The following is a 62,034-nucleotide window of genomic DNA, read 5'->3' on the forward strand; positions in this document are numbered from 1 at the left end:
TGTCACATACTTGTTTGGACCAACTGAGTTGTAAAATCCTTTAGAAATTGAATTCTTGAGCTTTGGACCTCATTCTTTTTCTCACGAATTATTAACTCTCTGTATGTTATAAAAAGTAATATAACTCAAGTTTTCGTTGAACGGTTATTTATTCGTGATTTTTTTGGAAGTTACAACGTGAATCATAACTTTTAAAATGTGAATGCTATGTTGAGTTTTCATGCAGTTGTTCGATTATTTCATGAGCCTTATTAATGTGAAATTATAGTGTTCTTATATGATGATAGTAGCACACATATTCATTGATTATGTATCTTAACTAGTGATAAAAAAAAAATTAAAGTTTAGTTTATAACATTGTTGGCATGATAGTATGAGTGAAATTGAATAGCTTAATTTGATTCTTAATCGAGGGTGAAATATTTTATACGAGTCCAGTTGTTTGCATATTTTATGCTTGGCATGTTATAATATCTCTGGTGTGTTCATCATATTTGAATAGTGGTCGGATATATATAAATATAAAACTATATTGTCATATCTTGGTAAAGTTGGTGGCGTTAAATGTTAACTTGATTGTTCTAATATACTCGCATGAATATTTATAATAATTATGTTTAAATGTTTACACATAGATGGTAGTAATGAGTATGTCTAAATGTTCACACATGTAGGATGTCATCTGAGTTCTAATGTCTTTTATGTGAGTCTGTGTGCCTATAGTTATACTTATTACTTTCATTGCATTAATTTATTTCAGTTGAACCTAAACTTATGATATAATAATAAAATAGTGTTGTTGCTCCTTATTGGATATGTTCATAGTTGTATTGTCATGAAATGCTAAGGTGATTGTTGCAATTGTCACGATATTTGAAATATAGTTTGATATAGTTACAATATAGTTACGATATTTGAAATATATTCTCGAACCGTCGCTATGAATTATAATGAGATAACCCTTTGATGATTCACATGTTATGCGTATGTTTAAATGATAGTCGTTATAGTTACGTTTAATTGAGCCGCGAGTTGCCTATTTGTTCAAACCGTGCAAACCAGAGAACTTGTTCACCTTGCTAATCTTTTGTCATAGATAATGTTTTACAAGTTATATGATGGTATATGTACATGTTTAAGTTGTTTATGCGATATCTTTTATTTTGCTGAAAATGAATTATACTGAGTTGATGGATACAATTGAATGGTATGGTTGCTAAAATGTTAAACATATGTGTGATATGGAAGTAATTTTGTTGTTATTGTGAATCATATAACCATTAATACTCAATTGTAATTTCAGTTGTTTGACTTCTACATTATTAAGTTAATTACTCATGACGCACAGTCGATGGTTCCGTAAGGAGTTTAACAGGGAATTTTATAATGTGCCTCCGATCTAAACTAATAATCTTCTTATATTGACTATATGGTTAGACTCTTGTCTAGTTCTTATGACGTGATAAATCGTTTTAAAATTTAACATATGATTGAGTTGGTACTTATACTTTTGTGTGACCATGCAACCCGTGATAAATAGATCTGTAATAAAGAGGTAAAATTTTGATTGAACACAGTTAATTTGTAGTTACTTGCTTTACATCATGGTACGAATCGTATGCTTTGATGAGACGTCACCAGGGAATGTGTACTATCTAAAAGGTCTCCGATTAAATGTTGTAGTCGTGTTAACCGTGAATATAACTGAGTAAAGAAATGCAACTAAAATCCTGATGTTGAGGTAATAGTCGTTCATTAGTAAAGATAGGACTGAAATGAATAAGATGAACCTGTAAATTACGAAATATGAGTCGACACCTAAGCTCGTATTGTTTGAAGGAATTGAGTTAAGTTTATCTGATTTTGAGTTAAATGGATTCTATGGACGGCTCTGTTATAAGATTTATGTTAAGAAAGTTATTCACCGTCCAAAGATGAAAGTAAAAGTTTTGAAAATGAAGTTAAATTTTGTCGTGTGAGTATAAATTGAATGAGATTTCCGGCCATTAATGTCTGGTTGTATGGTTTCATGATATTTGCTAGTCTGGGGAATGAAGCTAGAACGGAGTCACAAATAGTGGGTTAATTTAGTCATGTTGTTCGTTCATGTAGTGAATTAGTGGGTTGTGGTTAGTTACGAATGTCAAAACGGGAAATGTAATGTGGTGATTTAAGTGAGTTGTGTGTTAACATGGTATGTTGATATTAGCATGATATGTAATGAATATTTGTAAAATTGGTGTAGTTAAATACATTTAATCTTTTATGTCATGGTGTTGGGTGCAGTTTAAATATATTTAACACCAAGAATGAAATTTTATGTATGATAGTATTGTATGTTAACTTTCCAATATCGTTGTTTACTCGCTTGACTGACTCGACCAATAAGCTTGTAAAATTTGCCAATCAATGTGCATTCGTCATTCGTCATTCGACCAATATTTCTTGGAAAATATGCTATTTGACATGAACCATATGTGAGCACCTAAGCATCTTCATCTTTGTAACCTGAGTAGTAATGTATAAATTAGATTGACAAGCAGATCCTGTGAATGTTATTGCATGTATTGATTGATATGAAGAGTGTTTAGATTAATACTGAAATGTCTTAAGTTATTCAACGTGACTTTTGCTCCGATCCGTGGCGATGTGCTGTAGCAGCAGTAACTGTAGCTTCCTTGAGAGAGCTTGTATATTGATTGTCTTTAGTAGGGATTAGTTAATTTGAACGTGAGTTGTGAATCTTTTATCCTCTTTCAGTTGTTAGCAGTAGTTTGAGAACTTTTGTTATAATAATGAAGGTTACGGGGACGTAACCATGTTTAAGGAGGGTAGGATTGTAAAATCTTTATACTTTCATGTGTGATTTCTCAGTTTGGCTATATTGGTTATGCGTTGTGTGGGTTATGTTGGAGTGTTACATGATGTGTTTCTGTTATGGTTAAACTTTGGGACGAAGTTTGTTTTAAGGAGGGTAGACTGTAATACCCGGTATTTTAATATGATATTATATTAGGCCGAGTTACCAGCTGGGTCGTGTAGTGTATTTGTGACTCGGGTAATTATGTGACTCGGGTTTTAATGAATCTAACTAGGCTAGGCCCGTATCGTCTTAATAGCACCTATCCTATATGTATAACCCATCTAACCAAACCCTAATCTCCCTATGACCATATTCATTTTAACCATGAGAAAAGAGAGAAAAGAGAGAAGAGGGAGCCGTGTGTGAAGGGAGCGTGAGGGAATTGCGAGGCGATTTCTCGGCCTATTCTCATCCTATTTCGTAAGTAGACTATCCTATTACCTCTTTATTCAATTATTAGCATAATTATAGTATTATTGGGATAATTTTCGTAACCCTAGAATTGGTTTGGGGGTTTTTGATTATAAATTGTATGAGATAAATGAATGGAATAGTTACAGCAATTTACAGATTCGTTGGTCTGTGTTATTTGAGTGTTTTACCTGTCTTAAAGCCGTGGGATGCAAAAAGTTAAATAAGAGACTCATATTTATTCCAAGCCTAGTTTATGCCTGTGAAAATTGGTAGCATTTCACCGTGTAGTGTTTCCTGAAGAAATTATTTGTGAACGTCTATCTAAAAAATCCGCAAATCAGTAGAGGCTGAAAGATTACTTCTAAAACATAATTTATATATTTAATTGGTGCTGGGTCTTTTTCATATATTTAATTTAAAGAGTTTAGATAAGTTAGGCGTTGGTTTTACTTAAGAATCATTTGTCAAACTCGTTTTATGAATCAATACTTTTTATGCGACGGTTTCTGTCAGGTTTTGGAAATCAGTCTGAAAACCCTTGATAAGTTTGGAATTTGAGAAAAACATGTTAGATATAAATTGTAGCTAAGACTCATGGGGTTCTAATTCAATTGGCCTTGCATCAATTCGAATTTTCTGGAATTAGTTATTCATTTTATATCGAGTCTGCCATGAGCAGGAAAATCAGGAAAAGTCGTGTTTGTTCTTTAAATTGATATTCCTATTAAGTTATGACGAGTCTAGGTTATGTGCATGATTAATTGACTGAGTAGATGGTAATTATACATAATTATGTTATGTAGGTGATGGATAAGTGAAGGATCATAAGTGATTGCTTGTGTGTGCTTGGATTGCGAAAAGGTAGGGAAATACACTTGACTTATTATCGTTGATTTTGAATTGTGTTGACTTGTTTGTGTTTCGTATGACCAAACTGTGAACGTTGACTTGCTTCGTGGCTGTTGATTTACGTTATGATTCATATACTGGAAGGTGATTAACTGAATTGATCGTATTGAGTATGTTATCACAACATTTGGTAACCGGCATGATTTTATGATTGATCAGTTCAAAGATATATATTGTGTTGCATTAATTTCTTTTGAGCATTCATATGCATTGGAGATGGAGGATGTTGTGGTGATGTGGTGTGGTGAAGATGATGTTGTGATAAGGCCCGGCGGGTTCTGCAGACTTGCCCTGGTGTCCTCACAAGGAAATGCGGCGGATCGGCTACGGTCGATATATAGTCTACCGGGGATCGGTATGGCTGGGTGTTCCGGGTTATGAGATATGAGTTGAGATGGAGATGGAGGTGACGGAGGAGCATGCATATCATATTTTGTTGTTTCATTGTATTCCCTACTCAACCTCGTGGTTGACCACGTGTATTCGTGAACACCGTGACGATCCAAATATTGGGGAGCGAGGCTTGACGGTTTTATGAGATAGGATGGGAGCTTGATGGGCGTGAGACACTGGATCAGAAGACTTAGTAGCTAGATCATCATTTAGAAGACTTTCACTTTCATTTATGTTAGTTCCTTGTAATTTGATGTAAAAGAGGTTTTGTAATAATTAAGTTAAAGTAATTATATATTTTGCCTTGGAGTTTAATTTGTTATTCACTACCTCGGGAAACCGAGATGGTAACAGTCCGGTTTATTAGGGAATGTCTTGCTAAAGGCTCCTTCATAAATCGGGGTGTTACATCGAGGCAAGATATTTCAACTCTTGTAAAGATATTTGATAGTTGTAAAGATTGTTGCCTTCATCAACTCTTGTAAAGATATTTTGATAGTTGTAAAGTAGATGATTTTAAAACACGACCAAGTTTGACATTGACATTGTCAATGAGTTGAGCAAAAGGTATGAGATTCACAAGATAAGGTCTGAGATTCACAAAATTAAGAGCAAAATAGATTATTTTAAACCATGACCAAGTTTCACAGAACAAGCCCTAAGATTCACTGAACAATGTCTGAGATTCACAAGATAAGGTCTGAGATTCACAAAATAAGGTCTGAGATTCACAAATTTAACAGCAAAATAGATGATTTTAAACCACGACCAAGTTTCACAGAACAAGCCCTAAGATTCACTGAACAAGGTCTGAGATTCACAATATAAGGTCTGAGACCAAGTGTCACAGAACAAGCCCTAAGATTCAATGAACAAGGTCTGAGATTCACAATATAAGGTCTGAGACCAAGTGTCACAGAACAAGCCCTAAGATTCACAGAACAAGCCCTAAGGTTTCATAAAATAAGGTTCAGGATTCACAACGTTGACAAAAATAAAACAAGCTTAAAACTTGTCTTATTCAATCATCTTCCTCTTCTTCCTCATTACATCATTCTTCATTCTCAACCTCTTCCTCTTCTTCCTCTTCTTCCGATGTGTCTCCCTATGTGAAGAATCAAACCTTTATTAGATACTTTTTTTTTTAGAAAAAAAAAAAGAATTAGTAGACAATAGTAGTTGCGTTGTCAAACAACACTAAAATTGAAAGACAAGAGTAGAATTATACATACTTGATTCTCAGGAGGATGCTCTGCAAACTCATTTGGACAATTTCTTTTATCATGGTGTGACATGCGTTTACACTTAGCACACAACCTTTTTGGTTTTTTTGCCTTCATAATTGCCTTATTTTTGCTGCTCACCATCCTTTTACCACTACCTTTGTTTCTAGAGACTTTAGGTGGTAAGATCTTGATTTCTTTTGGAGCCTTGCAGTTGAGAAGGGCCTCCAATTCTTGTTCTTTGGTCAAAGGCTTTGGGTTTGGCTCCAACTTCTCTCGGAATTCTTTTATTAGCTTGGCAAACTCTCTCATATCAAACTCTTCTTCTTTTCTTTTAAGCATACCAAAAGTTGCGTAAATCTCAGACCACACCTGAGACATCTCAAACTTACTATTACCAGTAAGATCATTGTTTTCCAGTAGATTTCTATTCAAATCATAAACCGTGTTTCTGAGTGCATTCTTACTCCACCTACGCAAAATGTATTTCTCAGGAATTTCCTTAAACTTTCCCGAGCAAATCCAAATGATATGGTTGCATAAGATACCTTTCCTTTCAAACAATTTACATGCACAACGAACATCCATTGTTCTCCGATTGTACTCAACTGCATATCTCTTTCGCTTGTTCGCGTCCTCAACAATTGAAACTTCAAAGTTAGTGTGGGGTAATATCCGTATAAAACCCTTAAATTATAGGACTATAACGCAAATTTAATACGTGATTTATTGTCATAAACGAAAAACAATGAAAAACGATAAAGCACAAGAATTAACCTTCGGTCCTAGTGCAATTCGGCAATGAGAGATCAAAGTAGATCTCCTCCTAATTGTTGCACCCAAGATCGTCTGAGAATATGCCCTTGTGCTAGAAATGTATTCTCTAATTGCCTTGCAATATTGAGAGAATTTGTTGTGAGTTTCTTTAGATGTGAGATCTGAATTTTGAGAGGAAAAATGTCTCTCAAAACCCTAATTATTTTTCACAAATGAATGATTAGGGCAAAAGGAGAGAAAGCTCTCCTTTTGTTGCTTGGGTTCGGCCGTGAGCTTCAAATGGGGAGAGTGGGCTTTCCACTTTCTCTTATTTTTAACTCGTGGTACGACCCGAAATTCGCTAAATGTATATGACACGGTTTTATTATAAATCGTCATCGGTTATCGGTTATTAAAGCATCAACTAATAACACGGATTAGTTGAAATATTAATACATGTTCGACAAAGACGATATTGTATAATTAATTCAATATACATCAATTAAATATAATCGTTAATATTTAATTTACGAATTAACTGTTTAATTCACCTTAGCCAATTTTATTTAATCCGTATTAAATAAAATATCTCAACATCGCATTTTGACTAATTATTAGTCAAATAACTCGGACTAACTGCTTAGTCAATTTTCTGGCATCAACATGACTGTATTTTCATACCGTCACATCTCTCAAACGTATCCTATAGGTGTGACTTTTAGGGACCAGTTGATCACCGCCATCTGTATGACAATAACGTCAAACTTATCTAGCAAGCCAACCGTTATTGATAAACGTGGACCAACTGATTATAATATAAAAGTATACCCTTTGATCCTTTTAGAGATTTATAAGTCCTTGCACTAATCAAAGGACACCACCCCAACAAGCTCCCACTTGTCCGTACAAGTGTATGTGCAATGACGTTATCCGCACTAACTGGAGGACACAAGCTCCAACAAACTCCCACTTGTCCGTACAAGTGTATGTGCGATAACCGATTCTCATATTCATTTAAAATTTCTCCCACTCAATGTAAAACAATTTGCAGATCCGGATCCGCAAAGGTCGTATTTTACAATCGATCTGTATCTAGAGTGGTTTCCCCGACTAGAGAGTAACTCAACTGATAAAACGAATTCGTATTCGAGCATGGCCATGCATTTCGATTCTGACTCCTCGAGTGGCCCCGAGAAATATCGAGTACCTGATAAAGGCTGAATATTTCCTTCAACTCGACTCCTTCCGATCTAAGCACAACATGAAATGACCCGAAAAAATCTACTTGGCCCCTCAGTTACGGACGACCGTGAGAAAGAAACCAAAGTCACCCAAAATCTGCCTTAGTCTCAAGAGACAGTCGATAGTCAAAAGAATCGACTCTTAGGATCACCATGGAGGTCCTATCCACGACCGGGCACCGAATGTTATAAAACATTTAGGACTCCACGTCGATGTCACAATTGTGTCCTACGAGATATCCGTATAAATCGCCTCTGTGATTGGTCAGTCAACCTTTTGACTTATGGCTCGTTGAACCCACCATCAACCAACGTCACAAAATAATTACCTTGAGTTATCAGCTCACGTGGGCAATTAAGGACCAAAAATATAATGTTTGTTCAGTTCACTTTGTGGTGTTCAAAATTTGTCGTACAAATCCACATGAAAAACAAAATATATAAATATCAAAATGATGATGTCGTATAGAGTACAAAAAAGAATGAATCTAATCCATAAAAGAGTACTACAACTTAGGAACACGTTTAATTCCCATGGAATTAACGTGTCCTTCATGCTTATCTTGTCGTAATGGTTTAGTGAGAGGATCTGCTATGTTATCATCTGTAGCAATCTTTTCTATCACTACTTCCTTTTGCTCCACGTAATCTCGGATTAGATGAGCTTTCCGTTGTACATGTCTAGACTTGTTGCTAGACTTTGGCTCCTTAGCTTGGAAGATGGCACCTCTATTGTCGCAATAGATGGTGATCGGGTCATTCGAACTAGGCACGATAGTCCTTGTAAGAATTGACGCATCCATATCGCTTCCTTTGCGCCTTCGTACGCGGCATAGTACTCGGACTCGATCGTAGAATCTGTGTAACACTTTGTTTGGAACTCTTCCACTGATGCAGCGCCATTAAGAGTAAAAACGAATCCAAACTGAGATTTCGAGTCATCTCGATCCGTTTGGAAGCTAGCATCTCACGAATCGGGTTCTTGCATAGCTTTTGATCGCCTCCATAAGTCAATGCCCAATCTTTAGTCCTCCGTAGGTACTTAAGAATGTTCTTGACAGCCATCCAATGTGATTCACCTGGATGCTGTTGGAATCGACTTGTCATACTCAATGCATATGCCACGTCCGGACGTGTACATATCATGGCATACATGATTGATCCTATAGCCGAAGCATAAGGAATCCGTGTCATGCGCTCTTTCTCTTCCGGTGTCTCTGGTGCCTGAGACTTGCTCAAATGCACCCCTGGAGCCATAGGAAGAAACCCCTGGCACTTGGGTGAAACCTTTAGCAACTAGTCGTGCTTTATAGATATCTTGTTGACCTTCCACAGAATGTTTTATCTTGTAAAGCCATTTGCATTGAAGGGGACGAACCTTAGCAGGTAAGTTAACAAGATCCCATACGTTGTTCTCATACATAGAGTCCATCTCGGATTGCATGGCCTCAAGCCATAGCTTTGAGTCGGAACTGGTCATGGCACCTTTATAGGTTGCGGGTTCACTACTCGTTAAGAGTAGAATGTCATCTATGTCATGTTCCTCGACCATACCAATGTATCTGTCCGGAGGAATAGAGACTCTTCCCGACCTCCTAGGTTCCTCAGGAATATTCACCGCAGCCGGGATTGAAGGAATTGGTTCCTCCAATGGTTGCTCGGTATTTGGTTCTGGAATCTCCGACAGGTCGAAGGTTCTATCACTCTTTGCATTCTCGAGAAATTCTTTCTCTAAGAATGTCGCACTAGCCGCAACAAAAACACGTTGTTCGGTTGGTGAATAAAAGTAATGACCAAGTGTTCCTTTAGGATAACCTATAAAGTATGTCTTGACCGATCGCGGGCCGAGCTTATCCTCGTGTCTCCACTTGACATAAGCCTCGCAGCCCCAAACCCGTATAAAGGACAAGTTAGGGACCGTTCCCTTCCATAGTTCATATGGAGTCTTGTCAACAGCTTTAGACGGACTTCGGTTAAGTATTAGAGCAGCTGACAGAAGAGCATAACCCCATAATGAGTCAGGCAACACGGTGTGACTCATCATGGATCGAACCATATCAAGTAGTGTTCGATTTCTCCGTTCGGACACACCATTCAACTGAGGTGTTCCAGGTGGAGTTAACTGTAGGGCAATCCCACAGTCCTTAAGGTATTGATCAAACTCGTGAGAAAGATGCTCGCCACCACGGTCTGAGCGCAGTGTTTTAATCTTTACGCCCAAAGAGGTTCTGTACCCGATTCTGGTATTCCTTGAATTTCTCAAAGGATTCACTTTTGTGCTTCATTAAGTAGACATAGCCATATCTACTTAAATCATCCGTGAAAGTGATGAAATACCTATAGCCTTCTCGTGCGGTGATTGACATAGGCCCACATACATCCGTATGTATGAGTCCTAATAGGTCAGCAGTGCGCATTCCAACACCTTTGAAGGAAATTCGAGTCATCTTACCGATGAGACATGATTCACACGTGCCAAATGATTGAAAATCAAAGGCCGAGATAGCTCCATTCTTTATGAGCTGTTTTACGCGTTTCTCATTAATGTATCCCATACGACAGTGCCATAGATACGTTTGATCTTTGTCACCAACCTTTAACTTTTTATTCATTACGTGTAATATTTTAGTGGTCTGATCTAAAACATAAATTCCGTTCATGGAGACTGCCTTGCCATAAATCATATCGTGCAATGAGAAAATGCAAGAATTATTCTCTATTACAAATGAAAAACCAAGTTTGTCAAGTGCAGAAACTGAAATAATGTTTTTAGAAAGACTGGGTACATAATAGCAGTTATATAAAAATAACTCAAATCCGCTAGGAAGCTGGATCACATATGTTCCCCTTGAGACGGCGGCCACTCGTGCTCCATTCCCGACACGCAGTCCACCTCACCCTTTACGAGGGGTTCGATGTTTCGGAGCCCCTGCACATGATTACACAGATGAGAACCACAACCAGTATCTAGTATCCAAGTTCCGTAACTTGCGTGGTTAATCTCAATCATATGAATAAAAGTAGAAGAAGAAGACATACCAACAGGTTTAACGCGACCTGCTTTTATGTCCTCATGATAAACAGGACATGTGCGCCTCCAATGCCCAGTCTTGTGGCAGTGATGGCATTCCATGTTTTCGGTTTTGCTCTTTGTCGCGCCTGATGAGTTACTTGCCTCACCAGGCCCACTCTTACCTGACCACGACTTCTTGAACTTCGGTTTGCCTCTTTGCTAGGTCTCGCTTGAGCTTTGCCCTTACCCTTGCCCTTGTTTGTCACAACGAGAACATCTTGTTTCATGCTCCCACTGAACTTCATGTCCTTCTCGGTCTGTACGAGAAGGGAGTGCAGTTCATGGGGACTTTTCTTCAAATCATTCATATAGTAATTGGCTCTAAAGAGCGCAAAACCATCGTGGAGTGAATGAAGCATGCGGTCTATCACAATGTTCTCGCTGATTTTACAATCAAGTGCCTCCAGTCTCTCGACATTCTCAATCATGCTGAGAATGTGTGGGCTAACCGGTTGGCCCTTCTGGAGTCTCGCATCAAAGAAGCGAGTGGTATGCTCATAGGTCACGATTCTCGGTGCTTTCGAGAATTCCTTAGTGAGCGTGGTGAAAATCTTGTTTGCACCTTGGGCTATGAAGCGTTTCTGCAAATTGGATTCCATTGCAAAAATGAGTACGTTTTTAATCGCACCCGCTTCCATGACGAAGTCGCTATACGTGGAGACCTCGTTAACTCGAGCCGTGGGGCCTGGGGCTGGCGGGAGGGGCTCAGTCAGATACTTGAGCTTCCCGTCGGCCGTGGCGCATTCCGTAATGCCGCCTCCCATTCCGCGAAGTTTGATCCATCATTCTTCGATCTAGTGGACTGATTCATCCGATTCATGAAGATCCGGCCGGACTCACGGTCCAATGTGGCACTTGGCATTGGGTCATCGAGGATGCCAGCCATTATGTTATTAGCAGTTTTAAAAAAACGTGATCTACGCTGAAAAAGAAAGAAAAAACAAAAACGAAATAAGCAACTCATCGAGGTGATTTAAGTCTATTAAAAATTCATTTTAATTGTGTAGACTCATTGCACTTGCATAATTGATCTCCCTCAAGAATAATACAAGTGATCCCAAGACTCAATTTCTGTAAATTGATAAGCCAACTGTTTAGCTAGTTCTTCCGTAAAAACTATTGGTCGATAGATTTCCGTAAATCCTATCTATAGTCCACCATAATCACAGGATCGTACGAGTGACCATAGTGTTGAGATAAAATAGGTCAATCGGTTCCAACTTACCCGACGTAGAAGGGGTCATATTATGCCTACCGACGAAGAAGGGATTCATTGGAGTTTGACCTATAAAGACCGTTCTCAATTTTGTTTATACGAGGAAGATCCCATCGACTTAATTTTAATTCATTGTAAGTGAACGAATAACTAGCATTGCGTGAATGAATTAATTTAGGTGATGGCTTAAAATAAAACGTGTGATATCTGTATATCAAAGAAAACTAACGCGTGACCTCTATATGAGTCAGTTTTCATGCAATTATTAGGTGGTTTGGTTTTTAGGCGGAATATGATGCAATCTATCGTTACGATAAAATAAATAAAAGAATGCAAAACGTAAATAAAAATTCCTAGTGTGGCCTATCCTAGTAAAAAGAACATAATACAACTTTGGAATCCACCGCTGGACCCGAGAAGCTTGTCTTGATGTTCCATCTTTTTCATGCAGCGGGAGTGAGCATCCGATCTCCATCTTTAGTCTTCTCAAAGTTACAATTAAAATTTACAAAATATAAACCTATTTACATTCTAAATAAAAACTGTAATTACAAAAAAAATAAAATTGGAGATACGAGATCTCAAAATACAACCAAGACCGTGTTCCATCATTACGGTAACACGTTCTACTAAGGCCACACTAAGTTACAACTGTTTGTAAAATGAATAAATACGTAATAAAAAGCATTCAAGGCATTCAACAATAACGATAAAAAATGCATCAACTAAAAAAAATAATTTATTCGTGACATAATTCCGTAATTATGTTAAAATTAATCCAAACCACCAAAGATAATTAAAATTATGTGATAAAACCGCTTCTATCAGTTTAATTTTAATTCATCATAATCCGTTACTTTAAATTGTTTTAAAATAACTAAATGGTACGTGAGTGAACCGTTTCACTATTAAGCGAATGCATAAGATCCGTATTATGCACATGTTAAGGCCAAAAAAATATAAAACTCGAAATTTTTTTTTTTTTCTTCACGTCTGCCGTGAACAGTACCAGTAAAAATTTTTTTTTTTTATTTTGGAGCTAATGCCGAGAGCTCAAAAGGCCAAAAAAAAAAAAAAAATTCAAGCGGCTGGAAAAAAACGAGAGCCTCAACAAAACAAACTAAATCGATTTGTTAACAAACAATTGTAAATTGAACATAATCCGTATTAAAACAAAATTACAATTGACATGATCTTAAGATATTGTTATAATTATCGATTAAAATAACAATACGCAAAGAACAAATCGAAAAACAAAAGATCGTGTGATCATAACCATGTATGAACAAGGCACGGTTTTCAAGAAAGGAAAAACAGTAGTGCAAAAAAAATTCAATAGAGCATTTTATGCAACAAAAGCAATTGATAGATCTTTAACATATTGCAATGAATATCGATTACAAAAACAATATGCAAAGATCAAATCGAAAACAAGACATGCAACAACCACAACCGTGTAAACTAGACACGGTTCCCAAGAAAGAAAAACGCAACAGAAAAAAAAATTTCTGCCGAGATCAAAACAGGCTGCCGCACGAAATTTTTAAGCAAAAATTATCGATTCAAATTCGTTTGATGAAAATCACATAGAAATATTTACGTGGCCTCGCTCTGATACCACTTGAGGGGTAATATCCGTATAAAACCCTTAAATTATAGGAATATAACGCAAATTTAATACGTGATTTATTGTCATAAACGAAAAACAATGAAAAACGATAAAGCACAAGAATTAACCTTCGGTCCTAGTGCAATTCGGCAATGAGAGATCAAAGTAGATCTCCTCCTAATTGTTGCACCCAAGATCGTCTGAGAATATGCCCTTGTGCTAGAAATGTATTCTCTAATTGCCTTGCAATATTGAGAGAATTTGTTGTGAGTTTCTTTAGATGTGAGATCTGAATTTTGAGAGGAAAAATGTCTCTCAAAACCCTAATTATTTTTCACAAATGAATGATTAGGGCAAAAGGAGAGAAAGCTCTCCTTTTGTTGCTTGGGTTCGGCCGTGAGCTTCAAATGGGGAGAGTGGGCTTTCCACTTTCTCTTATTTTTAACTCGTGGTACGACCCGAAATTCGCTAAATGTATATGACACGGTTTTATTATAAATCGTCATCGGTTATCGGTTATTAAAGCATCAACTAATAACACGGATTAGTTGAAATATTAATACATGTCCGACAAAGACGATATTTTATAATTAATTCAATATACATCAATTAAATATAATCGTTAATATTTAATTTACGAATTAACTGTTTAATTCGCCTTAGCCAATTTTATTTAATCCGTATTAAATAAAATATCTCAACATCGCATTTTGACTAATTATTAGTCAAATAACTCGGACTAACTGCTTAGTCAATTTTCTGGCATCAACATGACTGTATTTTCATACCGTCACATCTCTCAAACGTATCCTATAGGTGTGACTTTTAGGGACCAGTTGATCACCGCCATCTGTATGACAATAACGTCAAACTTATCTAGCAAGCCAACCGTTATTGATAAACGTGGACCAACTGATTATAATACAAAAGTATACCCTTTGATCCTTTTAGAAATTTATAAGTCCTTGCACTAACTGTAAAGGACACCAGCCCCAACAAGCTCCCACTTGTCCGTACAAGTGTATGTGCAATGACGTTATCCGCACTAACTGGAGGACACAGCTCCAACAGTTAGTTACTGGATCTGGTGGGGTGTATCCACAAACACTACACGCATTTACCGAAAATTTAACCTCCTTTTGGAAATCAAAGAACACTTCATGTGTATAGACCTTCACTGCATGGGCCTCCCGCCTTGACCCGAATAGGGTTTCGGGCATGAGTTGTGGCTGCGTGCCGAGAAGCTTTAGATTGTGCCTTTGTTGGTCCATGGCACTCTCAAATCTCATCCAAAATTTTACAAGAGTCCCATATTTATTTTCAAATCTCTTGAAGAAGCTATTCGAACTCTCTGATCTTTGTGTGGTTTTTAAAATGTTGCCCATCGGCACATTCCTGAAATAAGCGGGTATCCACTGATCTCGTTCCGCGAACTTGTCAGTCAACCATTTATTCTCTTCTAACGAAAACTCGCTAATGACTTTAGCCCAATTCTCTTCAAATTCCCCAGGCTCCAAGTCCTCACTCCAGACAACATTGTTCAGACGACTTAAGAAATCAGTCTCTTTGCAAATTGTGCTACCAACCTTGTCTGTTACTTTATTCATAATGTGCCACATGCAAAAGCGATGTCTTGCTTTTTTGAACACGGCTGCAAGTCACAAAATCCACATTATCTATTGTCAGAGATCTTTTGTCACAAATCAAGCTCTAACATTCACAAAACAAGGTCTCAGATTCACAAGATAAGAGAAATAACAATATAGGCAATTTCAACAACTTATGACCAAGTTTAAGAATATTAGCTTTGTGTGTCATATAACAAGCCCAAAGATTCACTGAACAAAGTCTGAGATTCACAAGATAAGGTCTGAGATTCACAAAATTAAGAGCAAAATAGATTATTTTAAACCACGACCAAGTTTTACATAACAAGCACTGAGATTCACTGAACAAGGTCTGAGATTCACAACATAACGTCTGAGATTCACAAAATTAAGAGGAAAATAGATGATTTTAAACCACGACCAAGTTTAACATAACAAGCCCTAAGATTCACTGAACAAGGTCTGACATTTCACAAGATAAGGTATGAGATTCACAAAATTAAGAGACTGATAGATGATTTTAAACCACGACCAAGTTTCACATAACAAGCCCAAAGATTCACTGAACAAGGTCTGAGATTCACAAGATAAGGTTTGAGATTCACAAAATTAAGAGTAAAATAGATGATTTTAAACCACAACCAAGTTTCACATAACAAGCCCAAATATTCACTGAACAAGGTATGAGATTCACAAGATAAGGTCTGAAATTCTCAAGATACGGTCTGAGATTCACAAAACAAGGTCTGAGATTCACAAGATAAGGTCTGAGATTCACAAAACAAGGTCTCAGATTCACAAAATAAGGTCTCAGATTCACAAATCAAGATCTAACTTTCACAAAACACGCTCTATGATTCACAAATTAAACTTCAAGATTCGCCAAATAAATAACCAAATTCAGAAAAGTAAGATATTCCAAACACACCTGGAACTGCATTTATTATTCCGGCATCTTGGTCACTGATGATGTAATTGGGTTCTTTGCCACCCATTGCTTTCAGGAACTGCTGAAATGCCCAAATAAACGAGTCATCGTCTTCATGATCTAAAAGCACGCATCCAAATGTTATTGATTTTTTTGTGATTGTCAATGCCAGTGAAAGGTGCAAATTTCATGTTATATTTGTTCGTTCCATAGGTTGGATCGAATGAAATAGCATCACCAAACAATGCGTAACATCTGATGGAATCCGCATTTGTCCAAAAAATTCTTGTCAAGGCACCTTTGTCAAAGATCTGTTTCATATGAAAATACCAACCCTTTTGTTTCTCGGAGGGTTTCTAAACGAGAGATGAACATATGTCCATCCTTGCCACTAAGTAGACACTTTACTTCCCTTTGGAAATTCTTGAACTGCGTAAGGGTAGCTCCAACATTTTCGAAACCCTCTGCTTGTTCCTTGCATAATTTGTATGTTAAACTAGCCCCGACATTCAATCTCGAATTTTGTATAATCAATTGCTTATGATATTCGTTCAGTTGATTTATATTAAGAGCAAGTTTCTCAAATTCCCTATTTTTGACGGGCGTCACTGGGTGATTGCGACCCTCACGGAATTGTTCAATTTTGTACATCTTTTCATGGTACATGAATTTTATCATTGCTTCACAACCCCACTTTTTAATTTTAGTTATTCTTGTACCACTTTGCTTATTGGAACTCTCAGCTTCACCTGCACCTGCAACTCCACCCTTTTTCGTACTGGTTTTAGCAGTTTTTGTTTTTCTATTTGCACTTATTGCACCAGCTTTTGTTTTGTCACCAGTTTCAACAGTTGTTGTTTTTGCATCAGCTTTTGGAGGACGATTTTTCCTGTTATTAAAACCTTGACGATGACAAACCATTCATTTTGTTCGAATAGTCCCATCTTTAAACCTCTTAGTTGAAGACTTCCTTGCTTCAAACCCACAAGCAATAGCATAAATTTTATAGAACAACATTGCTGACTCTAAGTCCATAAATGTTTTGCCAAGCACGGGTGTAAACTTCTCTGCAATCCTAGTTATCCATTGCTCAGTGCCACCCGGTGTGTAAGTTACCAAAGTAGTAGGTGTGGAAATAGTTGGCATTGTAGAGGTTGTTAAGACAACAGTAGAACCCTCACCATCCTGACGAGAACCAACATTAGAGCAAGGAACCTCACCACAACCGACACAAGGCGTCACACTACACTGTGAGTTGTTGTTCACATTTGAATCAATACCTAAGAAGATAAAAGGTTCACAAAGTCACATCTCACATTCACAAAACAAGGTTTAAGATTCACTAAATAAGGTCTGTGATTCACAAATAAAGTCTGAGGATATTATCTGAGCAAGGAAGAGAGCAGAATAGGTCATTCCTCTAAAGGGTTCACAAAAGGAGCTCTATGATTCACAAATACAATGACTGAGATTCACAAGTTCACTTTTTGGTTCAGATTATTAGTTCAGTTTTTAATCTTACCCAAGTTGTATATATTAGTTATTAAGTTTCACAAAATAACCTTCTAGTTTCACAAACTAGGGTCTCTGATTCACACAATAAGAAATAAATAAATTGCATTAGTAAAGTTTAACAACGGAGATTCACAAAATAAGGCCCAAGATTCACTAAATAAAGGCTGAGATTCACCAAATAAAGTCCGAGATTCACTAAATAAAGTATCAGATTATTAGTTCAAATAACTTAAAATTTTTTGGTGAAGATTATGAATTCACTTTTAAGAAAAGGTCAGGTTGTATGTATGAGGATATTTTGTTGATTTGTTAATAACACTTCCATTCCCAAGAAAAGGAAATTGAACAATCAAAAAATTTAATATATGGGTAATGTGAACAGACACTGTTGACAGTTGTGCCAAATACCAGGCCTATAAATATCTAATTTCTGAAACATAATAATATATACCAATAACCTCTCTTCTCTCTTCTGTAAAACATTTCAAAAATCCCTATTGCACACAATGTCTCATTTATTTGTATTTCCCTATACTTGTGTTTTGGCGAATGTTCCAGGTTATATGGATAAAAAAGGGAAGTATGTTTGTCCTGACCTCTCTAAATTGGCAGATTGTTTAATGAGCCAAGGTTATGAGATAGAGTCTTTGGTGCCTGTTATGTGCAGGCAGACTTGTCATTTTATGGGATTAGTACTAATTCAATTTGGCACAAATGACAATGGTCGCAAAACAGGCTTTTAAGTTGCAGGAGAAGTTTGAGCAATTTGGGCGTACTAGATCTGAATGGCTGGCTACCTATTCCCGAGTTCAGGGGCCCTTTCTATGGGTAGCATCAAGGCTTGATTCAAAATATTTTAACTACATTCCAGTATGTAGAAGAGTCCCATATTCATCTAAACATGCAGGAAGATCACTCGACATTGATGCGGATGAATCTTTGCACCTATAGCTATATCAATATTGCTCTATGTGCATTGCCTCGAACAAATAGGGGTGATTGATAAACTAAACAAATATCATATCTTGCCTAATTTTTCAGCTTTTCATTTTATTTTATTTTTGAATGTTGTTGTTTAGTTAATTCGAAAGCCATGAACCTGCGAAATTTTATGTGATGAAAAATTACAAGATTTTTAAGTTTTCTGAATATTATGTTTTAATTAATTTTTCTAAGATTCACTGAGTAAGGTCTGAGATTCACAAAATAAGGTCTAAGATTCACTAAACTAGGTCTGAGATTCACAAAATAAGTAAAAGAGTAGAAAAGGTGATTCTAACCACTTATGATAAGTTTCACAAAACAAGCTCTAAGATTCACTAAACTAGGTCTGAGATTCACAAAATAAGGTCTGAGATTCACCAAACAACAAAATCCACTCAATTGATAACTCATTACGAGAATAATTCAACCAACTCTTACAGTCACACAATTAGGTTCTAAGATTCACAAAATCAACTCAATTCATAAACTAAACCTTGGAAAAAAACTGAGATACAATATCGATCCATATATTGCATAATAATCGAGCAGAAATTTTGACAAATGCAAATTGAATCATAAAACATGAGATTTTTACAAAATTACATAAAAAACGATATACCTGATTCAATAACACTATTATCATCATCATTGTGATATCTACAATCTCCATAGCAATTAGAGTCAAATCCGTCAAAAACAATTTATTAAGTAATACGAAATCCACGAACAATCTCCATAGCATAGCAATTGAGAAAAAGGAAATCGCTCAAAATATTGGTCAAATTCGAACGTTTTATTTACAAAATCGTTCAATTTGATCAAATTCGAACCTGATATCATCAATTTATGAGTGAATTGTCAGAATTGTATGAATATACTCAATTTTGATGAAAATTATGAAATTACCTGAAAATTATTCGATTTTTCTTCTGAAATTACTTGAATCAACGTTGTTGAATGTTGTTTTGATGAAATCCACGAACAATCGATGAACAAATTGATGAGCTCGCTTGCTGGAGAATTTCCGTTGAAGACGAGTTTGCTTGATGAAGAAAATAATCAGAAAAAAATTTTGTTTCTTATATTTTAGAGAGATATTGTGTGATTGGGCTATTATATGATATAATATTTTAGTGAGAGAAAGTATTTTGGGCTAAATGAAAAGATTTGGAGTGACCCCTAAATTTTCAAATGAATGAATAATAGGAAGTTAGTCCATATAATGAAGGATTAATGAAGGAATTTGGTGAGGCTGCCGCCTCGCCATAATTAATTAACGGCCTCACCGGATTCGGCCCTCTCTCTCTCTCTCTCTCTCTCTCTATATATATATATATATATATATATATATATATATATATATATATATATATATATATATATAGAGAGAGAGAGAGAGAGAGAGAGAGAGAGAGTCAAGATCTGGTGAGAACGACCATTCGGTGAGAACGGTGAGAACATCCCTCCTCCCTTAGATGAGAGTGATTTTAAAGGCTGAGATCACACGTAATTTAACTCACATCACACATCTTCATCCACACACACAACTCACTCCATAAACCAACATTGCCTAGTGCCTACCACCACGTCCACAGCTAGCTGACGCCGGCAGCCACCATGACCACACCGGCGACATCACCATCAAGTCCAGAATTCACCTGCGACGTCACCGACGACTCCAAACGCCGTCGGCGATCTCACGAACCACCCCGGACATTCTGAATCCACCACTGAGTTGTCATTGTCCCCACCAGCATCACCACCGCGCCGAACCATGTTGTAGAGATCAGATTAGTTCTTGCTAAAATCATTACCCATTTGACAAAAAAAGGAGGAAGAAAAAAAAGGTAAAGAAGAGTCGTATATTACAGCTCCTAAGTTTTCTAATTAAACCCATGAAAATGTTCATATTTATTAGCAAATGAAAACACCAATGAGATCTGAAATGCAGGAATCTTAAATTGGGTGATCTAAATGCATGATTCATTTAGTCGAACACCCTTTCTCTTCTTTAAACTTCGCTCAAACTCAAATTGAGCTAAATTAAACTAGTGTATCTGGTTTCTATTTTGAGGTATCTCAAACCAATTATAATGTACCTTATAACTAATTTTGTGTATCTACGCTAAGATACATCAAAATAGCGGTTAGATGCATCAAGGATTTGTGTAGATACATCGAAACAGATGGGAAGCCAACTAGGAGGAAAAAGAGGTAGTTAGCGCCGGTGACTTGTTGTGTGCCGCTCACCAATTCCACTTGTCTTATACCGACTACCGTTCATCAGTTTGACGGAATGAATTGATTTCGGTGATGCCAAGGAAATAGATCGAGGTAGGGCGATTAAGTGAGGGGACCAACTTCGGTGACAGAGAGAGCTGAAAGTACGTCGTGGTTCGTTGCCGTCGTCGGAATAATGGTAGTGGTGAACGTGAATGCTGATCTGGGATGTTGGTGGTTTTTTTGTGTTTGGGTTAAAGTTTGGGCCATTAAAGTTTATTAACTGACCACACACTCAAAGTCAGCGACTAAATATTTAGTCTAATATAATGTAAGGGTAAAGTATATAAGTGTTCTCACTGAGTGATCGTTCTCACCGGATCCTAAATCCATACACACACACACACACACACACACACACACACACACACACACACACACACACACACACACACACACACACACACACACACACATACACATATATATATATATATATATGAATTACGCCTTAACAATAGAGTATAATTTTATAAAAATTATGTTTAAAAATATAATTGATTAAATCAAATAATTTTAAAAAAATATTTTTAAAGTCATTATACGAAAAGAACGGGTGTTACACAGCGGTAAAAGTGGGAATGTGGGATAAATCTACTGACTTAAAATGGGTGCTGATTTTCGCATCACAAATTTTACTCATCACGGTACGTTGTTGACAATTATACCCCTATCATTTCTCCTCCCATTTGCCCTCTCTAACTTCTCTCTAATATATTCTCTCTAATTCCAAATTTCATGTCCCTTTAATTACACAAACCCACTACATGTTAATCGTGTATTACATTGATAAATTATTTCAAAAAAAAAAAAAAATTATGCATGATAAATTATGTACTTTATTGAAATTATTTTTACGAACACATGTACCATATTCATAAGCGTATTACGTACTACATTGAAAAAAAAAGAAAAAAAAATTAATTACTGTGTACTGTACACTGGACAAAAAAAAAGAAATTAAACCTAAGTTTGTACTATGGAATACGCAAGTACACATGAAAAAAAGAATAAAATAAAATAGACCACCAACACCGGCCACCTGCGCCGACTACCACCAACACTCGTCGGCTACCACCAGAAATCGTCGGCCACCACTATCACCGGCCGCTTCCACTCGTCTTTTCCCTTCTCGCCGACTACCACCGCATCTCCCTTCCCGTTGTCTCTCGTCCTCTCCCTTCTCGCCGGCTTGTCGAACAGAATCCGACGACAAACCTTGGTCCTTATTGTCGGCGGTAACTGCCCCATATCGCCGGAGACAAATATTCCCACCATCCCACAGCAATTAACAATAATTAATTTGAATATAAACTCTAATTAAAAGAAAAAAGTATAACAAGGTCTCAATTAGATGACAAAAATGTATTAGTAAATGCAAATACATGTTCTATTCGAATAATTATTCATAATTGCATAATTTAAAGGATTATTTAATACAAATACTCCGAACTATGGGCGGCCTTCTCGCAATACTCCAAAGTACATTTTAACTCAAAATAAACCCAACTTTGAATACTATCTTCCCAGAATGTATTCAGAAGACCGAGTACCAGATTAACAGGTCATTGTCAATTTGCCATCTTATTTTTTTTTAATAATACTAAGAAAATTATTTATATTATTAATCATAATCATATTATTACTAACACCGTATAATAATTCAATCTCACTGGAAAATTGGATCACCCCACCAGCCTTAACAAACCCCTTATCAGTTATCACCATCACCACCTTACCACCAATTAACCCCCACCTTTGGCAGTGAGCACGACCAACATGAATCCCATCAAGCTAAAGCGGCGCGACCACTGTATACCACCATCAACCAAGAAGCGTCAACTAAGGCGACCACCACAAAAAAAACCCACCATTTGTCCCATAAACCCCGGCGAAGGATGGAAGATGATATTGGAACGGCAGAGTTGAGGGAGTCGATGACCCGATTCGAGAGAGACATTAAGCTTTGACAGGGAGTCGATGGCGGCGTCACGAGTATGCATCAAGGTAGCAACAACAGTTTTCGAGGAAGAATTCAGATTTGAGAGTAAGCTGCAGTTGGTGGCGGATTTGGGCATGCTTGATTGAGGCCGGGATTGTGGGAAGTGAGGGTGGAGAAAATTAAGGTTTGAAAGGATTGAGAATTAGAGAAGACGGTAACGGATTTAACTGATGGTGGTGGTGGTGGTGGTGACTGGGATTTGAAGGTAAGTTAGAGAAGACAGTAATGGAATGGGATTCGAAGGTGATTAGTAATGGTGATGGTGGGGCCGGGTGGAGTGCACTGATTTATTTAGAATGTAATATACGGAGGTAATTTAGTGAAGGAGACGGTATTTTATTGTAAACGACGGAGTACAATAATTTTTTGTGCCTAAACAACATAGTGAAAAGCCACGTCAGTGTCTGCTACACATGGACGCCATGTCAATCTTTACCTGATATAATAGGTCAAAAATTGAGTGATTCTATTTTGAGATGAGGGTACTCAAAGTTCGGTTTATTTTAAGTTAAAATGTAGTTTGGAGTATTACGAGAAGACCATCTATAGTTCGGAATATTTGTATTAAATAACCCTAATTTAAAAGGAGGTTTAAGGAATAATAGAGGGAAGATAAAGAATTTGACGTTTTTTAGTCGAGGGCAAATAATGGAAAATCTAGTGCAAAATATACTGAGATAAATAAAATGTGTACCGCAAAAATAAATTAAGCCAACAATACACACATTAACACATTAACATACATACCCTTCTCTCTCCTCCTATCTTCCTTCTTCTCCACTCACTATTTCTCTCCTTCCTTATTTGGGGATTCCCCAAATCTAGCCCTCTACACTCTGGTATTTTTTACTCTTTTACTTTCCTTTGATCTACTCTTTTTTTTCACTCTTTACTTATTACTCTCTTGTTTTGAGTAATTACTGAGGTTGATTTGTTTATCATCATGTTTTATTTTTGATTTACTGTATAATAATGTTTGTCGGTTGATTTGATTGCAATTATTTGTGTAGTATTCTTTGATTAAAGTTAGGTAAATAATTGTAAAGATTGTATTGTTGTTTGTGGTAATACTATATTACTGTTTAGTTTTGAAAATTGGGGGAGTTGTCTAAATTTAAGAAGATCTCTTGTGATCGATATTATGAGAAATTCTTGGGTACATCGTGTGTATAACATCATCGTGGAACAAGCAAGCCAATGAGGATATTGGATTTGAGAGCATTTTCCGCAAATAGCTAAGCATAATACCAAAGGAGAATGAAAAACGAGAGTTCTCATTGGCTACGGAGGGACTAGGGTGTACGATAATGTAGTACATGTAGTGTATCTAAGAGTTTTTCTCGGTATTATAGTTTCCTTAGAAATTTTCATAAAAATTTTTGGGAACTTTGATTTTACCACGTTGACGACTTTATCTTGCACTCTTGCCCAAGGCCTAAAACCTTCTGGTTGTTTGGATGATGGCTAGCTTAGCTTTTGGAGTCTGTAGGTATAGTTGAGACTTGCATTTGAGTATAGATTGGGTCTATTGTTGTTCACTTGTTTGTGCCACCTCTCGAACAACCAAGTAAAAAGTAGCATTTTGTTGGGCAGTCCACAGTTGTTTCAATGCTTATTTTGAAAAAAAAAAAGTAGTATTGTGTTGTATCCACTATCCAGGAAGACATAGAAGACGTATAGAAGGTAGTAATCTTAAAATGTGTACATGTAGATACATTTCTACTTCTAATGTGATTTAAGCTGGTCTGGTAACCGTTATATTCGGCTCTGTGATTTTGAAGTTGAGAATTGAGATACACGAGATTCTTGAATTTATTAGAAGTCAATATGACACGATTGTTTCAGTCACTAAACATGATTTGAGGGTCATTTGATGTCCAGATTTGTTGCTTACATGTCATGTCAAAGAGTGTTATTTTTTTTCATTAATTCTGATATCAGGTATAACAACCGAGTGATCCAAGGTTTTAAACAAAGCAGTCTATTTTAACTTTGATATATAAGTAGTCAATGACATGGATTTTACGAAAGAGAAATAACAAGAATAGGTGGTCAGTGATGACTAGTTCTCAGTTGGATTCTGCTCTCATCATTTTATGTGTCCCTACTTCCTACCTATTGTCTTACTTGTGCTTGTATCCCATCATTTTCTTTGTGATAGTGTACAACTTTCTTAGCTATGCCTCAACTCTCAATTTGTGCAAAAAATCATTAATTTTTTGACTGTTTTACATACAAAATGTTATATTTTGTGTTCTCCACATTAATCATTGACCATTTTCAGTTTTGGGAATTCGTATGAGTTGTTACCTTGTAACAAACTTGACAGTTTATTTCTTGAATGAAGTGTTAGGGTTGCAGGATGGACAATATGCACAGTTATTGGCAACTGGGTGATGACCTTCGTGGACAGTCAAGAATGTCGGAAGATCACAAGTGGATGATGGTAGCTTCAAAGCCAGCTGAGCAGACGAGACCAAAGGGAGAGCGCACTAACAATCTTGACTTTTCCAAGGGAGTTGCTGATGTGAGGCTAAGGGATAGATTCAGCCTCCAAGAAGACAACAAATTTGAAAGCCTCAACTTTAACATGTTAAATCTGGACACCCAGGGCCCTGATTATTTGAGCAAAAGCACTTTCAGAAATAACATGAACATTATGAATCCTGTCTATCAGAAGAGCAATGTAAACATTATTGAAAACATGACATTTAACAAGGCTAATATCAACAATCACATCAATAAGGAGCCTATCAACAACAACAATAATAATATGGAAAATGCCAATGAGAAAAGGTTCAAGACCTTGCCTGCAGCAGAAACACTTCCTCGAAATGAGGTGCTTGGTGGGTATATCTTTGTGTGCAACAATGATACCATGCAGGAGAACTTAAAGCGACAGCTTTTTGGTAATTTTCATATCCATAAATCTCTTTTTATATAATCATTATAATAAGCTTTTTATTTATGACTGCCTTATTTCTACTTGCTTTGGCAAAATGCCGAGCTTCCATTTGTAGCAGAAAGCTACAAATGAAACCTTCATCATGCTTACTACAAGATTGCTAGTAGTGACCTCACTTGAAAGAAAGCTACATTCACAACTTTCACATCAAGGGGTTGCTTACATTAACAATAATTGTTATGGGGTATTGGAGGTCAAAACAAGGCGACAATGAGGGAAATGATGGTGAATGGTAGATAATGCATAATCATAGGGGGTAGTTGGGTAACTATTAGCCTCTTGGCCTCTCTCTTGGAATAGTTATTTCACTCTTGTCATCTCTGTTGTCTTTCCTCTGTCCACCACTTACTTTCATTTGCTTTTCCTTCTATTACCCTCATAACTATTACTGGGCAGCCTAAGCAAGCCATAAGACAAGATAACTATCTGCTAAATTGGTTTTGTTTGTAGCGATGACTGGTGATTGCTAATCAATTTATGTTTTCAGGTTTACCACCTAGATACAGGGACTCTGTTCGAGTAATTACACCAGGTTTACCCTTGTTCCTGTACAACTACGCAACTCATCAGCTTTATGGAATATTTGAGGTCTCTATTTATCTTCTTTTTTGTCCATTATCTTTATTATATCAGTAATTTGTGTATAAATTTTGAATACAAAGTTTGAAGATTTGGATATAATTAGTGTACTTGTGCCGTCTACAATTATCTTTAGTTCTAAATTCTTCAAAAACATCGTCACTGCACTGAACTTTGGTGTCACATAGGCAATCTAAACTCTTAACAGTACTGTCAATAGTGAATAGACCAGTGAACAGACTTGATCTCTATGATTCATTTGGGCTGCAGTTTGTGGAGCTGAAAGTTTGGGTGGTTGTGCACTGTATGGATCCTATATTTTGGAGTTGCCTCATCTTTTAATTTTATAGAAATGGTCTAAAAAGAAGAATGTAACATTTTCACATATGAATCATAACTCAAAAGGGATTTAAGTTTAGGGCTCCATATTCCTGAGTAAAAATCCCATGGTTGTGTGGAACAGTCTCCTTGTGGAAAATTTCTTATTTTTGTTCAATTTGGTATTGGAGTGACCATATGGTATGGATTTACTTGCGTTTGAGGTCTGACTGTTTGAGTTAAGATCTGACAGATATTGCAATGATCAAATTTATAATGACGTTAATGAGTTTAAGCAAAACTGTTAACAGTTTGATGTTACTGTTTATTGTTTGGACAATTAAGATTTGTCTTCCAATATTCTTATCAATGTATCATCTCATTTGCTCCACTTTTTTATTGACTTTTGATAGGCATCTAGCTTTGGGGGCTCAAATATAGACCCAACTGCATGGGAAGATAAGAAATGCAAGGGTGAATCAAGGTTTCCTGCACAGGTGAACTATTGATGCTGTTGCTGCTAATTTGTTTCCATTTTTTTATGGAGCCAAAATTATGATGGAATAAAGCAAAATGACTCGCTAAATTGGATGTGTGACTTTTATTGTGAAATAGACGTATTTGATGCAATTCTCGATGTGATTTTTCATTATGGGTCAAGCGTCTCCCCGTTTTTAACATGTGGGTAAGATTGCGTACACCTAAGATCTAAATCCCTCTTAACCAATCATCCATGGGAACTAGACCTGTCAAAATTCGACCCGACCCGAAAACCCGACCCGACCCGACCCGTTTTCTTAGGGTTACAAACCCGGTTTTTTCGACCCGCGACCCGTTTGACCCGAACCCGAAATGACCCGATATTTTAGGGTCGAGACCCGACCCGAACGGGTCGACCCGTTGGGTCAAGGGAAAATCATAAATTTTATTAAAAATATTATTATTTATATATTATATTTGAAAATATAGTTAAAAAGTTATTTGTTTATTACTTAAAATTAAAAATTCAACTAAAAAGTCAATTTTATATAACTTTTATAATATTTAATAATAAAATAATTATTAAAAAAACTTTATTTTAATAATTATATCAATATAATTATTGTATATGATGAATATGACTAAAATAATAATTTTAAACATATTTTAATTTTTAAAAATATATTTTTAAAATTTAAAAAATCGTTTAAAAAAGGCGTTAAAAATTATTTCTTGACCCGTATTCTGACCCTAACCCGACCCGTGACCCGTATGACCCGACCCGTATTTGACCCGACCCGTATTCTGACCCGACCCGTATGACCCGACCCGGGACCCGACCCGCCCGACCCGTTTGACAGGTCTAATGGGAACTGTGCTGTTCCTGTTTGATGTTGAACTCTACTTTTTTATTATCACTGTACTATTTTCTATTCTGCCGATTCTAGGTGAGGATACGCATCAGAAAACTGTGCAAAGCATTGGAGGAAGATTCTTTTAGGCCAGTCCTCCATCACTATGATGGTCCCAAATTTCGTCTTGAACTCTCAGTATTGGAGGTAAATGTCACGTTCACTCCTGATTATGATTACACTACTATATATCTTGATAAATATACGGGATCAACATTGGGTTGATGATTTTGAAAATCATGCTGTTTTTACAGACCCTGGAGTTACTTGACCTCTGCGAACAAGCTGGAGTGTAAATGTTGGAAGCTGACACGATCTGCTGTGTATCTGTAATGTGAGAGCCAAATTTTTCTGTGAAGCGCAAGCTTGGAAGATCATTCTGGCTTGGGTCAGGTTATTATTAAGGTGAAATAGTTAAGGTGTTTTGACTAGTTAATAAGACATCACTTGTGTTCAGGAACATATATTGTAAGATGCGGCAGAAAGTGATTCTAGCTCCATTAAGAATACAAAAACGAAGTGAACAAGCCCTGTATCTCTCTCTATCTTGTGATTATAAACAATCTATGATAGTATGCTTGTGTACAAGGCTATCGTTCTGGTGCAATTAGTAGCACCCTTTGTTTTACTTTCAAATTCTTATGTTTGTGGAAGAAACTGGCGAGTGTTGAAACATGTGCAGTGTGAGCGCGAATATACTTGGTGAAAGTTGTTTTTATTTTTCATTTGGAAAAATTACAACTTACCTCCTAGTATTTGTCGCATTTTACAACTTACCACCATGTATTTAGTTTATTACAACTTACCATCTACATTCCAATGTATATATCCCATCTCCCACCGTATTTTGTTCCCGATCATATAAGCTATAATATGACCAAAGTGCCCTTCTTATATTCCCCCAACCTCATTCACAAAGTAACAACTCACCACCTTACCACACCGACCAACAATTATCAGCCTCCACTTATTTTCCTCCATCCCTCCCACCAATCTGACCACCTTGACCACCTCAACACCGTTGGTCCATCCCAAAAACATAGTACACAACCATCATTAACCACCCCACTATTACCCATAAATCCATCATTAATCGAGCGATTTTGTGGAATCAGGCGGTTCACTAATGAGGCCTTAACCGAAATTGTCTGAGACTCTGAGTCAGCATATATTGAGCATAAGGGAAAGAACATGAGTCAGGGGTGGTGAACCAACTCGTTCAACCAACTCGTTCACACCGGCCACTTGCTAAAGAGCATTAACTTGATCACGTCTGCAGAGTCGATTCCTGACGCGGGTTCACTGGTCCGGCTCAACTCGGGTGCTAAATCGCGTTTGGGTTTAATGGGGTTATTGGAGTACTTGAGTGTGGTACAACGTGTGAACAGCGGTGGTGAGTTTAATGTGGATCAAGTAGCAATGACTAATAAGGGAGATTTGTTTGTCTCATAAATTAACGTAATTTATTTTCGCAGTACACATTTTACTCATTTCAGTACTTTTAGTACACAACTTTCCATTTCATACCCCTAACTAAAAAAAGTTCTAAACCTAATTCTCTCTATTCATAATTAAACAACCTCTCAAATTAACCAAATTTATGCAATTAGTATGATGATTTTAATGTAGAAAACGTAATTGGATTCATTAATAGCAAACTCTTAATCAAATTAATACTGTATTATTATTTTTTTTATAGATTTTGTTAATTCATTTACGATTTTGGGTTTTATATGTTCGGTATTGGTTGTTCAAATTGCAGTGGGGTGGCGTAAGTGGAGGATGACGGAGGGAAGGGCGACGCAACCGGGCGGTGAATGACAGTAGGCGTTCATTGTTGAGGGGATGGGAGACGGAGGTTGGTCTGGACGCAAGGGTAAGCTACGGTGGTCGGCGAGTTGAAGGGTAGGATAACATTGATAGTTGGTCGGCAGTGGGTTTGTGTTTGCAATAGTGGAAGTTAAGGAGGGTGGTTGCCTGGTTGGTGGTGGCTTGGTGGGGAAATAACGTGAAAGTGGTTTTTTTTTTTTTTCAAGTTGTAGTACAATGGGTGAAATGAGAAGGGTAATTTGGGAAAAACGTACTATAATGAGTAAAATGTGTACTGCGAAAATCAACACCCAATTAATTACTTCTGTTTATAGTCATTGTTTGGATACAAGTAGAAGTAAATCAAGCACTAGTTCGTTAGTTGTGGGAACACAAATTTGGTAACAGAATACATAGAGATGGATTATTAATTAAGACCCGATTCTGATGTAATGCAAATTTATGTTGATAAATTGTAGACTGATCAATTTTGAAATACATGAAATCATATTGCAAGTTGCGATGTCTCGTGTGGTATGTTAATCCCTTGATCTGATGGAAATTTCAGGATTTAGGGTTTGAATACGTTCGAAGACTGGGTTGAATATGTCGTGGTGGTGGTGGTCAACCATGTTGGGCTAGACATTGTGGTGGGAGAAAGGGTTGTGGCTCTTTATTGGTAGAGATGTATTGATGTAGTGGAGGGGCGGCTGCTACTTTGTAAGGTCAGGCCGTCAGAGTTTGAAGTTGGGGGAATATAAGAAGGGCACTTTGGTCATATTATACCTGATTTACTTAATGAGTCGGAAATTAAGTAGAATGATGATCGAGAATAAACTTGTAACACCCTTAGAGATTATGAGATTAAGTTGTCCCACATCGGGAAAATATGAGGCTTGTGATATGTTTATAAAGAATTTCACCCACTAGTTATTAACAAAGTCTTGAGCTTTTGGGCTTAAGTGAGGACAAATGTGGACCTAGAGGTATACATCCCATCTTATTGAGGTTGTATTACGACGGACGACGGTGGTCCCACATCGGGAAAATTAACATGAGTTATGACTTCTTAAAGTTTTGCAAAATGACAAATCTCATGAGCACCGTGTATTTTCAGTTTTTCTTTTCTTTTTATTTATTTATTTAAATTGTAGCGACCTTATATCTCATCCGCTAGAAAAGAGGGAAGGAAAGACGGCAACACAAAAGCACAAGAACCACCAATAACAGTCGACATGGACACACTAATCAGTAATCACACTTCACACTAACATCCGTAACCTCTCAAATTTCTCATTTCACCTCAAAATTTATTAAATAAAAAAGAATAATCAAATATCTGTTATCGACCACTGCTCTTTTCACAAAAACTTGAGAGGAACGGTCCCCTTTACTATGGTCTATGGCGGCATCAATTTCTGTCTCGTCGGCGTCGCCATGCCTATCTCCCCAACAAGCTTTCTCTTGCTTTCGCGTCAAGTCATCTCATATACGTTTGGGACGCACCCACGCATCGCACAATTCAAGGATAAGCATTTCAGTTTGCAAAGCTGCTGCTTCTTCTTCAGCTGTTGTTTTCCGTAACCTTGATGCCGATGACTTCAGACATCCACTTGATCGACAGGTAATTTACACCACATTCTCCGTCTGTTCTTAATTTTCCGTCTCAATCATTTGTTTACTTTTTTATTCGTTGTGTCTTGTGAGAGCCGAGGGGTATTTTAATCAAAGCTAAACAAATGATTGAGACGGAGGGAGTAGTTGTTATATTTGTTTGTTTGGTTGAAGTGCTGAAAAATTTGTTTGATTTGTATAACTGTATGTATTTGCGGAAATCATAACACACTTATATTGAGAGCAATTCCCGGATTAGATCAAATCGGCAAGGCTTTATTGGGTACGAGTTATTGTTTCTCGAGATATTTCAGTTTGTGCTGCAATTGTAATTGTTGAATCAAGCATTGTAATTATTTGTGAGGCGTATTTTAATCAATGACAGACAAATAATTAAGACCGAGAGACTACATTTCATCCAAAAATGACAGTACTAACTACGTTGTATACTTGTATCATACAATGATATCCTTACGTGACCAACTGACCAATAAGCCAAGTTAGAGTCAATACTAGTATTGTTGCCTGTTATGTACGGAGTATGTGCTAACATTGGCAATCATATACGGATTATGTTTGGTAGAATCGTAGAAACAACTGGTAAGACCTATAAAATTCTTGTTGCAAGAGTCTCTTGTCCCTGGATTCTTAGATATTAGTCGACCTTCCTTTCATACACTCTGAATATGCTAGATTCTAGACACCATTTTTGCCCATGTGCTCGAGTTATTAAGGGATTCATGCATATAACTGCTGCCAGTTAGATTACCTGAATACCTGTCATATGGAAACCTGCAGTGATGCATGGATACACATAGAGCTGTCAAAAGATGACTCGACTCGACAAACTGACCGAAACCTGGCCGAAAATAACCCGCTCTTTTCAACCCGAACCCGAAGACGACCTGACTCTATAATAACCCGCACATTTAGGGTCAAGATCCTCGAAACCGTAACCCGACCCGGAAATAGGTAAATCAAAAGTTCCAAACGTGGCGGGGTCGAGATCGACAGAGGTGGGGAGTATTATTTTCGATGGAAACGTTGTTGAGGGGGCAGAAGAAATCTGGGATCTATTATTCAAAAAGATGGGGAGTTAGACGAAGATGTGACTCACAAAATTAAAGCGGGATGGTTGAAATGGAAAAGTGGTACAAGGTTTTTATGCGATAAAGATATGCCCCAAGGATTAAAGGGAAAATTTTATTGCACGGCGATTAGATCTGCCTTACTTTACGGCTCCGAGTGTGGGCCGTGAAACATTGTCACATTCAAAAGATGAGTGTGGCGGAGATGCAGATGTGTTGAGGTGGAGGTGCGGCCGTACAAGGAAAGATTGGAAAGATTGATTAAGGAATAATGTGATTAGGGAAAAGGTGAAAGCACCAATAGAGGACAAGATGATGGAAAACCGACTAAGATGGTTTGGCCATGTGAGAAGGAGACATGGACGCACCAGTTAGGAAGCTAGGAGGCTGGGGCTGGAGGCTGGAGGCTTGGGGAACAGAAAAGGTTGCTAGGGTGAGAGTGATACAACACGATATAAGATTTCTCGGGCTTGATGAGAGAATGGTGATGGAGAGGGCACAATGGAAGGCAATGATACACGTGAATTTTTAGTATTTGACGTTATTTGATATATTTAATGTTTTTTATTTAATTTTTAAAATTTTTTTTTTTTTTTTTTTGGGATTTATTACACCTTTTCACCAACAACTTTCTTATATATTAATACTTGGTTCACTTTTAAGGTATTCCGCACCCTTAAGTTTTATTTTGGTTGTCAAAATCGTTTTAATCTTTATTCTCGATTTAAATTCTAAGTTTTTATAAAAGAAATCCGGACTTCGATTTTAAAACCTATAAGTTTACTTGGCTTTCGTATTATGTTTCACTCGCCTTTTGTTTTTCACTTTTTTTTTTTCCTTTTTCCTGTTTTTCGCTTTTTTGAGGTGTGCGTCGTGAACGATTTTTTTGTTGTTTCGGATAAAATATGATTATATTTATTTTAAAGCATAGTTTTATGACATGATTAATCACTCAAATGATAACCATATAAATATAGTCACAAAGGCTTACTCTTACTATATAATATATTAAACTAGATAATTATAAAATTCAAGAATAGTTATACGTTTATAATTAAAATTAAACAAAATAAACATTTGTAAAAAGCCGTTAATCAAACCCGTTACTGGCCCGAACCCGAAACCCTGTAAACCCGTATTTTTCAAACCCGAAATAGACCCGACCCGTATTTTACCCGAACCCGAAGTGACCAAACTCGTAAACCATCCGTTCGACAGGTCTAGATACACAACATGATATCACAAACTTGGCTTCTAGCATGAATTAATGACCAGTATTCCTGATTTTTTAAGGTAAATTGTTAGTAGTCTATTAGGAGAAGAGATGAGGGGAGAGAGAACGAACTAGCCAATACATGACAGTAATGTAATCAAGCATTTGACTCCTGCAAGCTGCAAGGAGTCAAAACTTTCAACTTGCCAATATACACATGACAAGAGCTTCGTCGAAGGTTCTAGATGTTCATGTGCCTATCCTTTATGGATTCAACTCTTTATGGAACTGAAAACTCGAGAAGTCTTTATTTCAGCTTTTGAAGACACTATTTGAGGATAGTAACTCTAAAATGTCTTCTAATATGGTGACCCTAATTGCTAGAAGACAAAAGCTGCCTCTGCACTATCTTTGATTGATGAAGCTTATTTTTCCTCACACACATAACTTTAGTTTCATTCGATTATGCCAAATCAGATTCCTGAACTGCACCATTTGATGGTGGAGGCTGCAGAAATACTGAATGTTGAGCCTCCTGATTTGTACGTTCGTCAGAGCCCTACACCAAATGCATACACTTTAGCCATCAGTGGTAAAAGACCTTTCTGCTGTCAAAAAAAAAAAAAAAAAAAAAGTGGTAAAAGGCCTTTCGTTGTTGTTCGCACAAGTCTTATTGAGCTTTTGACACGTAAAGAGTTGCAGGTATTGACATATTCTCTTCCTGTCTCCTGTCTGTTTTCCTTCTCTGCTTGTATCTCGCTCTCTGGGGAGCCTAAAGTTATCAACTGTGAATTTGTGATAACTGATATTAGTCAGATTACGAGCACGACTTAACACAAAATTAATTAGATTATTTCAGTTTTGACAGTCCGTCTCATTGAAGACGGCCACTATCCGTCACAAGCTGAAGACGGATAGTGGCCCTCTCACAAAATGCAAGTGGGTGGGCAAGTGGGGGTACCCATTTCCCCCCACTTGCACTGTCCATTTGCATTTTGTGAGAGGGACACTATCCGTCTTCAGCTTGTGACGGATAGTGTTCGTCTTCAATGAGAATTTGTGCAATTTTGAACAGGCTGTACTGGCCCATGAGTTGAGTCATCTGAAATGTGATCATGGGTTATGGCTGACATATGCTAATATCCTAGCTCTCGGGGCATACACAATACCTGGTAAGTAACATTGATTACTTGTTTACAGCTTATAAATCTCATTCATTTAGTCATTTGTACTTTAAGGTATGTACATAGAATCACATAGATGATAAATATCAATATAGTGTGTCTGCTGTGAAAGTGCACATATATATGTTTGATTTCCATCACCATTACAGTGGTTCAATTCGTCTGTGAAAAGTTAAGCTCTGTATCTGATTGCAGGACTTGGTGGGTTAATTGCTCAAGGCATAGAAGAACAGTTGTTTCGCTGGCTTCGAGCTGCAGAGCTAACTTGTGATCGTGCTGCCCTTCTTGTTGCTCAAGATCCCAAGGTTTGATGTTGCGAATTTATGCACTTTGACTTTTTAATTTGAACTAATGCTTCTGTTCATGAATAAACTTCCTGGTTTCCATTTTGGGTGTACATGAATAAATTTCTCACTTTGAACTTCGGCTTTTTATAATTCGTAGTCACTATGGTTTCTGACTTCACAGTTTCCACAGCTTACATTTTCATCAACATCTTGCCTTTTTCTTCATTTTGGCGAATAACATACCAGAAGATTATTCAATAGATGGACCTATGGAAGGAGTAGGACGTTGATTAGTTCTAGTTTTCCTTCTCTGTCTGATTACTCTCACAGTAGATTATATAACTGACTTTCTTTCTCCCTTGGATGGTCTTACAAGAGAGTAGAGACTGTCATATCAGTTCTGATGAAGCTCTCTGGGGGCTGTCCTTCAGTGGCGGACCAACTAAATGTGGATGCATTTCTGGAGCAAGCTTGTTCTTATGATAAAGCTTCGTCTAGCCTAACAGGCTGGTATATAAGGTAAGTTTCAAGGTTGGATGCAAGTTATTAACTTTTTGTCTGAAGGACTCCACTTGAATTTAGCAACCATAAAACCTTTCTGTCAGGAATGCTCAAACAAGGCAACTTTCACACCCTCTTCCAGTTTTGAGAGCTCGTGAGATTGATGAATGGTCAAGAGGTCGAGAGTACACTTCTCTTCTCAAGCGCGCAACGCAAAACAGCACACTGCACAAGGTTTAGATTGTTCTGCAGGACGGGCTGTACAAGGAGCAGTTGTTAATAACTTTCATATTTCCCAGGGTTAGTGTCTTAAACAATTCTTTTTCCATAAATACATTCTAATCGGCTTGGTTTCTAGCCCATGTTCGTGAATTTCCGTGTCACACCCACGGTAGTACTCTGGAATTGAGAATAATTTGGTATATATCATGTATTATTAGGTGAAGGAAACATGGTGATATGTCATGCTAATATGCTATGTTACCTCAACTTTTCACTTATACGACAGTACTTGTATTCGACATGATACTCAAGAATGTGGGAATGGAATCCATATTCGACCCTTATCAATCCGACGTTTTTTCTAGAAGAGCTAAACGGGAAGAAGCTTGTATGACAATTGTAGAAAATAACTTTGTAAGAAACATTTTTTATGATGTTCAAGCCTTGTTACTTCAACACATCTCTATTTCACTTTCTAGAACTAATATTTAAATTTTTTGAATATAATTTATGTTAATGAAGACGTGACCCCTTACCTGTGTCCTCATTTTAAGGACAGTCTCCCTCTATCGAAAGTCCTGCCAAGTCTGACAATTCATCACTTGGATATGTACCAGCGTCACACGCTCATATTGAGTTTGACTGACTATCTGAGTAACCTAGATGTTTTGTAAACTAAAATGAATCTAATACCACCTCATGCAGTCATGCCCACGAGGTGAAGAATTGGTAGTCAGCTGGAAGATTTATTAGAGGACTGGATAGTGGAACTGTGGTTCAGATTGTTTGATACGATTCCTGGTCAGTGTAAGGACCAGGAGTCGAACACGGGTGAGCAAGTTCATGTGGTATCATTGGCATATTGTTTAATGAAGGCCCAATATCAAGCTAGATGGTGACGGGTTTGTTAGAGCTGAGTCCGAATTATAGGAAGTAATTTAGTTGAATAAAAACTGATCATTGATCAGATTTAGTTGTTAGGTTAAATGAAGATTAAGTTTACATTTTATTAATTGTTTTTTTATTTAAGTTAAGGAGTCTCATTAGTTAAGGAGACGATTAGTTATTTAAGGATTGCTTTGTATTCTGATTTAGGGATTGAACGTTTAATAAGAATTCCAGAAAAAAAGTAATTTAGTTGAATAAAAACTGATCATTTATCTGACGAAAAAAAGTTGCAAATACGCTATCTTGAAGTTGGTAAGAAACGCATCCCTGTGGTTCGTGAATCTCAAGGAAAGGCGTGCAAGGGAAGGCAAGAATAAAATAAATTAGTTCCTGGGAGGACCTCAAAAGAAAATTGCGAAAAAGGTATGTACCCAAAAGTTATAAGATCGATCTATATAAGAAAATTGCGGAATTAACTCAGGGTAGTTTATCGATTACCAATTATATTTCGGAATTTGAGAAACTCACATTAATGGGTGAAATTGATGAAATTGAGGAACAAAAGATGGCAAGATTTTGCAGGGGATTAAACCGTAATATTGCTAATGTAGTAGACTTGCAGCCGTACGCTTCTTTTGATATGTTGTGTACCCTAAGCCTAAAAGTTGAGTCTCAGTTAAAGGCTACTCTAGTTGCTCCAGAACTGAGTTTGTCGGGTAAGTGGGATGGTCAGCGGCAAGAGATGGCTGGTCCAAGTACAAACACGGTACCAAAACAAGACCACCGTGCAGGCGAGCCGAATCGAAGGGGAAGGAGCGGGATATTTCAAAAATTCGTTGCTTTACATGCCAAGGGTTCATGCACTTTCAAAGTGAATGTCCAAACAGACGAACTGTGTTTTTTTTTTTTTTTTTTGGTAAAATGTGAGCTTTTTTCATTCATAAGAAAAATAAGGCATTACAACTCAATGTCTTGTACTTTGGAGTAGCTATTTCTAGATTACATTAATGCCAATTTGAACTAGCCAATTTTTATCATTGTTTCCAACTGGCATCTGAATGAAATGCTGAATTCTCTGCCTGACCAGCATCTGAACTTCCTTCCCTATCTTCTCAGGCCGAGCTAGCATCAATTCATGTCTACATCTATTCCTTTCCAGCCATATCAGGTACCAGCAAGCCAACATAGCAACCCGTCTAATCCTGGTCTTCACTATACTGCTTCCCTGATTCCAAGTATCCTGTAACCAAAGAGTAACATACTACAACACTCTTTGACTGTAATCACACTGGACAAACAAATGCTCATGTGTCTCCTGTCCATTCTCACACAATAAACACTGATCAGTGCTACAATTGCCAATTTGTTTCAACTTCATCCTAGTGTTTAAAGCCACATGTTGGATCAACCAACCAATCAAAGCATGTTTAGGAACACCCCAAACATCCAAAATATCATCATACCACTGAACATGTGGGTGTATGCCATGTAACCAGTGATATCCAGAAGCCACTGAATAACCTTTAGGATCTTGTCGCCAAACATTATTGAGATAACCAGCTGCCATGCAATCTCTCACCTTGCATATATTCCGCCAATTCCAGTTGGAATCAGCAGGAGGTTGATAAGAATTCCAATCCTTTCCTTTTCAGATAAACATGATCAATCCATAATACCCATAATCTATCAGCTTTTGTGTATATCCAATTGACCAACTTTCCCACTGTTGCAATATTCCACACCCCTGCCTGCTTTATACCTAGACCACCTTCCTTCTTGCTACAACAAACATTGTGCCAAGCCACCAAAGGAGCCCTCTGATACTCAACACCTCCATCCCAAAAAAATGTCTTGCAAATTCCTTCTATTCTCTTTATCACACACTTAGGTATTATGAATATAGAGGCCCAGTAATTGTGTAGTGTGTTAAAAACTGCATTGATAAGAGTCAACCTCCCTGCATAACTCAACTTCCTTGCACCTATACTCCTTACCCTTGCTGTTATCTTATCAATAAAAATGCTACAATCCAATCTGGTCAACCTGGTAGGTTGTATAGGAATCCCCAGATAAGTAAAAGGTAAGCCACCTTCTTTAAAACCAGAAACTTGAATGATATCAACTTTCACATCATCTGCAACCCCAGTAAATACCACCTCTGATTTACTGGCATTCACCTTCAGACCCGAGGCAGCTGAGAATGTTGCCATAGCTCTCAGCATCAGCATAATAGACCTCACATCTCCCTTGCAAAACATTAACATGTCATCTGCAAATAACAAGTGGTTCAACTTCAAGCCATTACATAGAGGACGATATCTGAAGTGCCATTGTTGAGTTGCATACTCCAAAATTCGAGTCAAGTACTCTATACAGACAGTGAATAAGAGAAGGGATAGAGGATCCCCTTGTCTTAACCCTCTCTTTCCATTAAAATACCCAAAGTGATCCCCATTCAAATTCAGAGTAAATGTTGTAGAAGTCACACAACACATCACCAACTGGATAAATTTTTCAGGGAACTGTAGAGCTGCTAACATTTGCTCCAAGAATTGCCACTCAATTGTGTCATATGCCTTCTGAAGATCTAGCTTAAACCTGCACTTAGGGGATACATTGCCTCTGTGGTATAGCCTTACTAGATCCTGACAGATGAGTATATTTTCCAATATACTCCTCCCCTTTACAAAAGCACCTTGATTCCTACTCACAATATCAGGTAGGACCAAAGATAACCTGTTACAAATGAGCTTAGAAATAGTCTTGTAAAGCACATTGCAGCAGGCTATTGGCCTAAAATGCTTCACACTACTAGGCCTGTCCACCTTAGCGATAAGAGTAATTGCAGTAGAATTGATCTGAGCAAATATTTTTCCAGTATCAAAGAAATTCAAGATTGCCCCACTAATCTCCTCCCCTACTATCTCCCACGCATCTCTAAAGAACTGGCTTGTATAGCCATCAGGCCCAGGAGACTTGTCTTTAGGAATGCTAAAAAGACAAGTCTTAATTTCCTCCATTGTCACAGGCATACTGAGTATAAGAGCATGAGCATCAGTGCAACATCTCCCCCTTCTCACAACATTCACATTCACATTCACAGCATCAGTAGCATGTTGTTCTCCCAAGAGCTCTTGATAATAAGTAAGGAAAGCACTCTGAATAGTTTCCCCTTCACTACAAAGTACCCCCTCTTTATCCTCAATCTGCAAAATCTTATTCATCAACACCCTTTTCTTAATACTATCGTGAAAATAAGATGTATTCAAGTCCCCTTCCAAGGACCACTGGATTTTTGCCTTCTGCATTAGAAAACTATCCCTAGCTGCTACAAGGTCCCTCAACTCATGGGATACATCATATTCCTGTTGCATAAGCTCAGTGTTACCAGGATTAGCTATTAAGTTCTTCTGGATTGTAGTCAGTAAGGCACTAGCTATACTAGTGCTATTTTCTATATCAGAAAAACATTCTTTATTAAAATTCTTGAGGACAGGTTTCAAAGCCTTCAATTTCTTCAACACCTGAAACATTTTAGTCCCCTTATACCCATGTTTCCAACTCCTATCCACCAGCTCCTTGAAATGGTCTGCTGTGCCCCACATATTAAAATACTTAAAGCTTTTCCTCCCTCCAAAATTAGCCTGTCTATCCATCAAAGTACAGGGGCAATGATCAAATAGCCCTTCAGGATGAAAATGTGCCACATAATCAGCAAACATAGAAAACCATTCCTGATTACCCATCATCCTATCCAGTCTACTATAAACCCTATCATTTGGCTCTTGCTTATTAGACCAAGTGAACAAGGCACCTGTTGCAGGCACATCCTCCATACAACAAATAGAGACACAATCCTGGAATTGTTGCATCTCAGCATCAGTAGTGTGGCCCCCTAGCCTTTCCAAAGGAGAAAGAACAGTATTGAAGTCTCAAGCCCATAACCAAGGAACCTCACAATCCATGGCCTTGCTCTTCAAAAAATGCCATAAAGTCTGCCTCTCATTCAAGTCCATTGTGAGCATAAATCATAGTAAGTAAGAACTGCTTATTATCAACATGAGATTAAACCATCATATGAATGAATTGTTCTCCATACTCAATAAAATTGACATAAAAACAAGTAGGCTTCCAAAACACCCAAATCCTACCTCTTTTATGCCAACTACAATTTGTGGATATACTCCATCCAGCACAAAGAGTAGTATTCTTATTCAAAAGCTTATTAGGTTTAATCTTAGTCTCAAGTCGTCTAAAAAGTCCAACACCATTATTATGCATGAACCACTTCACCAACTTCTGTTTATTCAGGTCATTAAGACCCCTCACATTCCAAAATCCTATACTATGCATTAGGTATAGGTGGGGGCGCCTTACCACTCTGAACTACACCCCCTAGGAGTAGTCATACCATTTAGAGCATCAAGGAATGTAGGAGCTCCTGACCATTCTCTAACTCTCTGTCCCCCAGTCATACTCCCTTATCTATTCAACCTCATTATTTGTCTAGCTGGTATTGATTTGATTGCTGCTGCCAATATAGGGAAAGTAGCAGGAGTAAAAAGAGGTGGAGAATTAACGGGAGGCACAGGATCAGATTGTGCCTTCTGTACATGTCTCCATACTTTCTTTGGTTGCTTCACCCCCACTGGTCCCCCATGTTGTACAACAAAACTTTTCTTAGCAGCTTTTTTTTTTCCGACACTGTTGTTCATCATGACCCATACCCTTACACAAACTACAGGTACGGTAACAGGTCGCCATTCATACTCAACTCTAACATACACCACTCTGCCGGCCTGCTTCATCCAGAAACTTAATCTTTTCAGGCAAATCCTGTCCCATGTTGAGTTCCACCAAAACCCTAGCATAACTCAACCTAGTCCTCTCAATAGTGAGCCCATCCTTTTGAACAAATTTTCCAACAAGACCAGCAATTGAGGATAAACATCCCCCCCAGAACTTTAAAGGGAGGTCATACAACCTGACCCATACAGGGACAATGTCTACCTCTATTTTAATCAATTCAGCTTCCACATCCCATGGTTTAATCACTACTGGCTTATTGTCAAACAAATAGTAGCCTGAATTCAACGGAGCATCTCGTTGTTTAGATTGTTTAAAGCGAACTAGAAAGATCCCATTAGGCAGAAAGGAAACCCTATCCACCCCAAATTCCTACCAAACACGATAAACAAACCCTTCTATAATCTCAGATGGAGGATTAGCCCCTAATATATAGCAATATACAGAGTTAGACCAGAATTCTACCTCATATTTTATATAAAATAATAATGATTCACCTATCCTAATAACAAAAAAACCGGACTTGAATGATCCCGTATTAAGGGCTAAATTGGCAAAAGGGATGGGTCATAATTATTATGGAGAGCCCGCATGGCCTAACGATCTTTTATATATTTTTCCCGTCGTAATTTTCGGTACTATTGCATGTAACGTAGGCTTAGCGGTTTTAGAACCATCAATGATTGGTGAGCCAAATGGATCCATTTGCAACCCCTTTGGAAATATTACCCGAATGGTATTTTTTTCCCGTATTTCAAATACTTCGTAAATGCATCCAAATAAGTTATTAGGCGTTCTTTTAATGGTTTCAAGACTGCGGGATTATTAACAGTTCCTTTTTTAGAGAATGTTAATAAATTCCAAAATCCATTTCGTCGTCCAAAGAGCTACAACTGTCTTTTTTGGTTGGTACCGCGGTGGCCCTTTGGTTAGGTATTGAAGCAACATTACCTATTGATAAATCTCTAACTTTAGGTCTTTTTTAAATTGATTCAATTGTGAAATAGCACAACATGTGTATCTAGGGAATAGTCGCTTCAAGGTGAATTTTCCCTAGATACATCTATCTATTCAATTAAATTCTTTATTTCTTCTGTAAAATTTAATTTATTCTTATTTTTTTTTCATCTTTTATTTTTCGTTTTTATTAAATGTAAATCAATTCAAAAATGTTTTTCAAGAGTGTCCAATATTTTTTTTACGTCGTCTATGTCAAAATGTTCGATTATCCTTCGTGAATTGAATCAGCTCAGTTATATCCTCCTCCTCGTGAATTGTTTTCATTACCAGGACATTTTTTCCCATTTTGTCTTGTCATCCAACCGTCATCCTTCTTCTCCGGTGTATCCTCAGGTAATTTCAGAACTGGTATGCCTTGAACTTCACATATCGATTTCATTTTTCGAGCATCACCAGATTGAGGCCCTTTAGACGAAGATACAGTACCATGCTCCTTCTCCACATCAATAGGCTTTTTATTTGATGGTATTTTTGGTGTTTTTTTGTTTTTCCGATGTTTGTTTACTCGATGAAGATACTAAAGGTGAAAAGGAATTTGCAGTAAATGTCATTACAGCCATCCAGAAGCCATCAGTTTGCGTGACAGGTTGCAAGATGAGGCACCTAATGAGGATGGGATATTCGAAGTCACTGCACAGAAAGAAAACGAGACAATGACTTATGAAGCTCCTATTTATGATACGTCCTTAGTTTTGCGACGTATGTTGCATTCAACAGTCGAAACAAAGGAAGAAGAGCAGCGGGGTCAGCTTTTTCACACCAAGTGCCAGGTCCAAGACTGATGGTGTAGTGTTATTGTAGACGGGGGTAGTTGTACTAACGTGGCATCAACCGAGTTAGTCGATAAACTGGCCTTAATTACTTCACCTCATCTAAAACCTTATTCATTGCACTGGCTCGAGGACTGTAATAAAGTTAGAGTTACAAAGCAGGCTAGGGTGAATTTTGTCATGGGACCATATGAAGATGAAGTACTTTGTGACGTCGTTCCAATGGATGCTTGTCATCTATTATTGGGTCGTCCATGGCAGTATGATAGAGATGTTGTACATCAAGGAAGAAGCAACGTGCTTTCTTTGGTAAAAGACGAAAAAAAGATTATTTTGAAACCTATGTCACCCGCCAGTATCCGTGCCACACACTCGTCTCAAGGAAAGAAGGCTGGTCAGACTTTGTTCACTAGTGAAAGGGAGGCAGAGCAGGCTCATCACGATGCGGGTTTTGGTTACACTCTCATGGCAAGAGCACGGGCAGAGGAGCAGCAGGAAAGCAATGCAAAGGCTGACCTTGGTATGCTGCTGGAAGAGAACAAGGGTGTATTTCCGATTAATGTATCATCTGGATTACTCCATGTACAAGGCAGCAAACTCATACCTGGAGCTCTGTTACTTGAAGCAACACATCGAAGTGACCCCAGAGAGACTAAGGAGTTACAGCTACAAGTGGTCTGGAACGGGAGTTTAAGCTTGACGCTCAAATGCCTTATAGTAAAGATATTCCAAGCTCACCTGAGATTTGCGTTTCAGTCCAAGTCCAAGCTAAGCCATTGTATCATGGGTTTTGATCCTGGAGGAGGGTGTTTTGGTTCCAAAGGTTGATTCCTTCTAACAGAATTGAGGACAATTCCGTCTCAAGAGGGAGGGGATGATACGATTCCTGGTCAGTGCAAGGATCAGGAGTCGAACACGGGTGAGCAAGTTCACGTGGCATCATTGGCATATTGTTTAATGAAGGCCCAATATCAAGCTAGATGGTGACGGGTTTATTAGAGCTGAGTCCGAATTATAGGAAGTAATTTAGTTGAATAAAAACTGATCATTGATCATATTTAGTTGTTAGGTTAAATGAAGATTAAGTTTACATTTTATTAATTGGTTTTTTTATTTAAGTTAAGGAGTCTCATTAGTTAAGGAGACGATTAGTTATTTAAGGATTGCTTTGTATTCTGATTTAGGGATTGAACGTTTAATAAGAATTCCAGAAAAAAAACGATCAAAGGTTTTGATCAAAACTTCGATTTGAGATTGCACTTCAAATCTCCGTTTAGCAGTCGAACAAGGTAGTTCGTTTGTTAGGCACCATTAGTTCGCATTCAAGGTCGAATAACGAACTAAATATCCTGTTTTATTTCGTTAATTACTGTTACTTTGTCACGCTTATCACGTGACAAGTTTTCAGTTCGTTAAAATTAGTTACTCGCTTCCACATTTGTATCATTGTTACTCTTAAAAGACTGGAAAAAACAGTTGCCGTTTATTGCTATCTGTGGTTAAGCATCCTTGCTGCTACATAAATGCTGGCTAAACTATTGGAAGTATAGGAGAAAATTGGGGATAAAGATCCTGTACTGTATATATTATGCTGGATTATATGGCTCTTTACAAACTGTTGTATTCAAGATTGTGTATATGTGAAATAAATACGTTAAAGAAGCACCTGATAAAGCATGTACAGACTGAGCTTCTCGGTACGCCTTATTTATGACATGCATTACAGTAAAAATTTTGCAACCTTCTAATTTAAACCAAACCACAAGGCTTAAATCAATCGTCTTTGGGAAAGATAAATCATACGAAAATGAAGGAATTATAACAAAACTGACGAATTGAGCCGGAGAAACTTCGTCCCTGATGCATTTTGCAAAAGAAATAAACAGGAGGCAAGGTTTCTAACAACTGATCAGCCAACAGATCTAATTTCTCATTCCCCCTGTGAGTCTGTGACGCAATTCTTGTACTCCTTGGCCAATTCGAACTCGACTGTAAATGTCACACTCATCATAGCCTGTGAAAAAAACGCCTTTCGCATGATTTGAAAAGCATCACTTTGCGTCAAACCATGTCACGTCTGACATAATGACATAAGTACCACATTACAACGGGTATATGACTATATGGTGAGTCAGAGTGAAAAAGATCTGGGAAGCAGTTTTTTTCCGAAACATTCAACTTTAGGCATAGTATGCTAAAAGGGGGACGAGTCCTTATCTTTAGTACCTATGTCAAACACCGCTTTTTGCCTTGGTTGACCTAGGTATAAAGTGGATTCGAACGGGTTCCAAGCATCCCACAAATGCTTGGTGGCGACTCCGAACATCTCTACTCGTTTCGAGATCTTTGCCGAGACGAAACCGACCGATCTAAAGCGATCCGGTCGAAAACATTTTTACGTCACCGAGCGTGGCTTTCTAGACCGCTGCATGTCCACAATCTGGCTTGTCGTGCAGGTGGCCCGTGACCGCAGATCGGTAAGTGGCCCAAATCCACAGACCAGCCTGTGGCCCATGTCCACAACTCCAAAGATGAAAAACTAAGTTTACGATTTTGTTTAGAGGATTCAAAATTTAGATGAATTCCTTTATTATGTGAACGAGAATTACTAACTACATTTTTTTGTGATTTTTTTGATGAATTAAACGAAGGATTATTTGCAACAACCTTGAAACGTGCCATTGCTTGCGGTTCAAGCTGTTCGTAGAAAAAAGGGAGGATTTTCTCTCATACATATTACAATTGACTGGGCCAAATTATAATTGTTTTGTGCCGAAGCTTATTTTATTTTGTTGTTCCTTTTAATAAACACCTGGTGGTTTGGGGTGTCCTGTCCCCTTCCCCACGGGTTAGTTTCTACGACTGGTGTGTTGTATCGGGTCTGTGTCCAGAGATGTTTTTTGTTAGGGGGATGTCTAAGTGGTATGTTCATGTTGTACCCACCTTTCTACTCGATTTTCTTGGATACGAGGTTCTTGTCAGCGGGGGTTGTGTTCCAAAGTGTAGGAAATTACTCTCCTTTGGAGTCAGATTTCACTGGTCTGTGTTCCGTCTTTTCTTTCTACGTCCCTGTGGCGTAAGTGCACTTCGTTCTCTCACGTTGGGTCAAGGGGCTTGTGGGTTTCAAGATAACGTGTATCATAGTGAAGGAGATGAATCTCCAAGACGCTTTATTGAGTCTTGTCGTAGGTATTTCTCTGAAGCTGTGTTGACTAAGACGAGTAAGGATAGATTTATGGGGGTTCGTTGGTTCCCAGAGGAAGATTATAATAGCTAAGGAGATGAATCTCCGAGACTCTTTTTTGGGCCTTGTTGCAGGTTTTTCTCCAAAGCTTCATCAATCAAGATTAGCAAAGATGGGTGTTTTCCTATGGCCAGCGCTACTCGTCCATTAAAGATTGTTGTGTATGTTAAGTTTGAAGTTCATGTTCAGACACCCGTCGTACGCTATCAACACGTTATAGATAGCCGATGCAATTACCTTGTTGTATTAGTTTATGTTATTAGTAGTATTTTGGGGTTTTATGTTGTAGTTATAGGTATGGCCTAGTGGGCTGTACCACTAGGATGTAAAACACTTTCTTTACCGCTGTCAAAAAAAAAAAATGAATTGGTAAATACCATCCACGGAATATGATGAATTGGTAAATACAATGAATGGAATACGGAATACGGAATACAGAAGGCCTACTCGGCCTAACATCCCCCCTCAAACCGGAGCATGTAGATCAAGAATGCCCAATTTGCGAAGTATTAAATCAAATTGAGACGATGCTAAAGCCTTCGTAAAAATATCAGCGAGCTGGGATTGGGTAGGCACATGAGACGACTTTATCAAACCATCAGAAATAGCATCACGCATAAAATGGCAATCCACCTCGATATGCTTCGTCCGTTCGTGAAAGAAGGGATTTTGAGCTAGATGAAGAGTTGACTTACTGTCACTATAAACATGCAAGGGACGGAATACCAAGCCCATCAAACAAACCCACCAACCATTTCAATTCGCATAAGACAGCAGTCATGGACCGATATTAGGCCTCGGCATAAGAAAGGGACACCGTCTGTTGTTTCTTTGTCTTCCACGAAACGGGAGAGTCACCTACAAACACAATCCAGCCCGAAACCGATCGCCTCGTCAAAGGGCAACCCGCATAATCCGAATCACACCATCCCAAAATAGCAAGGGAGCTATCGGATCGTAACAAAATTCCTTGACCTGGTCTACCCTTTAGGTAACGGACCACTCGAAGAGCCGCATCCATATGCTCCTTTCTTGGTTGGTGTAAAAATTGAGATAATATATGAACGGCATAAGAAAGATCCGGACGAGTAACTTCGAGATAGACTAAACGTCCCACAAGACGTCTATATCTCTCGGCATCATCAAGTAAAGCACCCGACGCAAGCCCAAGCTGATGATGTTGTTCAATAGGAGTAATGGCGGGTTTAGCACCCAAAAGCCCAGACTCGGATATTATGTCAAGCGCATATTTACGTTGACACAAGTAAATCCCCTTAGAATTACGAGCAACCTCTATACCCAAAAATACTTCAAGACGCCCAAATCGTTCATATGAAATCGAGTCCCAAGATAGGCTTTAAATAATTTTATGGCCTCCGAATTATTCCCAGCAGTAACAAGGTCATCGACGTAAATTAAAACATGGAGACATACCTCATTCTTGGAATAGCTGAAAAGAGAGTAATCGGAATGAGACTGAATAAAGCCATAGTCACGTAAGGCCGCTCCTGATTTTGCAAACCAACAACGCGGCGCCTGACGAAGCCCATATAAAGACTTTCGTAGACGACATACCTTACCTTCTTTACCTTGACTGAAACCCGGGGGCAGTTTCATATAAACTTCTTCGGACAAATCACCGTGCAAGAAAGCATTATGCACGTCCATTTGATGAAGCCCCCAATTTTTAATAGCGGAAACTGTGAGCAAGGTCCGAACGGTTACCATCTTAACTACGGGCGGAAAAGTCTCACCATAATCAATGCCTTCAACTTGATGATTTCCGAAAATAACCAACCGAGCTTTAAACCTCTCAACACTACCATCGGATTTATATTTGATTTTGTAAACCCAACGACAACCGAGAGCTTTCTTGCCATGTGGAAGACCAGTAAGCTCCCAAGTCCCATTATTTTCCAATGCCGTTATCTCATCTGGCATAGCCCGACACCAATTGGGATCATTAATTGCAACTCAGAAATTAGGAGGTTCAACACCCGTGGTAATAACTGCAGGAAAATGTCTATGGCGAGGAGAAAATTTGTTACAATTAATGTAATTAGTAATAGTATAGGGAGTACCTGAGGATGTGGAGCCTGGTGAGTCGGGTTGGGCGTTAGTGGCGGCGGTGTTCGTCTCGAGAATATAGTCATTCAAATGTGGAGGTAATCGTTTGGTCCGTTTTCCACGACCCAATTCAGTAGCAGGGGGAGTGGATGAACCCGTCTGATCATTATTGGCACATCCCACGCCCTCACCATCAATGGAGCCTCTATCAGCACCATCAGCTGCCACCGAGGTGGCCCCTGTACCATCCCCTATACACTCTTCTGGCCCCGTGTTAGAGCTGGCAGCAGGGTCCTCGGTATTGAATAAAACTTGCTCCTCGACAGTGAATAAAAGAGACTCATCGGATGAAGATTCCTGAACCCGAGAGCTACTCCCAGTGTTATCAGAATACGGGAAGCTATTCTAAAAAAATTGAACATCTCGAGACACATAAAAATTACCCGTTTCAATATCATACACTCTCCATCCCTTCTTGTTATAAGGGTAACCAAGAAAAACACACTTGCGACTCCTTTTGGCAAACTTATCCCCTCGAGTATGTTGATTGTGCACAAAACAAAGTCACCCAAAAACCCGTAAATTATCATAGGAAGGAACGGATCCAAAGAGCAATTCATAAGGTGTTTTATTTTGGAGTAAAGTAGAGGGAGTTTTATTAATTAAATAGGCAGCCGTCAAAACACACTCGCCCCAAAAAAATGTCGGAAGGTTACCTTGAAACATAAGAGCACGTGCCACATTTAAAATGTGACGATGTTTGCGTTCAACACGGCCATTTTGTTGTGGAGTTCTGACACAAGATTTTTGAAAAAGAATGCCAGTCTTAAAGAAATACTCTGCCATATACTCAAATTCCGTACCATTGTCCGATTGAACAATTTTAACCCGTCTAGAAAATTGATTTTCGACCACGGCTAAAAAACTCGTAAATATTTCCGTAACTTCAGTTTTATCCATCAACAATAAACCCAGACGGCCCGAGAAGAATCATCGGCTAAGGTAAGAAAATATTTTGCACCACAAGACGATAAAGTACGATAAGGTCCCCACAAGTCGCAATGAATTAAATCGAAAATTGCAGAAGCCTTACTATTATTCAAATGAAAACTGTTCCGACTTTGTTTCGCAAAATGGCAAATATCACAAGCATGCTCTAAATCAGCATTTAAATGGCTAATAGGAGGAAGTAATTTGACAATCTTATTTGGTGGATGCCCAAGCCGTTTATGCCACAAATTAAAAATGTCTGTCGTGCTCATCCGATGCACCACCAGTCCTACCACCGCTCGCAAATAGTAGAGCCCGTCCCACAACTCACCGACTCCAATCGTCGTCATCGTAGAAGGGTCCTGAATGTAACAAGAGTCATTAGTAAATTGAAGAACATAACGAGTGACAACGCTCAAATAAGACACGGAGAACAAATTACAAGTTAGGCTAGGAACAAATAAAACATTGTGAATAATCAATGAATCAGTCAAGTGAACCGTTCCAGCCGTATTAGCAACAACCGAGAGCCCATTGGACAGGCTCAAAGCACGCGATGAAATCGAGATTGACTCGGTCAGCCATCATACATAACCCGTGACATGGTTTGATGCCCTTGTGTCTATAATCAAATCGGGAGGCATACCATTTAGAGGACCATGGGAGGAGGATGAACTGGGTGCGGAGAACACCATATTTGCACGGGCAGGGGAACGGCCTGAGACACGGGTTTGAGAGCGAGCACAAATTTCATCAAGAGTCCGAGGACAATCACCCCACCATTCCGGGAACTTCTGGGATTTAATAAAACAAGATTGTTCCTCATGTCCCGTAGCATTGCAATGTGAGCATGATAATTTCCGTCTTGCCTGTCTTTCCTGCTCGCGGAGAGCTCTCCAATCAGAAGTCGATGACGAACCAGAATCACGCCGGACTGCACATGCCATAATTGTGAACCCCCACAATAAACGTAACATAAAACTAGTAAAATGCAGCGGAACTTATGAAATTTTTAACTTTTTAAGTTTAAAGCGCGGGTTCAAAAAAACATAAAGAAATGAAAAGTTAATAAAAGGCTTTTATACAAATTAACTTTATTAAATGAATTGAAGGGATTCCGATCCCTTAATTGTAATACTCAGGAATTGTAGGAACGTTGTTGATCGATCTTGATTGACCAAACAGACCTTAGGGATGATTGGGTGAGGGATCAGACTGGTAATAGGGGGCGTATAGGTTAGTTACTCGACCTAGCGGAGGCCACTCGGCCGAGTATCACCAATACTCGACCGAGTGGAGTCTACTCGGCCGAGTATTCCTATACTCGACCGAGTATGGCTGCTGTCGACGCGTTATTATAAATGCGAGTTCGCGAGATTCATTTCTATTTTCTCATTTCCTCGACAGTTTCTCTTTCTCTAACCCTAGAACATCTCCCTACTCTATCACTCCATAGCCTTATACCAAAAAGGGATTAGCTTAAAACCCTACCATGGGAATGTCGGGATTCGCGGAGCAAGGAGGACGTGGGTGGTGGTTATTTATGTCGTCACCGATGTGCAAGGTTAGGTAAGTTGCTGCCTTGTGTCCTTTTGATTGATTCTTTGAGTATAGTCGTGTAATAGGACGTGGTTATTATTGTTAGGGTGCTTATTGGAGTCGTGCGCGGCTGTAGTTGGAAGTCTTTCATGCTTTGCGATGAGGTAGGATTTCCTACTCAGTCTACTGTTGATTGATTTGAGATTTTGATTGTATTGTGATTCATGGTTATCCGCTGATCATCGGGGTATGGTGGTTGTGGTAATGATGGCGTTGTCATGTGACAGCTGCGATGCTGTGGTTGGGATTGTGGTGGAGTCACTTGCGGGAGTGGCTTCACACCCTAGTTCGCCCTCCGTGGAACCCGCCACGAGAGGGGATGTGCACATTAAGGGACAGGGACTGTTAGTCGCTCATTGAGGAGCTGGACTAGGTGGGGATGGGCTGCGGTCACCCACTGGCGGCGAGGATTACCTGTTGCGATGGGTAATCTGGCAGGGCTACACACTTCGTGTGTAGTCGGTGTGTGTAAGAGGTGGTGAGTTTGGGATAGTGGATGATCAGCTATTTACTTTATTGTCTTATCTTATATTTGATTAGTCAAGATCGACCCGTGTTGTTTTGTGGTATCTGCGGTGATCCATTCGGGATGGTGAGCGGTTGGTTTAGCAGGTATTGTTGATTATCGCTTTGGGATTGGAGGAATCGAGTCATCACGCTCTTGGTCTAGAGTTGTAGAATCACAAGTGTTGTAATTGAACTTTATTCTAGAGACTTGAATAAAATGGTATTGTGACAGATATTTTATTAATGTAATATTGCCCTTGTATTGTCTAATTTGATCTACTTCCTCGGGAAACCGAGATGGTGACACCGTCATACACTGGAATGGTCCTTGGTAAGGCGTTCTGGTGTACGGGGGTGTTACAAAGTGGTATCAAAGCCGACGATTTTGGAACCTGAACTAACGAAATTAATGAACATAGGGTGTCAACTAAAATGAACCTGGTGTATGTACGTTGGGAGCCCCAGCCGATGCTAGATTTTGAGTGAGTAGGCGCCCTCATTTCAAAATCATGGCCCCATCGGACTTAAGCCAGACACGGGAAAAAGGGTAGATAGTGTGAGTCGTGGATTGCTAAGTGTTGTGTGTTGTGTGCATCTATTGTGTGTGTATCTATTACTAGAGTGGTATGTGTAGATAGATGTGTGGAAAAGTGGAAGTGAATATGGAATTGTTGCAAGGTGTGATCAGTGACCAATTAATCAATTTGTTTTATGATGAATGTGTTAGGTGTGAAATTATTGTGTTACAAATGTGAATAATGTGTACGTCTGGTGATTAGCAGAAGTAGAAATGATGTGATATAGAGCTAAACCTGGTAGGTACCGTAATTAGACTGTGACATATGCTATATGGGTACAGTAAAATAGTTTCTTGTCATAGTGAGGGATTGTTTCGATGATGGATGTATGTGACGTGTGTTAATGTGGTACAAATCAGCGTTAATAGTGACGAGCCGGAATCCCGGAACTCCGAACGATGTTATTTGATTTTGCAGGAACAGTGAAAAGTTACGACTCCTTCTCTATTTCAAAAATCAGATCGAGTAGATGCGAGTACTCGACCGAGTAGACCAAACTCGGCCGAGTATCAAGTTACATAACCGAGTACCCATTTTAGTCAGAATAATAATCGATTCTGGTCTTTAAAACTCGACCGAGTAAGAATGGTACTCGACCGAGTAATGCACACTCGGCCGAGTATCCTAAATACTCGACCGAGTAGTGAACACTCGGCCGAGTATTCCCAACACTCGACCGAGTGTTGCTGTAGCAGGCCAATTGCGGGTTATACAAAAACCCTAATTTCGTGCCTTTCTTTCTTATTTCCGCCTCCCATCTTCATCTTTCCTTCTCTCTAAAACTCCATACTCTTTCTTTCTCAAGCTTTTGGGTAAAATCTTGGTGTCACACTTGTCCTTAGTTGCCCTAACTCAGTTTAAGGTAAGATTTAAACTCAAATTCCTTTATTGTTTTCAAAGACATTGTGTATTAGCATGCTATACTTCGATTTCTTGTTAAAAACAATTGAAATTCAGTCTTAAACTTATTAATTTTTCGAATTCGACTTCATATAGGCTTTGTGTACATTTTTGGTTGATTATCTTATGATGTAGGGTTATCAAAAACGAATTTCGCATTGTTATAGATGAGTATTCTCTAGTTTGAAGTGATTTGAAATTGGAACCATATGAATAGTAAATAGTTGGTGATTTTCTGATAGTTGTTTTAAAAATATTGTTCTTAAATCGGTATACAAGTGAAACAGTCCGTCTTTTGCGCTAAGAGTTTCCAATGTCAATCCTTTGTTAAAGATAATTTTCTTGCAGTATGGTGAAAACTAGAGGTTTACCCAACAAGAGACCTCGCGCGAATGTCCAACTCGAGGCTGGGCAAGGTAGCAGTGGACCGGTTGTACCGCCGGTGGAGGCACATCCATCGGTAATTTTTGCTAACTTCGATCATCGTAAGGCTTTCGTGGCTCTTATGCGTCGTCCTTTTCGCCCCACCCGTTGTGTCAACCCTAGTATCCTTGAGACCTTGGGGATTAAGGAAGACATAGTCCACATTTTCAAGATTTTGGGCATGGAGGGGTTGTACCACCTGAGAAAGAAATCCTACCCCCACTTGACCCTAGAGTTTTTGAGTTCTTTTGTGTATGATAGGAAGGGAAAGACCGTCTCTTTTCGTCTCATGAATGAGGATCATGAGCTTACCCTTGATGAGTTCGCTGACCATTTGGGTTTAGAGGCCGAGGATGATGACTACCTTAGTGACGTGGCCAAGAACAGTGGCGCACCTCAGTACCTTTCTTATTTGACTGGCAGACCCGCCCCTACCGTCAGTGCCATGTTGATTAATGATATCCAGCACGTTTCCCTTCGTATGTTTCTAAGGATGTTGACCTGTCTACTTTACTCGAGAGAGGACGTGAGTAAACTCAACTCTCACGAAGTCATGCTCCTTGTGTCCTACCTTAACCTCCACCGCCGGAAACCGTTTTACTACAGTGCTCCTGGTATAGTGTGCTCTAGTCTGGAGCGCATGGCACGATCGAGACCCGATTTGTTGCTTGCGGGGCCATAGTGACCCGCCTAGCTCGGCCGATCGACCGACTTTGAGGCCCCACCTCCTGAGGGGAATGAGTATGTTGAGGTTGTGCCCACCATGGACGCCCAATACTGGCGTCAGAACCGATGGTTGAGGAAGATGGATGATGGGTCGTATGCTTGGAGGGTGAGAGGTACTATGTGGATGGTGCTTCCGACCCGACTCACCTCCCTGTTGTTGATCATTTGGCCGAGTGGGAGCCTTGTGGCATTCCTAGGCACGAGCCCCGATCTTACTCGATCGACCCTCGGATCCTCCCGGACTTACCCGAGCCCGTCACCGTACATGAGGGACAGGCGTGGCACCTCCCCCACCTAGGGAGCGTCGTGGAGTTAGGCGACCTAGGGTAGACCCGGTTGTGTCCGAGCCCTCTTACTCGCCCCGACTCTTACCCTTATCACCCCTACCAGTACTCGTCGTACCCTACGGTGCATGACCCTAGGATGCAGCCTCATGAGCTAGCTGAGCGGATCTCTTCTACTTTGGTGCTCCGCAACCTACACGAGATGACCCTTAATCAGGGCATCGGGACTGATTTGGCACAGCCTGTATGGTGGAGAGGACCGGGAGTGGATACGGGAGTGTTCCACGATTATGGGTGGACCCGAGTTTCGGAGACCTCCGAGAGGAGACGAGTTTGGCTACCTCGCAGACCGTGGGGAGCCAACTCCGTCAGTCACCGGGGGGACTACTCAGCAGCAGCAGGTTTTCCAGGTGCAGGGAGTTCAGGTGCAGGTAGTTCTGGCGCAGGTGGTGGTGATGACATGGAGGAGGGTCCTCGTTGCTGATCTTGGATGTTAGACTTATTTAGTTGATTTCTTAGATGTTAGACTTATTTAGTGGTGATGGACTTGTTTTGTTGTGTTGGATTTATTGCCTCTTCTTTAGATGTTGCTTTCGGTATTTGGTATCTTCTGTTGGACGATTGTATTTGGCCATAAGGCCGTTACTTGGTTAACGTATGGAGACGTGTTTCATGTCATTTCAGGTAGAAATTAGTTATGTATTAAACCATTGTGAAGAATTGTTGCAGGTTGTAGTGATAGCCAAGTGATATCGACAAAACGCTCTCTGTCGGGCATCACTCGACCGAGTATAGGTTACTACTCGACCGAGTAGAGCTCATTCGGCCGAGTATTCCTATACTCGACCGAGTAGAGCGAACTCGACCGAGTAGTCTTTCATACTCGGCCGATTATTGCGACTTCAGAGGGACATTGGAAATTTGTTATGAAAATTTCATAACTACGTGATAATTGTGTGACAAAGCTTGTTAGATACTTATTGTACTATGTCATACTAAATGACGTCCTACAGATAGATCATAATTGTATCATGGAATTGTGAGTGTTAGTATAAGCTATGAATTTATGAGTGTTTCATTGTATAACATAGGTTGGTTACCAGGATCTTAAATTGTTTAGGGGTGGAATACCCTAGACATTAAATTATATGAAAAGTAACACTTTACTCATACAACGTGGTAACTGTAAGAGTCTTATACATATGTATATGTTTGGTTACAATGATAGTTGCTCCAATGAGATTACGCATAGAGCTGTTCTTTCTTATTTATTCTATATATATATATATATTAATTGTCACGCTACCAGAATGTACATGTTGGCCGCTGAAATCATTGGTCTTTATAAGTCACAAATGTGTAAGGTCGTAAGACAAGCTGAGCTACATGAGTTTATAAGTAATGTCGCCGTCATATGGTACGTTTTAGCGTTGGGTTTGGGAAAATGATTACTGGTGAACTTCGGGGACGAAGTTCCTTTAAGAGGGGAAGAGTAATGTCGCGGAATTAAGTATTTAATTATGTAAAATATGTGTTTAGTTATACCTATGATTTTGGAATTACATGTATGTTAAAACATTCGGAATTTATGTTCATGTTTTATGATAAGTATTTTATTTGTGAAATATGTATTTTATTTATGAGCAAGTATTTAATTTTATGAAATATTGGGAATTATATGTATGTTAGGTATTCACATTCGGAGTTACTGGATTACAATCATGTTTTCTTTAAGCCGCACCTATGTTGTATGTAATTAATACGAAAATTATATGGTGCATGGGTGTCAAGTATCATGAAGATTCGGTTCAGTTGATGATAATTGGCATACGTGCTCGGAATGTGGTGATTGTGTACTTAGGTATCTTATAAGGGTGTATCGCTTTGATTTTGTATATTTAATATAAAAGTACGGAACGTGGTAGTTTACATTTGGGTATGGTTTCTTACATCGTGTAAAGCGTTTCAATTGCATACTTGTGTAAGTATAGAGTTGAATGCTGTTTTGACTAATCTCCGTATGTATAGGTGTAAGTTGTGAGTTGCATTGTTTGGGAAGGTAGCGGTAATATGCGTTTGTTGTTGAATAAGATGGCTTGTTGTTGAATAAGATGGCTGAGGATAATTGATGGATAGTGTGAATTTATGTACTTTGGGTAGGTGGTTAAGGCCATGGTACCTTTGTGTCGTACGGGCTGAACTTCGGGGACGAAGTTCTTTTAAGGGGGGAAGATTGTAATACTCAGGAATTGTAGGAACGTTGTTGATCGATCTTGATTGACCAAACAGACCTTAGGGATGATTGGGTGAGGGATCAGACTGGTAATAGGGGGCGTATAGGTTAGTTACTCGACCTAGCGGAGGCCACTCGGCCGAGTATCACCAATACTCGACCGAGTGGAGTCTACTCGGCCGAGTATTCCTATACTCGACCGAGTATGGCTGCTGTCGACGCGTTATTATAAATGCGAGTTCGCGAGATTCATTTCTATTTTCTCATTTCCTCGACAGTTTCTCTTTCTCTAACCCTAGAACATCTCCCTACTCTATCACTCCATAGCCTTATACCAAAAAGGGATTAGCTTAAAACCCTACCATGGGAATGTCGGGATTCGCGGAGCAAGGAGGACGTGGGTGGTGGTTATTTATGTCGTCACCGATGTGCAAGGTTAGGTAAGTTGCTGCCTTGTGTCCTTTTGATTGATTCTTTGAGTATAGTCGTGTAATAGGACGTGGTTATTATTGTTAGGGTGCTTATTGGAGTCGTGCGCGGCTGTAGTTGGAAGTCTTTCATGCTTTGCGATGAGGTAGGATTTCCTACTCAGTCTACTGTTGATTGATTTGAGATTTTGATTGTATTGTGATTCATGGTTATCCGCTGATCATCGGGGTATGGTGGTTGTGGTAATGATGGCGTTGTCATGTGACAGCTGCGATGCTGTGGTTGGGATTGTGGTGGAGTCACTTGCGGGAGTGGCTTCACACCCTAGTTCGCCCTCCGTGGAACCCGCCACGAGAGGGGATGTGCACATTAAGGGACATGGACTGTTAGTCGCTCATTGAGGAGCTGGACTAGGTGGGGATGGGCTGCGGTCACCCACTGGCGGCGAGGATTACCTGTTGCGATGGGTAATCTGGCAGGGCTACACACTTCGTGTGTAGTCGGTGTGTGTAAGAGGTGGTGAGTTTGGGATAGTGGATGATCAGCTATTTACTTTATTGTCTTATCTTATATTTGCTTAGTCAGTACTGACCCCGTGTTGTTTTGTGGTATCTGCGGTGATCCATTCGGGGATGGTGAGCAGTTGGTTTAGCAGGTATTGTTGATTACTGCTGCTGGGATTGGAGGAATCGAGTCATCACGCTACTGGTCTAGAGTTGTAGAATCACAAGTGTTGTAATTGAACTTTATTCTAGAGACTTGAATAAAATGGTATTGTGACAGATATTTTATTAATGTAATATTGCCCTTGTATTGTCTAATTTGATCTACTTCCTCGGGAAACCGAGATGGTGACACCGTCATACACTGGAATGGTCCTTGGTAAGGCGTTCTGGTGTACGGGGGTGTTACATTAATAACACACAAATACGGTACTATACATTACTAGAAACTACTACGTGTAGGGCCAATCGTTTTAAGTACAACGCTCGCTAGCTCACTCGTCGTAAACCCTAAATACGCACCAACCTGCAACCTGTTCATTCATTAAAATGAATGCCACAGTCAGTGGGGAGTAACTCAGGATTCTCCCAGCCATATTATACCAAAACACAGATGAACAAGAACATATTATAGCATATGAGGCATAGTCAATATTCAATACATGTGAACATTATCCAATACATGTGAGGTTAAACAAGAACAATTGCATATGAGACATATGTGTGAGACAAACCGACCAATGCATCATACATGGTAACACACTCTAACCAAATCATAGATATCATGCGCAATGGGAAACAGAAGGCCAACAATGAATACATGTGAATGAAAACCAATAGCCATTTACTCTGAAATCATTTTAACATATAAGACGGGACGTGGCTACTAATGTCCAGGCATACTTATGGCTTGCATCTCACCATAAATACGAATGTGAACATCAATCCTGCCGATCATATCGATACTAGGTGGCCTGCATCTCACCCCTAGTGCTCAATAGGACCAAAAGACTCTTACCCTCCAAACAATCAAAAAGTATCATTCTCACGGTAAATGGCATATGTAAGACTCATAACTATGCAAAACTTTTACTCTCAAAAACTCAGATTCCCCTTGTAGGACTACGATAATAATATGGTCCTAGTCTAAATATGGCCAGACTCTCGGACTGTACACTTCCGATTCGACATGCGGCAGAAAAACCCGCATCCAAGACTCGATGACAGAACGAAAATAGAGTACCCTAATCGCCAGAACAGCACCAAAGTGGCAGAAATAAAATGAGATAACCCACACTTGCCAGAACAGCACAAGTGGGGCGAAAAAGGAAAGAGATAAACCATACTTGCCAGAACAGTACAAGTAGGTTAGACCCGTACTTGCCAGCACAGCACAAGTGGGGCGTAAGGATAGTCAAGCTAGTATGCTACACAATATGACACCACCATAAGTAGACACCCAAGAACCACACTAGATCATTACCTTCTCAGTATGCAATAAACATTTCACATCTAAGACCCAAGCAACATAACGGAAGCTAGGTATACCAAATTCGTCAGAACATCACAAAAGAGGTGGGCAAAGAGTGAGATAAACCCGCACTTGCCAGAACAGCACAAGTGAGGTATAATTATAAGTCAAGCAAAAGTATAGTATAGTGGCAATTTCACACGGATACGGCTCATCCAACTATTCAAGTAGATTAAATCACCCATAATTGAAATACGATAAATAAATGAGAATGAATGAATTAAAGTTATTATTATAAATAAAATATGTCATTTCATATAGTTATGCCGTAAATAAATAATAAGTTCCACATTTACGATTCATGTGAGAAATATATAAATGAACGATAAATAATGAATGAGACATAGGCAAGGGGCTCCAATGATAAAAAAGTGTCAACACACCATACAAAAGCATTAGAACCAAGGTTAATAAGCATAACCAACAAGAAACCTAAACCCCTATACAAAACAACAAATTTAGGACTCGACTTCAACAAGGGTCAACTTCAAATGGTCATAACTTGAGTTCTAGACATGAGAATGAGATGAAACCAACTGGAGGTGATAGCTTATCCTCTTACGGTTCTAACGATAGGTTATATGCCCAAAACGGATAAGAAATGAGGGAGTTATGGCCGTTTTACGATAGGTGGTCAGGCTGAAACCGCAGCCACATATTCCCACGACACAAACAACATGAACTCCATTCCCAATTCTATTTTATTGTACATTCACAACCCCAAATTATCCATATAACCAAAGATCGTTGCAATTACGTCATAACCACAATGTCTCGACAATAAACACCCATAACATGTAATGAAAATCGTCGCAAATTACAATATACATACAATAGCTAAACAACACCTCATTCCTCACAAACCAACTTTACCCAATTGATATTATTTGCAATAAGCCATCTCAATAACATAAAAATGCAATTAAAATATCATCTAACATTAATAATCCAACAAAGTTCATCAATAACATTAAAGGTAGTAACTTTACTAGCTAAAGACTAAACTTTAACAATTAAATCACATAATTTGATATAATACCGAGTAACCCATCACCGTTTCCTTTTAGCTCTTCAGTAAACAAGATTACGACCCAAAACTACTCTGGGATACTAAAGCTTTCACCTAGAAACAAGATTAAGACAAAAAGGGTTAGAAAACTCATCTCACAAAAAGATGGATTTTCTAAAAGATTCAAAAGGTAAGATTTTTCTTACATAGAAAGAAGGAGGAGAAGGAGAGGAGAAGATTGGTAAAAAAATCACCGTATTTCGTTGAGAAACAAAGAAATGGCATCCGTCTTAAGGTTTGATTTTGTGAAGGATTTAATGGCGGAAAACACATATTTTCTAAGGGAAGAAGATGAAGGGGAGTTGCTGAAATTTTGAGAATAAAACCCTAAAAGATGGAGTTTTGGTTGTCTTAAAGAGGGTCCATAGGTTTGTTTAGGCCCAAAATCAAATGCACAAGGTTTGTGACTCGGTTTTGCACTAAAAGACTCACAACCCGACTTTTAAGAGGGTTTCCGGGTCAAAACAAAACCAAATAAATTTTTATGAAACTAAAACACGATTTTGAAAATATAAAACCAAAAAAATAATATACCAAATAAAATCGAGTATTATTAAATTATCAATTTTAATATGTTACCCATAAATATGAAATCGCAGGTGATACAATAATATCTGAAGGGTTATTAGGAGCCATGACGAGATTAGCGTGAAGCCGCTCCTCTTGAAGAACCACCTAATAAGCACGATTGAGAGATCGGAGAGGATCAAGAGCCAATTAATTCGACCGAATAGACCCACACAAAGATGCATCCAAACCCATGAAAAATTTGTGTAAGCGCTCCGAGTCATGTCGCGCAAGCGCCTCTTGTGCAATTCCACAAGTACAGTTTCCACATTTGCAAGCGAAGGGTGGCTCATGGGAAGCGATAGCATCCCAAAAAACCTTTAAATTGCCATAATAAGTGGTAATCGATATGCCCTTCGTTTCCTTACAATCATTTAACTGAGCCTTTAACGCTTGGATTTTCGAACCATCAACAACGGAGAATCGCTTCGCTAATTCTCGGCATAACAACGAAGCATCCTCAGTATATGATATGCTATCCCGAATTGAGAGATCAATTGAATGCATAATCCATTTCACAATAGTGTAATGGATGACAACCCACTGGTTAGCGAGAAAGGGGTCATTCGGCTTCACAATCGTGCCATCACAAAAACCGAATTTCCGTCTCGATTAAGAGACATACGCATGGACTGACACCATTATTCGTAATTGTCGTGCCGGAGTTTTATGTGGGTGATTGTTTGCCCGGGCCCTTCTTGATTAGCAAGGGAGAA

The 62,034-nt window shown here is 38.7% G+C and overlaps 4 protein-coding genes across 12 annotated transcripts; 3 read left to right on the top strand and 1 right to left on the bottom strand.

The window, feature by feature from the left end:
* Nucleotides 1-23,721: 23,721 nt before the first annotated feature.
* On the top strand, nt 23,722-28,854 carry LOC141627367 (B2 protein-like). Its single transcript, XM_074440672.1, has 6 exons — nt 23,722-23,852; nt 25,361-25,922; nt 26,466-26,566; nt 27,289-27,372; nt 28,303-28,413; nt 28,521-28,854. The coding sequence occupies exons 2-6, from the start codon at nt 25,376-25,378 to the stop codon at nt 28,560-28,562; spliced, it is 885 nt and encodes a 294-aa protein (XP_074296773.1). The 5' UTR covers nt 23,722-23,852; nt 25,361-25,375; the 3' UTR covers nt 28,563-28,854.
* Nucleotides 28,855-31,248: 2,394 nt separating this feature from the next.
* On the top strand, nt 31,249-37,246 carry LOC141627368 (plastoglobule-localized metallopeptidase 48, chloroplastic-like). Of its 9 annotated transcripts, none has more exons than XR_012536938.1 (8): nt 31,249-31,699; nt 31,949-31,972; nt 34,468-34,692; nt 35,066-35,162; nt 35,370-35,479; nt 35,838-35,980; nt 36,067-36,262; nt 36,890-37,246. XR_012536938.1 is itself a non-coding variant. In XM_074440673.1 (7 exons), the coding sequence occupies exons 1-7, from the start codon at nt 31,478-31,480 to the stop codon at nt 36,200-36,202; spliced, it is 957 nt and encodes a 318-aa protein (XP_074296774.1). In that variant the 5' UTR covers nt 31,249-31,477; the 3' UTR covers nt 36,203-36,644. The 9 variants fall into 9 exon arrangements, 3 of the variants coding, with proteins under 3 accessions (XP_074296774.1, XP_074296775.1, XP_074296776.1); XR_012536937.1 differs by lacking the exon at nt 36,890-37,246 and adding an exon at nt 36,403-36,644; XR_012536939.1 differs by lacking the exons at nt 31,949-31,972; nt 36,890-37,246 and adding an exon at nt 36,403-36,644.
* A 6,602-nt stretch (nt 37,247-43,848) lies between these two features.
* On the top strand, nt 43,849-44,496 carry LOC141631853 (uncharacterized). The gene has a single exon (XM_074444474.1). It carries the CDS (start codon nt 43,849-43,851, stop codon nt 44,494-44,496), a length of 648 nt encoding a protein of 215 aa, XP_074300575.1.
* A 3,206-nt stretch (nt 44,497-47,702) lies between these two features.
* On the bottom strand, nt 47,703-50,916 carry LOC141631855 (uncharacterized). The gene is made up of 5 exons (XM_074444475.1): nt 50,560-50,916; nt 49,951-50,331; nt 48,994-49,384; nt 48,347-48,846; nt 47,703-48,185 (listed from the first exon to the last, which is right to left on the bottom strand). Exons 1-5 carry the CDS (start codon nt 50,914-50,916, stop codon nt 47,703-47,705), a joined length of 2,112 nt encoding a protein of 703 aa, XP_074300576.1.
* Nucleotides 50,917-62,034: the final 11,118 nt, after the last annotated feature.

The sequence above is a fragment of the Silene latifolia genome, chromosome Y (assembly GCF_048544455.1).
Source record: "Silene latifolia isolate original U9 population chromosome Y, ASM4854445v1, whole genome shotgun sequence".
Lineage (NCBI taxonomy): Eukaryota > Viridiplantae > Streptophyta > Magnoliopsida > Caryophyllales > Caryophyllaceae > Silene > Silene latifolia.

Bases quoted from the DNA above. Each gene is read 5' to 3' on its own strand.
- LOC141627368 (XM_074440673.1), top strand. From the start codon at position 31,478: ATGGCGGCATCAATTTCTGTCTCGTCGGCGTCGCCATGCCTATCTCCC. The intron at 35,163-35,369 runs GTAAGTAACATT...ATCTGATTGCAG, and splicing joins CGGGGCATACACAATACCTG to GACTTGGTGGGTTAATTGCT. The intron at 35,480-35,837 runs GTTTGATGTTGC...TGGTCTTACAAG, and splicing joins TTGTTGCTCAAGATCCCAAG to AGAGTAGAGACTGTCATATC.
- LOC141631853 (XM_074444474.1), top strand. From the start codon at position 43,849: ATGGGACCATATGAAGATGAAGTACTTTGTGACGTCGTTCCAATGGAT.
- LOC141627367 (XM_074440672.1), top strand. From the start codon at position 25,376: ATGGACAATATGCACAGTTATTGGCAACTGGGTGATGACCTTCGTGGA. The intron at 26,567-27,288 runs GTCTCTATTTAT...GACTTTTGATAG, and splicing joins AGCTTTATGGAATATTTGAG to GCATCTAGCTTTGGGGGCTC. The intron at 28,414-28,520 runs GTAAATGTCACG...CTGTTTTTACAG, and splicing joins TTGAACTCTCAGTATTGGAG to ACCCTGGAGTTACTTGACCT.
- LOC141631855 (XM_074444475.1), bottom strand. From the start codon at position 50,916: ATGGCATGTGCAGTCCGGCGTGATTCTGGTTCGTCATCGACTTCTGAT. The intron at 48,847-48,993 runs GTACTCCCTATA...GGGCTATGCCAG, and splicing joins ACCAGGCTCCACATCCTCAG to ATGAGATAACGGCATTGGAA. The intron at 48,186-48,346 runs GTATGTCTCCAT...CGTAATTCTAAG, and splicing joins TCAGCTATTCCAAGAATGAG to GGGATTTACTTGTGTCAACG.